General features: G+C 47.7%; 1 protein-coding gene across 2 annotated transcripts; it reads left to right on the top strand.

Annotated features, from left to right (window-relative positions):
- Nucleotides 1–42,809: 42,809 nt before the first annotated feature.
- On the top strand, nt 42,810–51,425 carry LOC143769007 (protein kinase C delta type-like). 2 transcript variants are annotated; one of them, XM_077257616.1, is made up of 6 exons: nt 42,810–43,314; nt 49,666–49,916; nt 50,111–50,173; nt 50,337–50,888; nt 51,015–51,058; nt 51,209–51,425. In XM_077257616.1, the coding sequence occupies exons 1-5, from the start codon at nt 43,069–43,071 to the stop codon at nt 51,037–51,039; spliced, it is 1,137 nt and encodes a 378-aa protein (XP_077113731.1). In that variant the 5' UTR covers nt 42,810–43,068; the 3' UTR covers nt 51,040–51,058; nt 51,209–51,425. The 2 variants fall into 2 exon arrangements, with proteins under 2 accessions (XP_077113731.1, XP_077113730.1); XM_077257615.1 differs by having other exon boundaries at nt 51,015–51,425.
- Nucleotides 51,426–72,089: the final 20,664 nt, after the last annotated feature.

Raw genomic sequence — 72,089 nt, 5'->3', positions numbered from 1 at the left:
TCGTGGGGATAAAAATATTCCACCTAAGTCTGGAGCTGTGGAGCCAGTTTCGTCGTCAGGCTACACAAGGCCTCGAACGCTCTCTTTTCTGGGAGTAGGAAAACCGCTTTTAAAGGCTGAGCAGCAACAGCAAGTTTTGGCTTACATTGCAGACTCAGCCTCTAGCTCTTTTGCCTCCTCTTCCGAAACTGGTAAATGTAAAAGCAGCGCGTCGCTTGTGGATGTTCACGGTCAGGGACAAGTCGCTTCCTTGTCCTCCTCAGCAAAAACTACAACAAGAGAGAAGGATGCAGCAGGCGACACAACGGGTCACTCCATGGAGCTCTTTACACATACCGTCCCTGGCTTAGAAAGTGAAACATTTAACAGGCCATGCCCATTACAAGTAGATTCTGACATGGAGTGCACTGATGCACAGCCACAGCCAGAGTACTATGCTGCTCCTTTGACTCAGACCACCACATTGCCCTCTCAGGGTACAGATCCACAATCAGACCCTGATGAGACTATGTTGCCCCGCCACGAACGCTATACCACCGACCGACACAGTGACACAGACGAAGTTGCACACGAGCTCGAAGAGGAGGTAATAGATGACCCAGTTATTGACCCCGATTGGCAGCCATTGGGGGAACAGGGTGCAGGCGGCAGTAGTTCAGAAGCGGAGGTGGAGGAGGGGCCGCAGCAGGCATCAACATCGCAACAGGTTCCATCTGCCGGGCCCGTATCTGGCCCAAAACGCGTGTCAAAGCCAAAACCTGTTGGAGGACAGCGTGGCCATCCGGTTAAAGCTCAGTCTGCAATCCCTGAAAAGGGATCCGAGTCTAGGAAGAGTGCAGTCTGGCATTTTTTTAAACAACATCCAACTGATCAGCGCAAAGTCATCTGTCAAAAATGTTCAACTAGCTTAAGCAGAGGTCAGAATCTGAAAAGTCTAAATACTAGTTGCATGCATAGACACTTAACCACCATGCATTTTCAAGCCTGGACTAACTACCAAACGTCCCTTAAGGTTGTAGCACCCTCGGCCAATGAAGCTAGTCAGCAACGCAACATCCCTTCCGTCACTGTAAGGCCACCATTTTCCGCACCACCGGCAGTATCTGTGCAGGTTTCTTTGCCAGCCAAAAGCAGTCAGGGTCAGGGAATCACCAGTTTAGTAGGAGGAAATATTGCATCTAGGGCACCGGCGGAAACAATACCGTCTCCAACCGTCTCTCAGTCTGCCATGTACACCGGCACACCCGAAAGTTCCACGATCTCCTGCTCTCCAGTCCAGCTCACCCTACATGAGACTCTGGTTAGAAAAAGGAAGTACTTATCCTCGCATCCGCGTACACAGTGTTTTAACGCCCACATAGCTAGACTAATCTCGTTAGAGATGATGCCCTACCGTTTAGTTGAAAGCGAAGCTTTTAAAGCCCTGATGGAGTACGCTGAACCACGATACGAGCTACCTAGTCGACACTTTTTTTCCAGAAAAGCCATCCCAGCCCTGCACCAGCATGTTAAACAGCGCATCGTCCATGCACTTAGGCAATCTGTGAGTACAAAGGTGCACCTGACTACAGATGCATGGACCAGTAGGCATGGCCAGGGACGTTATGTGTCCATCACGGCACACTGGGTGAATGTGGTGGATGCAGGGTCCACAGGCGACATCAATTTAGGGACAGTTGTGCCTAGCCCACGGTCTAGGAAACAGTTGGCTGTAGGCGTTCGCACCCCCTCCTCCTCCTCCTCGTCCTCCTGCAGAAGCTACAGCTCTTCCACAGAACGCAGTCGGCCAACCACTCCATCGGCAGATGACACTGTTGCACACCAGTTGTCCCATTATGGGCCAGCTACTGCCAAGCGTCAGCAGGCTGTATTGGCTATGAAGTGTTTGGGCGACAACAGACACACCGCGGAAGTTCTGTCCGAGTTCTTGCAACAAGAAACGCAGTCGTGGCTGGGCACAGTAGATCTTGAGGCAGGCAAGGTAGTGAGTGATAACGGAAGGAATTTCATGGCTGCCATCTCCCTTTCCCAACTGAAACACATTCCTTGCCTGGCTCACACCTTAAACCTGGTGGTGCAGTGCTTATTGAAAACTTATCCTGGGTTCTCCGACCTGCTCCTCAAAGTGCGTGCACTTTGCTCACATATCCGACGTTCGCCTGTACACGCCAGCCGTATGCAGACCTATCAGCGGTCTTTGAACCTTCCCCAGCATCGCCTAATCATAGACGTTGCAACAAGGTGGAACTCAACACTGCACATGCTTCAGAGACTGTGCGAACAGAGGCGTGCTGTTATTTATTTGTGGGAGGATACACGGGCAGGCAGTAGGATGGCAGACATGGAGTTGTCAGGTGTGCAGTGGTCGAAGATACAAGACATGTGTCAAGTCCTTCAGTGTTTTGAGGAATGCACACGGCTGGTTAGTGCAGACAACGCCGTAATAAGCATGAGCATCCCCCTAATGCGTCTGCTGATGCAAAGTTTGACGCACATAAAGGAGCAGGCGTCTGCACCAGAGGAAGAGGGAAGCCTTGATGACAGTCAGCCATTGTCTGGTCAGGGCAGTGTACAGGACGAGGTAGCGGGCGAAGAGGAGGTGGAGGACGAGGAGGATGATGGGGATGAGTATATTTTTAATGCGGAAACTTTCACGGGGGCACAGGAAATTGGTTGCGTGTCACGGCCGGGTTCTGGTTTTTTGAGGGACACAAGTGACGTAGATTTGCCTGCAACTGCCCCTCAACCAATCACAACCGGAGATTTGACAACTGGAACTTTGGCCCACATGGCGGATTATGCCTTACGTATCCTAAAAAGGGACACACGCATTACGAAAATGATGAACGATGACGATTACTGGTTGGCCTGCCTCCTTGATCCACGCTATAAAGGCAAATTGCAAAATATTATGCCACATGAGAACTTGGAACTAATATTAGCAACCAAACAATCAACTCTTGTTGACCGTTTGCTTCAGGCATTCCCAGCACACAGCGCACGTGATCGTTCTCACACAAGCTCCAGGGGGCAGCAGACTAGGAGTGTTAGGGGTGCACACATCAGAAGTGGCGTTGGACAGAGGGGTTTTCTGACCAGGTTGTGGAGTGATTTTGCTATGACCGCAGACAGGACAGGTACTGCTGCATCAATTGAAAGTGACAGGAGACAACATTTGTCCAGTATGGTTACTAACTATTTTTCATCCCTTATCGATGTTCTCCCTCAACCGTCATTCCCATTTGATTACTGGGCCTCCAAATTAGACACCTGGCCAGAATTGGCAGAATATGCATTGCAGGAGCTTGCTTGCCCGGCAGCAAGTGTCCTATCAGAAAGAGTATTCAGTGCTGCAGGTTCAATATTAACCGAAAAAAGGACTCGTCTGGCTACCCAAAATGTTGACGATCTAACATTCATTAAAATGAACCACAACTGGATTTCGAAATCTTTTGCCCCACCTTGCCCGGCCGACACCTAGCTTTCCTATGAAAAGCTCTTGCCTGTGAATTACTTTTCTAATGTCTAATTTGCTGCAGCTGATTGTACAGCATACGACATGTTTACACCTCCCTAAATGGCAAAACTCCCCACACGGGGCCGTGGTATCGCGACTTGGCGCAAGCACCCGTGAGACTGCTGTTTGTCTGAAGAGGTGGGTGTGCTCGCTTTTGGTTGACGGCATTGCTACTGGGTCCCTCATAGTACAATGTAGTGTCTCTGGCGGTGGTGGTGCGCACCCAACGTCAGACACACCGTTGTAACATGAGGGGCCCTGGGGCGGTCCCGCCGGCCTCAAGAGAGTTCCCCCCTACCCCAGCTCAAAATGTGCTCTACCACGTGCAAAATTATGTCGCACAGCTCCACCAATCTTTAGTCTATTCGCTGACATCATTCAATGTCTGGCACTGACAATACAAATTTGTAGACATCTATGATGCAACTTAAAGTAGTCTGTGTCTGTGTCCTATATTGGCACCATTAAATAGTTACTGCCAAATTACAATGTCAGAAACTCAGTAGATGAGCCCACCCCTGTACCTAAGTATGCCACCTTTTTTTTTTGTTTTGGTTGTTTTGCGAGACATTAACATCTATTTATATTTTGGGAGTACTGGGACAGACACTCCTTGCACTACTCCTCCACTCACCACCAAGCTGCCTGTGTATCCATGTAACCGCTGTAAAACTGCCATGAGCCTATTGTTTGTTATTTTAGGCCTTTGATAGCCTGTCTGCGGTCCCTACTTTAAATACTCCTCCACTGACCACCAAGCTGCCTGCCCGTGTATCCATGTAACCGCTGTGAAACTGCCATGAGCCTATTGTTTGTTATGTTAGGCCTTTGATAGCCTGTCTGCGGTCCCTACTTTAAATACTCCTCCACTGACCAGACCACTGCTGCCCGTGTACCCCTGGAACCAATTATAAAGTGCCTACAGCCAGCCCATTTTCTTATGTTAGGCCTTTGAAGCCTGTCTGCGGTCCCTACTTTAAATACTCCTCCACTGACCAGACCACTGCTGCCCGTGTACCCCTGGAACCAATTATAAAGTGCCTACAGCCAGCCCATTTTCTTATGTTAGGCCTTTGAAGCCTTTCTGCGGTCCCTACTTTAAATACTCCTCCACTCACCACCACCAAGCTGCCTGCCCGTGTATCCATGTAACCGCTGTGAAACTGCCATGAGCCTATTGTTTGTTATTTTAGGCCTTTGATAGCCTGTCTGCGGTCCCTACTTTAAATACTCCTCCACTCACCACCAAGCTGCCTGTGTATCCATGTAACCGCTGTAAAACTGCCATGAGCCTATTGTTTGTTATTTTAGGCCTTTGATAGCCTGTCTGCGGTCCCTACTTTAAATACTCCTCCACTGACCAGACCACTGCTGCCCGTGTACCCCTGGAACCAATTATAAAGTGCCTACAGCCAGCCCATTTTCTTATGTTAGGCCTTTGAAGCCTGTCTGCGGTCCCTACTTTAAATACTCCTCCACTGACCAGACCACTGCTGCCCGTGTACCCCTGGAACCAATTATAAAGTGCCTACAGCCAGCCCATTTTCTTATGTTAGGCCTTTGAAGCCTGTCTGCGGTCCCTACTTTAAATACTCCTCCACTGACCAGACCACTGCTGCCCGTGTACCCCTGGAACCAATTATAAAGTGCCTACAGCCAGCCCATTTTCTTATGTTAGGCCTTTGAAGCCTGTCTGCGGTCCCTACTTTAAATACTCCTCCACTCACCACCACCAAGCTGCCTGCCCGTCTATCCATGTAACCGCTGTAAAACTGCAATGAGCCTATTGTTTGTTATTTTAGGCCTTTGATAGCCTGTCTGCGGCCCCTACTTGCAATACTCCTCCACTGACCACAATGCTGCCTGGAGTGCCTGCCTGTGTATCCATGTAACCGATGTAAAACTGCCATGACTGCCTACTGTTTGTTATTTTAGGCCTTTGATAGCCTGTCTGCAGCCCCTACTTGCAATACTCCTCCACTGACCACACCAATGCTGCCCGTGTACCCCTGGAACCTATTTAAAAGTTCATAGAGCCTAGTTATATATTTTATTTACTATTAATAAGGCCATGATGGACTACGCTGTACCACGCTACAAGCTAACCAGTCGACACTTCTTTTGCGAGAAAAGCCATCCCAACCCTCCACCAGCATGTAGAAGACCGCATTGTCCATGCACTCTGGCAATCTGTGAGTACAAAGGTGCACCTGATAACAGACGCATGGACCTGTAGGCATGGCCACGGAAGATTACGTGTCCATTACGGCGCAATGGGTTAATGTGGTGGATGCATGGTCCACAGGGGACAGCCTACTAAGTCTGTCTGCAGTCCCTAATTCAAATTGTGCTCCACTGTCTAAATCGGAACTTCCACCTTCTGGCTTTCGGCCTATAGTATCAGAAATTAAACTGCATTTGGCCTTCAACTTTGGTTAGGGCCTACTAACGGCTTCTGCCCCTCCCTGGTGTTGCCCTCAACTAAATAAAGCTGAGCTTCAACCTTCTGCTCCAAATTACCATTTTGAAAAATGCAATAGGCTTTTCAGGCCTACTAAAGGAGTCTGTCTGTGTGCCCCTCCCTGGTGTTGTCCTCAACTAAATAAAGCTGAGCTTCAACCTTCCGGCTCTCATTATGTGGTTTTAAAAAAAAAAATGGTGGTTAGGGCCTACTAACGGCTTCTGCCCCTCCCTGGTGTTGTCCTCAACTAAATAAAGCTGAGCTTCAACCTTCCGGCTCTCATTATGTGGTTTTAAAAAAAAAAAAGGTGGTTAGGGCCTACTAACGGCTTCTGCCCCTCCCTGGTGTTGTCCTCAACTAAATAAAGCTGAGCTTCAACCTTCCGGCTCTCATTATGTGGTTTTAAAAAAAAAAAAGGTGGTTAGGGCCTACTAACGGCTTCTGCCCCTCCCTGGTGTTGTCCTCAACTAAATAAAGCTGAGCTTCAACCTTCCGGCTCTCATTATGTGGTTTTAAAAAAAAAAAAGGTGGTTAGGGCCTACTAACGGCTTCTGCCCCTCCCTGGTGTTGTCCTCAACTAAATAAAGCTGAGCTTCAACCTTCCGGCTCTCATTATGTGGTTTTAAAAAAAAAAATGGTGGTTAGGGCCTACTAACGGCTTCTGCCCCTCCCTGGTGTTGTCCTCAACTAAATAAAGCTGAGCTTCAACCTTCCGGCTCTCATTATGTGGTTTTAAAAAAAAAAAAGGTGGTTAGGGCCTACTAACGGCTTCTGCCCCTCCCTGGTGTTGTCCTCAACTAAATAAAGCTGAGCTTCAACCTTCCGGCTCTCATTATGTGGTTTTAAAAAAAAAAAATGGTGGTTAGGGCCTACTAACGGCTTCTGCCCCTCCCTGGTGTTGTCCTCAACTAAATAAAGCTGAGCTTCAACCTTCCGGCTCTCATTAAGTGGTTTTAAAAAAAAAATGGTGGTTAGGGCCTACTAACGGCTTCTGCCCCTCCCTGGTGTTGCCCTCAACTAAATAAAGCTGAGCTTCAACCTTCTGCTCCAAATTACCATTTTAAAAAATGCAATAGGCTTTTCCGGCCTACTAAAGGTGTCTGCCCCTCCCTGGTGTTGTCCTCAACTGAACAAAGCTGAGCTTCCACATTCTGGCTTTCGCCCTATACTATCAGATATTAAACTGCATTTGGCCTACTAGTGTGGTTAGGCCCTTGAAACAGTGTCTGCTGCTCTTGGGTTTGCTACTCCACTGAACAAAGCAATGCCGCCTGTTTAGTCCTGTTACCAATTTTGAACTGCATGTAGCCTACTTTATTCTTTGGCCCTATATCTGTTTCCTCCTCATCCTGCCCATTGCCCAGCCACTGCTAAATGAGTCTGCTGGTACATTGACCGAGACCACTACATTCCCCTTGTACTCTACACAGCCAGAATCTGTCCCTGCTGAAAGTAAGGTTCCCCTTCCCGCATGTTATACCACCTTACACAGGGACAAAGAGGAAGGTGCAGATGAAAGTGCAGGTTCCTTCATCAGGTGGGGGGGCATACTCGTTGGCGACGTCACTGGCACAGGGCCCCTCAGAGTACGCAAAAGTGTCGCTGCTGGTGGGAGGCGCCCCCGCCATGCAAACACACCGCCGTACTTTGAGGGGCCCTGTGCCAGTGGCAATGCGAATGAGTGGGCCCCCCCCCTGCTTGCTCAGGATCACAGCACTTGCAACTTTTAAATAATTGGAGGATCAAACTAATGAGGGAGAAGCTGCAGGTGGTCTCATGGCGGGCCGAGAGGGAGCAGGAGAGTATTTTGCAGAGTGCAACCATAAAGATGAACTTGAATTAATAAGCACTAAAACCTTAGAGTCGAAAATTCATACCCTGGCAGAAAAGGAAATCCGAGTATATTGGACTATAAAATCTTTGAAATCCTACGTCGATTGTAATAGAGTGCCAAGGGGATTGCGAGTATTCAAGGAAATCTCCCAGTTCAACAATGATCCCAGTTTTCAGAACGCCTGGGAGAAAATACATTTACAATGTTCGCAAAATCTACTCCTACTAGTCCTTACACAAAACGAAAAGGACTACACCCAGATATGTGAACAATTGGAAAAATCTAAGATTGAATTAAAAAATAGAATAGGAGATACCTTTTTCAAAAACTTTGAAAAAAGATTGGAAAAGAAATTGGTAATTGTCCAAATGGAAACGAAAGAAAAAAAGAAAGAAAAATTTCTAAGAGACAAACGGGATTTTGAAACTAACCAAATATTTTCGTGGAATAAAAATATTTCCAAAAAATTCCCTCGAGGTAATCGCCCTAATAAATCTGGCAGAAAGTCGCAAAAGATACGCGATGGATGGATAACAGATTCGGATTCAAGCGCAGCAGAAGACCTTCAGGAAGGACCGGCGGTTCCAACAAATTCAACCACAACTAAAAATCCACAAAGTAATTCAAGCATCCCTTTAGAAGGAAGAAAATACGCCGGGGCAGAAAAGGAGGAACAAAGTACCTTCAAAAAACGGAAACAAGTATCCTGGAGACGCTAAATGTGGATGAGGCAGCTCCGATTAATGAAGAATCTCTGCAAGTCATAAATTTGTCGAAAAAATCGTTATCACATGATCACCATAAAGTCCTCTCTCTGGGTCTAAATTTTTGTCTACCAGAACCATTTAATTTGGGAGAGTTTAAAATAGAACTTTTTAAAAGCACGCGTAAATTACATCTCCATAAATTCTTTTGTAAAAATAAAGGTATTGCCCCTACAGCAGTAGCTACTGATACACCAGCTGCAGTAGGTAAATTGGGGTTCATAGCATATGCACAACCAGATGTAACAGATAGAGAAATTATAGACCTCTTAATTAATCTTGAAAACCCAGAAGAGTCCTCACAAGAAAAAACTCAAACACCAGAAGAAACCCCATATTTCACCCCATTTATGGGAGGCGTTAAATCACGGTGGATGCCCCCAATTTCACCGGGCAATAATATTGATTTATTCGAGGATTTAGTCACAAAGGATATAGAAGCTATTCTATATACACAGCCCCAAAAAAATCTTTCCCCCGCTGAAAATATAGCGCTAAAAGAAATACAAGGGTGGGAAGATATCATTATTAGAAGGGCTGACAAAGGAGGAAATTTAGTAATTCTAGATAAAACGTATTATATAGAAGAAGCCCTATCCCAATTGAACGATGAAAATACATATCAACTTTTGAGAGCAAATCCCACCAGTGATATTAAAAATAAATTAAGAACATTATTACGCAAATATGTGGAAAAGGGAACTATATCTAAAAAAATGGCGGAGAAATTAATACCAGACTCCCCCAGTTATCCGAACTGGTACAGCATTCCAAAAATTCACAAGGATGACAAAAAACCTCCAGGTCGTCCGATCGTTTCTGGAATTAATTCGATAACGGAACCCCTGTCACAGCTCCTTGACTGGCTATTAAAACCGCTATTATACGAAATTCCGTCTTTCATTAAAGACTCAGGAGACTTTCTCCTCGCGTTGAAAGGATTTACATGGCAACCGACTTTTGCTTTAGCCTCCATAGACATCACTAGTTTATACACCAGGATCCCGCAGCAAACGGGCATTGAAGCAATTCGGAGGGTTTTATTAAACACGGATAAAGATCAGGACTTTATTTCCTTTGTGACTGACAGTTTAAATTTTGTTTTGTCCAATAATACATTTAAATTCATGGACAAATGGTATCGCCAGAAGACAGGTACCGCAATGGGTACTCCGGTGGCATGCGTCTTCGCAAACCTGTTCCTCGCAGCGTTTGAGGAGAGGCATGTCACCGGACCCCCAAACCCCTATTTGAAACATATTCGCCTTTTTTTACGTTTTGCAGACGATATTTTTTTGATTTGGGATGGGGGAGAAACAACTTTCCAAAAATTCATCAAATTTCTCAATGAAAATGATGAAAATATGAAATTCACGTCAATATATGGAGGCACTGAATTGGATTTCTTGGATGTGAAAGTGGAAATTCAAAATAGTTTAATAATAACAAGTGTACACAGGAAAAGTACAGCTACTAATAGTGTTTTACACTTTAATAGCGCTCATCCACATCACACCAAATCCAGCATCCCATTCAGTCAGATGGTGAGGTTAAGAAAAATAAATAACTGCGAGGACATCTATAAAAAGCAGGTCCATGAACTAAAAATGCGTTTTAAAACAAGAGGTTACCCTGAATATCTGTTACATGCAGCTGAGACACGCGCTGCCACTCTCTCCCAAATAGACCTGCTAGAAAAGGGTCATAATAAAAGAAGTAAAAATAAAAATAAAAATAAAGAAAACGAAGGAGCACAAAAATGCAATAAAAATCGGAGATTTCCCTTTATATTTAAACATACTCCCCTAGATAATCAAATACATGCAATAATTCGCAAAAACTGGCATGTTCTTCAAAAAGACGCAGACTTCATAAATACTACTCCCCTTTTTTCATATAAGCGCTCAAAAAATATAGGGGACTTAATTGTAAAAAATCGCATAGAAAAACGCAATACGAATTGGATAGACTCTTCTGCCCCACCTGGCAATCATAAATGCAGAGATTGCAGTATGTGCACTTTTCATAAAACTGATAATCCTTTGAAAATAGGAACATATACCCACACTGTCAAAGATTTTATAACCTGTAAAAGTAAATTTATTGTATATGCTATCTTCTGTCCCTGTAACCGCTATTATATAGGCAAAACAATTAGACCACTAATGGTGCGTTTTCGGGAACACTATAATTCAATTCTTACAGGGAAAGGCAGAGTGCGATTAGTTAAACATATACAAGAACAGCACGCAGGGGATCCGAATGTCCTAAAATTCGCAGGATTAGAAAAGGTAAACTTTCCTAAATATGGAGGAGATCATAACAAACTTCTCCTGCAGCGAGAAGCCAGGTGGATACTAAGGACCAACGCACAAGGTCCGTGGGGTCTAAATGAAAAAATAGACTTATCAGTATTTATTTAAAGGTTTTATTTAAATGAGGTACTCTAATGTTCATTCCTGAAGTTGCACGCCTGTTAGATGCAGTTCGAGTAAGTTGTTGATTTTAAGTCACATTGGTGTATAAATATGCAAATATATGTTAATTAGTAAGCTGTCTACATCCCATAAAGGGAAATGACGATGTAAGTTCACCTCACAAGGACCCGTAGAAGCGCATAAGCGCGAAACGGCCGTCGTCCGTCTCGTCTCTGCACATCCCTGCTCCCCTCACAAGCCCAAGCCGTCCTATGTGCCACATCCCACTGAGGATATGTATGTTTGAATAAAGAACAGAAGAAATACACGGGGTGAGTGCTGCAACTTTTTTCTTTCTTATATGCAATTCTTTTTAAATAATTACCTTTCCCTGCAACACCGCCGTGACGTAGTCCGCATTTCCTGGGCCCACGAAAAACTTGAGCCGGCCCTACTCCCCCCACAACTTTTGCCAAATGACCCCCAATTCCCTATGCCCAACTATTATTATAAAGTTAATTAAGATTGACAAGCTTCAGAAACAAGAATGGATGTTTTTGGCATTAAAATGGGCACTGTAGGTGTTTTCCTGGCCTCCACTCACTGCCGACTATGCTTCCCCATTGACTTGCATTGGGTTTCGTGTTTCGGTCGATCCCCGACTTTTAGCGATAATCGGCCGACTGCACTCGACTCGACTCTGGACAAAATCGGGTTTCCCAAAACCCTACTCGATCTTAAAAAAATGAAAGTCGCTCAACCCTACTGACTACGAGAAGCCATTCCGTCTCAACTTGATGAGAAGAGAAGGCCTTGCTACTGGAGTCCTGACACAGCTTCAGGGGGGAAAGCAGAGACTTTCGGACTACTTTTCAGCTTGCCTGGATCCAGTTGCAAGGGGAGCCTCTTCCTCCCGCATGAGAGCAGCAGTTGCAGCACACGCCCTCCTGGACAGGACTACTGACATCAGTGGAAAAACCATTGGAAATCCTGGCTCTGCATGACATCTCAGCAATCCTCAACCAAACCCAGCCAAAACATCTCTCCACCGCCAGGCATCTTCGCCTCCAGTGCTCTCTACTCCTGCCCGACAATGTCAACATCTCCAGATGCACAATCCTCAACCCGTCCACTCTACTCCCACTCCCAAGGGGGGATACAGATATGGACCTTCAGATAAAAAGTCTGATCAAAATCTGCATGATACCTTCTGCAGGGATCTGAATTTTGCTCCGGACGGATGACCATGATTGCTTCAGCATCATGCAACAGGAAACAGCAGGACTACCCAAGGTGGCAGAAGAGCCACTGACCAACCCAGAGTTGATCCTCTATGTGGATGGCTCCAGATTCGCAGATGATGAAGGAAGATTCCACACGGGATGTGCAGTGACCAGCAATCAAGAGATCCTGTGGTCCAGAAGTCTGCTGCCCAGTCTGTCAGCCCAGGAAGCAGAACTGATAGCGCTGATGAAGGCCTACCAGATGGCAGAAGACAAGACTGAGAAAATGTATACCGATTCAAGGTACTTGCATGGCATAGCACACGACTTCGGACCCATCTGGGCTGCAAGGGACTTCATCACAGCAAGCGGAACAACCGTGAAGCATCATGGAGCCATTAAGGACCTGCTGAACACACTTCAACTTCCAAAAGTGGTGACAATACTAAAAGTCATAGCGCATGGAAAACTAAACACAGTAGAGGCACGAGGCAACAACATGGCGGATATGGCAGCCAAAGAAACAGTCAAGGGAAGACAATATGGACAAGTGGAAGAGGTCGTAGAGCCGGACGGCTACTACAGGACGGCTGAAGACAGGAAACCTGACAAGATGACATCCTGGGATCTGCTCAAAAAAGCTGCAAGAGCAAGCCCCAAAGGACAAGAAGGAATGCTGGATGCAAAAGTGAGCAACACATGAAGAAGGAAGGGTATACTCAATGGACTACAAACCCTGTTTACCCCGAAGCATGTACCCTATGGTGGTCCAGTTGGCACATGGACCCACACACAGATTAAAGACACAGATGAATGATTTGATTGGTGCTTACTGGTTCGCTCCAGAAATCTCCACCCTAACAGCCAAGTTCATAAACAGCTGTCTGACCTGTGGCAAATGCAACCCTGGAAGAATGAAGAAAGTTCCCACACATCGTCTTGCCAGACCACTGTACCCCTTCCAGAGGATCCAGATAGACCACATCCAAATTCCGCCAAGTGGAGGATTCGAATATGCCCTTGTGGTCGTGGACATGTTCTCAGGAATGACAGCCAGAAGCTTTCCCAGTGAGGAATCAGTCAGCAAAGACTACTGCAAAGAAGCTACTCTCAGAGACGAGATATGCAGCTATGGGGTCCCAGAAGTGATAGAGAGTGACCAGGGACCCACATTCACAGCAAACCTCACATGAGAGATCTAGTCAGCAGTAGGGTCAGACTTAGGCCTACACACTCCCAATCACACTACTCAGTGTTAGGCACACTCCCAGAGGCCCAGAAAAGCTGTCATTATATGAAATTTTGTTTGTGTCTAGTCCCAGGTTAGGGGTATCCTTTCCCTCAGCAGCTGACTATGCAATATGATACTTTGTCTGCTTATGTAATTGAACTCACCAAGAAACTTGCTAACATCCATTCTCGAGTTTTTTTCTTCATTGCCAGATCCAGATTCAGTGTCCGGTATGCACTCCTAGAAGCCAGGAGACTGGGAGTTGGTGGAAAAAGTTTGTAAGGAGAACCCCACTCGATCCCAGATTTGATGGTCCTGTTCAAGTGCTGCTGATGACACCAAACTCTGCGAAACTGGAGGGAAGACCCGCTTGGATCCAATCATCGCATCGCAAGAAAGCTCCCCTTCCAGAAGATGACACCCAAGCCAGAATGATGTTGCGGCCTGACCGAATAGATGACCTACCTGATAAAGACTACACATCGCGCACTACACCTGCTATTGACTAAGAGACTGATTGCAACGAACCCCCTTTAGGGACAGATCTCCTGACCGCCCATTTGCGAAAAGTCTGTACGGAGTGGGGCACAGGTGTTAGGCTTGTGTCAGTTCGCCGACAGCACAAAAGAGTTGCAGCCCTTTGGGACAGGAGGCTAGGATTAGGGCAAGTGATATCTAAGGGGGGCTTGTGATAGAAATATATATATCATGTAGATCTCACTTGCATGTATACTCCTCTATAATCACATATACTCTTATACTCACAGCTAATATATACATTATAATAAATGGTTTAAAATGGTTGACACGAACTAATATAACCCAGACAGATCATATGGGGTTTTCCGTCCCTAAAAGCAGAACAGAGTCAGATGTTTGGTGACTGCTGATCAAATGTCTCATCTTTGTCCTACATACAGAGGTACATTTTAGTTCCTTAATCTGCAGTCGTATGAGCATTAATCACAATATTCCATATATGTTTAGATAACCAATGACAGAGGAGCTAGACAATATGGTAATTAACTAACCACCCCTGACAACCCCTAACCACTCCTTTCTATGTGAAAATATAAAACTATGTATGTACAATAAAGTTTCAGTATTGATGGAATGTTGTTCTGTCACAGTTGTGTACAGTCCATTCTTGATGAGCGCTCAAAATACTCAGTCTAATTGGGAGCGGCCGCAGCACACACAGGGATATATTTATCCAACCGTAATATTTCCATAACACTGTATGCAAGCAATCAAACAGTGTGAAGGTTTGTGTGGAGTCCATCATACTGTGTTCGGGCCATTATACCATTTGGAGGGCTAGTGCGGGCCATTATACAGCGTGGGGCTATTATACTACGTCGACCCATTATACTGCATGAACGGCTGTGTGTGGGGGGTCACAGTTGGGTGATCATACTGTGTTGCCTTGGGAGTTGAGGTGGGGTACAGCAGGGTAATTATACTGTGCATATATAAGTTAATGTAGGGGAATTTACCATGGCAGTATCATACTGTGTTTGAGAGGTTCATTTGTTGGCATCATACTTCATGGGGGCAATGAAAGCGGAATCTAGATAAATACCATAAGAATAACAGAGTACACGTTCAAATCTTTTTTGTAAAAAAGATATAAATATACTTTTATTAAAGCCAAACAATACATATATGACAACAAAGTAACAAAAAAAGGAATTCAGTAAGGGAACAGCTAGAAGCAACAGTGAAAAAACGGTGATATCCCCTAGGTACATCTGCAGCTATTTCACAGGTAAAGTGCAAAGTAGTGCATGTAACAAACCAAAGGGAAGATAAGGAGACTGGGTGACTATAGTAAATCATGTAGTAAATCCCAAAATCTAGATAACATTCAGGTATCGTGCACTAGATACCACCACCCAAATCCTCCAATCTTACCCATGATGCAGACTACCGGGGGTCACCGTCCACGCCCCAACGCGCGTTTCGCGTTAGGCTTCGTCAGGGGGCAGTGCTATATGGTGTGTCAGGCCAGATTATATAGGGTCAGTGAACCTCCTTCATGTGCCACAAACTGCGGCGCATGTCCGACGTCAGTCGCGCCGGGAATTACATCGCCCGCTGCGTCCATCATGGCGTCGCGTTCCACCGCGACATCGCAAGGACGTCAGTGGAACGCAGACGTCACTATCGGGCGCCGCAGCGATGTCCCAGAATTCGGACTGCGGCCGACATGCGCACTGTGGATGCCAATGGAATACCTCCCATCATGACGTCACCGAGAAACCTTGGATACGCTCAGGGACAAATGACCACCCCCTTGTGCAGGTTAGTAGCAGCGGGGAAAGCATGCAAAGGGAAGTGCAACAACATATGCAGTGCTAAAACTATACCCATGTTAACGCTTTTTGTGCTAAAGAAATAGTAACCTGCTCATAGGGACAATAGAGGAAAAAATGCGTTAACATCAACAAGAGTAAATCTAAAAATAGACAAAAATGTGATGATGTGATAATGTACAACACAGGTGCAAATACAAAAATACATTAATAATAATAATAATTGTGAAGATAAAAATTGCGTCACATAATAGATATATAGGACTTCAGAACAGTCCTCATAAGTCATAACGCTAAACAGATGTGACAAATTACAGTGTATAAGTAAAAATACAAAAGACCCGTGACTAGTGTTGAGCGATACTTTCCGATATCGGAAAGTATCGGTATCAGAAAGTATCGGCCGATACCGTCAAAATATCGGATCCAATCCGATACCGATACCCGATCCCAATGCAAGTCAATGGGACGAAAATATCGGAATTAAAATAAACCCTTTATAAACTTGTAGGTTCATTCTACATGAAGGAAAACAACTAAGAATAATGTAGGATGTATTGGGGGACGTGGCGGAGACATTAAAGGCACAGAGGTTTAGCCCAATGTAATAGAATAGCAGGATTTTGGGGGTTTTTTATGACGTTCGGCGGTAGAAAGATTTTGACTATGTTAATTTTTTTTTTTATTTTGTCAGATATTGATGTTTCACTACTTCCACGCCCTTCACCTTCTTTTTTACTTCTCCCACACTTTCTTCTTCATTATCCTCATCATCAGCTTCTTTGACATCAACTTCTTCACCTTATTCATCTTCTTCTTCATCTTCTACCTATTATTTTTTTGGTTACATTGTTCATATTCTTTTTATTTTACTATTATCTTCATCATATTCTACTTCTTCATCATATTCTTATTTGTGACAGGCATTCCCGTAGTTGTTATCTATAAAACTTTGAAGATTACACCTTCCGTTCTGCCTGTCACAAAAGAGTTACATTTGTCCGCGTTCAGTTTGGCCTGCAGCATCAGGCTTTATCCAGGGGCACCACGAGGAGGAACGGACTCACCCCCATACACTGCTTAGTCTTCTTCTGCTTATAATTTAGATAATATTTTTTGCTCTGATATTTAGTGTTATGCTTAATGTTCTTCTGCTCTTTGTTCTGCAGCCTCTTGTTCTTCTGCTTCTCGGTCTTCCAGGTCGTCGTCGTCTCCAGGGTCGTCGTCTCCGGGGTCGTCGTCATCGGGGTGGTCTTCAGGGTCGTCGTCTCCGGGGTCGTCGTCATCGGGGTGGTCTTCGGGGTCATCGTCTCCAGGGTCGTCGTCATCACGGTGGTTGTCGTCTCTGGTGTCGTCGTCATCTTAGGGGTGGTCTTCCGGGTCATCGTGTTTAGTCTCTTGAACTTGGAAATGTAGCAGAAGGTACAAGAAGGCTGAGAAAATGCCGAGAACCAGCTGATGGAACTGGAACTCGGATGGCTACCCGAAGGTCCAAGAGCCAATGGAACTACCGAGGACCAGCTGACGTTACTGGAACCCAGTTACTAAGCAGGAGGTACCCGTGCCTGAAAGCACTACCAAGGACCACCTGACGTTGGTGGAACTCGGATACCCAGAGGGAGGCACCTAAGCCAAAGGCTCTGCCCGGAACCAGCTGACGGTACTGGAACCAGGATGGGGAGCAGAAGGTACAAGAGCAAAAGACACTGCCGAGAACCAGCTGACGGTGCTGGAACCCGGATGGGTAGCCGAAGGTCCAAGAGCCAATGGAACTACCGAGGACCAGCTGACGTTACTGGAACCCGGTTACTAAGCAGGAGGTACCCGTGCCTGAAAGCACTACCAAGGACCACCTGACGTTGGTGGAACTCGGATACCCAGAGGGAGGCACCTAAGCCAAAGGCTCTGCCCGGAACCAGCTGACGGTACTGGAACCAGGATGGGGAGCAGAAGGTACAAGAGCAAGTGTCTGCGTGGCTTTTGCAGGACACGATGCCGGCTGCACAGCAGGGGAACAGCTGGCGGTGCTGAACCCCACTGACACATTGGCTGGTGTTTTTCTCTGTGCAGCTAGCAGTACCGGGCCCCAACTGGCGGTGTTGGAGCCCGGGGTCAGCAGGAGGAGGAGATGGAGCAGAGTGTAGGCCGAAGCCTGCACTGGCGGCAGCTTTGGGTCTGTTGTGCCTGCGTGGCTGTTGCAGGACACGTTGCCGGCTGCACAGCAGGGGAACAGCTGGCGGTGCTGAACCCCACTGACACATTGGCTGGTGTTTTTCTCTGTGCAGCTAGCAGTACCGGGCCCCAACTGGCGGTGTTGGAGCCCAGGGCTCTGCAGGGGGAGCAGAGTGTAGGCCGAAGCCTAATCGAACCAATTTCAAAGGTAACCTTTAACCCCCCCTCAGGGGTTACAAAGTAGAAGAGCCACAGCTTATGCAGCAGTAGTGGTGCACAAGTCAAAGGTTGCTCTTTTAATTTGGCTCCTTGCACACGCTGAATGGAACACGTATAACATTTAGCCCTTTATACAGTCAAACTGTGTTGGAGGCGCGAGTTCCCTTTGTAATGAGACGCAGCACAGATGTCAAGAATCCCACCTTGGTGCTGGGTGCAGCCTCCTGAGCGTTGTTATTTGCTGTACAGGAGTCTGCGCTGTCGTGTTATCCCCTGGCCTAGCGCTGTTAGCGCTGCCCATCTTCTGACCTCATTTAATGTTGGCTGGTGCGGTTCGCGATGCCCATGAATCACAGCCCCGCAGTGTATTGACATAGTTAAAACACTGCGGGGCTGGGATTCATGGCCTGGCGCAGTACATATGTTCGCCTCTCGCTTGGGTTCTTACACCTGCTTCAGACTATGTGGCGTCAGCTGATCCCTTATCGCATGCCACGGCCATGAAGCCGCACAGTCTGAAGAAGGCGGAAGGAGATGAGGGACAGGCGAACTGATGCACTGCTCATGCCCATCAAACACACCCTCGCAGTCCCAAGAAATAAGACACCGAGGGGCGTTGTGTGGGTCAGGGCGGCCGCAGAGGCGCAGGCAGCCAAACAATGATGCCAGAAGACGGGCAGCGCTACCAAGGGGGTTGCAGCGTGTCATTACAAAGGAAAGTCACACCACCGGGACGGTTAAATGGTCACACAGAGGACACATTTTAGACGTGTTTTCCGTTCCACATGTGCGAGGAGAATACGTTTATGAGCCACCTTGCACACATGCAGCATTACCGCTGTACAAGGTGGCCTTAAAAACGTACAAACGCCTGGGGGAGGGGGGACAGGTTCCCTTCAATTTCAGTTCTTGTGTCTGCGTGGCTTTTGCAGGACACGATGCCGGCTGCACAGCAGGGGAACAGCTGGCGGTGCTGAACCCCACTGACACATTGGCTGGTGTTTTTCTCTGTGCAGCTAGCAGTACCGGGCCCCAACTGGCGGTGTTGGAGCCCGGGGTCAGCAGGAGGAGGAGATGGAGCAGAGTGTAGGCCGAAGCCTGCACTGGCGGCAGCTTTGGGTCTGTTGTGCCTGCGTGGCTGTTGCAGGACACGTTGCCGGCTGCACAGCAGGGGAACAGCTGGCGGTGCTGAACCCCACTGACACATTGGCTGGTGTTTTTCTCTGTGCAGCTAGCAGTACCGGGCCCCAACTGGCGGTGTTGGAGCCCAGGGCTCTGCAGGGGGAGCAGAGTGTAGGCCGAAGCCTAATCGAACCAATTTCAAAGGTAACCTTTAACCCCCCCTCAGGGGTTACAAAGTAGAAGAGCCACAGCTTATGCAGCAGTAGTGGTGCACAAGTCAAAGGTTGCTCTTTTAATTTGGCTCCTTGCACACGCTGAATGGAACACGTATAACATTTAGCCCTTTATACAGTCAAACTGTGTTGGAGGCGCGAGTTCCCTTTGTAATGAGACGCAGCACAGATGTCAAGAATCCCACCTTGGTGCTGGGTGCAGCCTCCTGAGCGTTGTTATTTGCTGTACAGGAGTCTGCGCTGTCGTGTTATCCCCTGGCCTAGCGCTGTTAGCGCTGCCCATCTTCTGACCTCATTTAATGTTGGCTGGTGCGGTTCGCGATGCCCATGAATCACAGCCCCGCAGTGTATTGACATAGTTAAAACACTGCGGGGCTGGGATTCATGGCCTGGCGCAGTACATATGTTCGCCTCTCGCTTGGGTTCTTACACCTGCTTCAGACTATGTGGCGTCAGCTGATCCCTTATCGCATGCCACGGCCATGAAGCCGCACAGTCTGAAGAAGGCGGAAGGAGATGAGGGACAGGCGAACTGATGCACTGCTCATGCCCATCAAACACACCCTCGCAGTCCCAAGAAATAAGACACCGAGGGGCGTTGTGTGGGTCAGGGCGGCCGCAGAGGCGCAGGCAGCCAAACAATGATGCCAGAAGACGGGCAGCGCTACCAAGGGGGTTGCAGCGTGTCATTACAAAGGAAAGTCACACCACCGGGACGGTTAAATGGTCACACAGAGGACACATTTTAGACGTGTTTTCCGTTCCACATGTGCGAGGAGAATACGTTTATGAGCCACCTTGCACACATGCAGCATTACCGCTGTACAAGGTGGCCTTAAAAACGTACAAACGCCTGGGGGAGGGGGGACAGGTTCCCTTCAATTTCAGTTCTTGTGTCTGCGTGGCTTTTGCAGGACACGATGCCGGCTGCACAGCAGGGGAACAGCTGGCGGTGCTGAACCCCACTGACACATTGGCTGGTGTTTTTCTCTGTGCAGCTAGCAGTACCGGGCCCCAACTGGCGGTGTTGGAGCCCGGGGTCAGCAGGAGGAGGAGATGGAGCAGAGTGTAGGCCGAAGCCTGCACTGGCGGCAGCTTTGGGTCTGTTGTGCCTGCGTGGCTGTTGCAGGACACGTTGCCGGCTGCACAGCAGGGGAACAGCTGGCGGTGCTGAACCCCACTGACACATTGGCTGGTGTTTTTCTCTGTGCAGCTAGCAGTACCGGGCCCCAACTGGCGGTGTTGGAGCCCAGGGCTCTGCAGGGGGAGCAGAGTGTAGGCCGAAGCCTAATCGAACCAATTTCAAAGGTAACCTTTAACCCCCCCTCAGGGGTTACAAAGTAGAAGAGCCACAGCTTATGCAGCAGTAGTGGTGCACAAGTCAAAGGTTGCTCTTTTAATTTGGCTCCTTGCACACGCTGAATGGAACACGTATAACATTTAGCCCTTTATACAGTCAAACTGTGTTGGAGGCGCGAGTTCCCTTTGTAATGAGACGCAGCACAGATGTCAAGAATCCCACCTTGGTGCTGGGTGCAGCCTCCTGAGCGTTGTTATTTGCTGTACAGGAGTCTGCGCTGTCGTGTTATCCCCTGGCCTAGCGCTGTTAGCGCTGCCCATCTTCTGACCTCATTTAATGTTGGCTGGTGCGGTTCGCGATGCCCATGAATCACAGCCCCGCAGTGTATTGACATAGTTAAAACACTGCGGGGCTGGGATTCATGGCCTGGCGCAGTACATATGTTCGCCTCTCGCTTGGGTTCTTACACCTGCTTCAGACTATGTGGCGTCAGCTGATCCCTTATCGCATGCCACGGCCATGAAGCCGCACAGTCTGAAGAAGGCGGAAGGAGATGAGGGACAGGCGAACTGATGCACTGCTCATGCCCATCAAACACACCCTCGCAGTCCCAAGAAATAAGACACCGAGGGGCGTTGTGTGGGTCAGGGCGGCCGCAGAGGCGCAGGCAGCCAAACAATGATGCCAGAAGACGGGCAGCGCTACCAAGGGGGTTGCAGCGTGTCATTACAAAGGAAAGTCACACCACCGGGACGGTTAAATGGTCACACAGAGGACACATTTTAGACGTGTTTTCCGTTCCACATGTGCGAGGAGAATACGTTTATGAGCCACCTTGCACACATGCAGCATTACCGCTGTACAAGGTGGCCTTAAAAACGTACAAACGCCTGGGGGAGGGGGGACAGGTTCCCTTCAATTTCAGTTCTTGTGTCTGCGTGGCTTTTGCAGGACACGATGCCGGCTGCACAGCAGGGGAACAGCTGGCGGTGCTGAACCCCACTGACACATTGGCTGGTGTTTTTCTCTGTGCAGCTAGCAGTACCGGGCCCCAACTGGCGGTGTTGGAGCCCGGGGTCAGCAGGAGGAGGAGATGGAGCAGAGTGTAGGCCGAAGCCTGCACTGGCGGCAGCTTTGGGTCTGTTGTGCCTGCGTGGCTGTTGCAGGACACGTTGCCGGCTGCACAGCAGGGGAACAGCTGGCGGTGCTGAACCCCACTGACACATTGGCGAGGTGTTTTTCTCTGTGCAGCTAGCAGTACCGGGCCCCAACTGGCGGTGTTGGAGCCCGGGCTCTGCAGGGGGAGCAGAGTGTAGGCCGAAGCCTGCACTGGAGCAAGTTGAAAGGAAACCTTTAACCCCCCCCCCAGGCGTTTGTAGCTGGAAGAGCCATCGTGTACAGCACTAATGCTGGAAAAGGTAAACTTAGCTCTTTTAATTATGGTCCTTGCAGATGCTGAACCTAACACTTATGAAATGTGTCCCCTCACAGCGTTCAACCGTCCGGTAGGTGGAACTTTCCTTTGTCATGTGACGCAGCACAGCCGTCATTTTTACCCCCTTGTCGCCGTGCGCCGCCTCCTCAGCGTTGTTTGAATCTGTCCCGGAGCCTGCGCTGTTAGGTTACCCCTTGGCCATGCACACATTTTGCGCTGCCCGTCTTCTGACATCATTTGCTGTCAGGCTGGCTGCGCCTGTGCGGGTGCGCTGTCCGAGATTCAGCCTCGCGGTGTCGTCTAATGTAATCCCACCGCGGGCCTGGGATCCGTGTCCATGCGCAGTGCATATCCTCGCCTCTCACACCCCTCCCAACGGCTTCTTAAGACTGTGCGGTGTCACGGCCGTGGCATGCTATTAGGGATCAGCTGACACCGAACAGTCTGAAGAAGCCGTAGGGAGGGGTGTGAGAGGCGAGGATATGCACTGCGCATGGACACGGATCCCAGGCCCGCGGTGGGATTACATTAGACGACACCGCGAGGCTGAATCTCGGACAGCGCACCCGCACAGGCGCAGCCAGCCTGACAGCAAATGATGTCAGAAGACGGGCAGCGCAAAATGTGTGCATGGCCAAGGGGTAACCTAACAGCGCAGGCTCCGGGACAGATTCAAACAACGCTGAGGAGGCGGCGCACGGCGACAAGGGGGTAAAAATGACGGCTGTGCTGCGTCACATGACAAAGGAAAGTTCCACCTACCGGACGGTTGAACGCTGTGAGGGGACACATTTCATAAGTGTTAGGTTCAGCATCTGCAAGGAGCACTACGAAAAGAGGCACTTTTTCCCTTTGCATCATTACTGCTGCACAAGGTGGCTCCTTCAGTAACAAACGCCTGGGGGGGGGGGGGACAGGTTCCCTTAAATTTAACTTGTTGTGCCTGCGTGGCGGTCGCAGTACACGTTGCCGTATACACAGCAGGGGAACAGCTGGCGGTGCTGAACCCCACTAACACATTGGCGAGGTGTTTGGCTCTGTGCGTACAGCACTTCTGGACGGCAACTGGCGGTGTTGGAGCCCAGGGGCAGGTGGAGGAGGAGGAGGTTGGAGGAGGTAGGAGGGATTGCCACACACACAGCAGGGGAACAGCTGACGTTACTGAACCCCAATAACAGAGGAGGGACTGTTGACTGTGCGTACAGCACTTCTGGACGGCAACTGGCGGTGTTGGAGCCCAGGGACAGGTGGAGGAGGAGGTAGGAGGAGGTAGGAGGGATTGCCACACACACAGCAGGGGAACAGCTGACGTTACTGAACCCCAATAACAGAGGAGGGACTGTTGACTGTGCGTACAGCACTTCTGGACGGCAACTGGCGGTGTTGGAGCCCAGGGACAGGTGGAGGAGGAGGAGGTTGGAGGAGTTTGGAGGAGGGATTGCCACACACACAGCAGGGGAACAGCTGACGTTACTGAACCCCAATAACAGAGGAGGGACTGTTGACTGTGCGTACAGCACTTCTGGACGGCAACTGGCGGTGTTGGAGCCCAGGGACAGGTGGAGGAGGAGGAGGTTGGAGGAGGTTGGAGGAGGTAGGAGGGATTGCCACACACACAGCAGGGGAACAGCTGACGTTACTGAACCCCAATAACAGAGGAGGGACTGTTGACTGTGCGTACAGCACTTCTGGACGGCAACTGGCGGTGTTGGAGCCCAGGGACAGGTGGAGGAGGTTGGAGGAGCTAGGAGGGATTGCCACACACACAGCAGGGGAACAGCTGACGTTACTGAACCCCAATAACAGAGGAGGGACTGTTGACTGTGCGTACAGCACTTCTGGACGGCAACTGGCGGTGTTGGAGCCCAGGGGCAGGTGGAGGAGGAGGAGGTTGGAGGAGGTAGGAGGGATTGCCACACACACAGCAGGGGAACAGCTGACGTTACTGAACCCCAATAACAGAGGAGGGACTGTTGACTGTGCGTACAGCACTTCTGGACGGCAACTGGCGGTGTTGGAGCCCAGGGGCAGGTGGAGGAGGAGGAGGTTGGAGGAGGTAGGAGGGATTGCCACACACACAGCAGGGGAACAGCTGACGTTACTGAACCCCAATAACAGAGGAGGGACTGTTGACTGTGCGTACAGCACTTCTGGACGGCAACTGGCGGTGTTGGAGCCCAGGGACAGGTGGAGGAGGAGGAGGTTGGAGGAGGTTGGAGGAGGTAGGAGGGATTGCCACACACACAGCAGGGGAACAGCTGACGTTACTGAACCCCAATAACAGAGGAGGGACTGTTGACTGTGCGTACAGCACTTCTGGACGGCAACTGGCGGTGTTGGAGCCCAGGGACAGGTGGAGGAGGAGGTAGGAGGAGGTAGGAGGGATTGCCACACACACAGCTGGGGAACAGCTGACGTTACTGAACCCCAATAACAGAGGAGGGACTGTTGACTGTGCGTACAGCACTTCTGGACGGCAACTGGCGGTGTTGGAGCCCAGGGACAGGTGGAGGAGGAGGAGGTTGGAGGAGGTTGGAGGAGGGATTGCCACACACACAGCAGGGGAACAGCTGACGTTACTGAACCCCAATAACAGAGGAGGGACTGTTGACTGTGCGTACAGCACTTCTGGACGGCAACTGGTGGTGTTGGAGCCCAGGGACAGGTGGAGGAGGAGGAGGTTGGAGGAGGTTGGAGGAGGTAGGAGGGATTGCCACACACACAGCAGGGGAACAGCTGACGTTACTGAACCCCAATAACAGAGGAGGGACTGTTGACTGTGCGTACAGCACTTCTGGACGGCAACTGGCGGTGTTGGAGCCCAGGGACAGGTGGAGGAGGAGGAGGTTGGAGGAGGTTGGAGGAGGGATTGCCACACACACAGCAGGGGAACAGCTGACGTTACTGAACCCCAATAACAGAGGAGGGACTGTTGACTGTGCGTACAGCACTTCTGGATGGCAACTGGCGGTGTTGGAGCCCAGGGACAGGTGGAGGAGGAGGAGGTTGGAGGAGGTTGGAGGAGGTAGGAGGGATTGCCACACACACAGCAGGGGAACAGCTGACGTTACTGAACCCCAATAACAGAGGAGGGACTGTTGACTGTGCGTACAGCACTTCTGGACGGCAACTGGCGGTGTTGGAGCCCAGGGACAGGTGGAGGAGGAGGAGGTTGGAGGAGGTTGAAGGAGGTAGGAGGGATTGCCACACACACAGCAGGGGAACAGCTGACGTTACTGAACCCCAATAACAGAGGAGGGACTGTTGACTGTGCGTACAGCACTTCTGGACGGCAACTGGCGGTGTTGGAGCCCAGGGACAGGTGGAGGAGGAGGTAGGAGGAGGTAGGAGGGATTGCCACACACACAGCTGGGGAACAGCTGACGTTACTGAACCCCAATAACAGAGGAGGGACTGTTGACTGTGCGTACAGCACTTCTGGACGGCAACTGGCGGTGTTGGAGCCCAGGGACAGGTGGAGGAGGAGGTAGGAGGAGGTAGGAGGGATTGCCACACACACAGCTGGGGAACAGCTGACGTTACTGAACCCCAATAACAGAGGAGGGACTGTTGACTGTGCGTACAGCACTTCTGGACGGCAACTGGCGGTGTTGGAGCCCAGGGACAGGTGGAGGAGGAGGAGGTTGGAGGAGGTTGGAGGAGGTAGGAGGGATTGCCACACACACAGCTGGGGAACAGCTGACGTTACTGAACCCCAATAACAGAGGAGGGACTGTTGACTGTGCGTACAGCACTTCTGGACGGCAACTGGCGGTGTTGGAGCCCAGGGACAGGTGGAGGAGGAGGTAGGAGGAGGTAGGAGGGATTGCCACACACACAGCTGGGGAACAGCTGACGTTACTGAACCCCAATAACAGAGGAGGGACTGTTGACTGTGCGTACAGCACTTCTGGACGGCAACTGGCGGTGTTGGAGCCCAGGGACAGGTGGAGGAGGAGGAGGTTGGAGGAGGTTGGAGGAGGGATTGCCACACACACAGCAGGGGAACAGCTGACGTTACTGAACCCCAATAACAGAGGAGGGACTGTTGACTGTGCGTACAGCACTTCTGGACGGCAACTGGCGGTGTTGGAGCCCAGGGACAGGTGGAGGAGGAGGAGGTTGGAGGAGGTTGGAGGAGGTAGGAGGGATTGCCACACACACAGCAGGGGAACAGCTGACGTTACTGAACCCCAATAACAGAGGAGGGACTGTTGACTGTGCGTACAGCACTTCTGGACGGCAACTGGCGGTGTTGGAGCCCAGGGACAGGTGGAGGAGGAGGTAGGAGGAGGTAGGAGGGATTGCCACACACACAGCAGGGGAACAGCTGATGTTACTGAACCCCAATAACAGAGGAGGGACTGTTGACTGTGCGTACAGCACTTCTGGACGGCAACTGGCGGTGTTGGAGCCCAGGGACAGGTGGAGGAGGAGGAGGTTGGAGGAGGTTGGAGGAGGGATTGCCACACACACAGCAGGGGAACAGCTGACATTACTGAACCCCAATAACAGAGGAGGGACTGTTGACTGTGCGTACAGCACTTCTGGACGGCAACTGGCGGTGTTGGAGCCCAGGGACAGGTGGAGGAGGAGGAGGTTGGAGGAGGTTGGAGGAGGGATTGCCACACACACAGCAGGGGAACAGCTGACGTTACTGAACCCCAATAACAGAGGAGGGACTGTTGACTGTGCGTACAGCACTTCTGGACGGCAACTGGCGGTGTTGGAGCCCAGGGACAGGTGGAGGAGGAGGTAGGAGGAGGTAGGAGGGATTGCCACACACACAGCAGGGGAACAGCTGACGTTACTGAACCCCAATAACAGAGGAGGGACTGTTGACTGTGCGTACAGCACTTCTGGACGGCAACTGGCGGTGTTGGAGCCCAGGGACAGGTGGAGGAGGAGGAGGTTGGAGGAGGTTGGAGGAGGGATTGCCACACACACAGCAGGGGAACAGCTGACGTTACTGAACCCCAATAACAGAGGAGGGACTGTTGACTGTGCGTACAGCACTTCTGGACGGCAACTGGCGGTGTTGGAGCCCAGGGACAGGTGGAGGAGGAGGAGGTTGGAGGAGGTTGGAGGAGGGATTGCCACACACACAGCAGGGGAACAGCTGACGTTACTGAACCCCAATAACAGAGGAGGGACTGTTGACTGTGCGTACAGCACTTCTGGACGGCAACTGGCGGTGTTGGAGCCCAGGGACAGGTGGAGGAGGAGGAGGTTGGAGGAGGTAGGAGGGATTGCCACACACACAGCAGGGGAACAGCTGACGTTACTGAACCCCAATAACAGAGGAGGGACTGTTGACTGTGCGTACAGCACTTCTGGACGGCAACTGGCGGTGTTGGAGCCCAGGGACAGGTGGAAAAGCAGAGGAACACAATGTAGGCCGAAGCCTGAGAAAGTCGAAAGGGAACCTTTAACCCCCCCCCAAGGCGTTTGTAGCTGAAAGAGCCAGCTTGTGCAGCACAAAAGATGCAAAAGGAAAAGGTGGCTCTTTTCATCATGCTCCTTGCAAACACAGAACTAAACACTTATAAAATGTGTCCCCTGCAACCGTAAAACCGTCCCGGAGGTGGGACTTTCCTTCGTAATGTGACGCAGCACAGCCGTCATTCCTACCCCCCCGGCGCCGCGCACCGGCTCCTCAGCGTTGGTTTATTCCGTCCCGGAGCCTGCGCTGTTATGTTATCCCGTGGCCAGGCACACTTAGCGCTGCCCGTCTTCTGGCATCATTTGGTGTCAGGATGGCTGCGCCTGTGCGGCCGCGCTGGCAGAGAGCCCGCCTCGCAGTGTCTTCTGATTTAATCCCACTGGGGGCCTGGGATCCATGGACATGCGCAGTGCATATCCTCGCCTCTCACTCCCCTCCCTACGGCTTCTTAAGACTGTGCGGTGTCACGGCCGTGGCATGCTATTAGGGACCAGCTGACACCGAACAGTCTGAAGAAGCCATAGGGAAATGAGTGAGAGGTGGAGGTTCAGATATGCACTGCGCATGTCCATGGATCCCAGGCCCCCAGTGGGATTAAATCAGAAGACACTGCGAGGCGGGCTCTCTGCCAGCGCGGCCGCACAGGCGCAGCCATCCTGACACCAAATGATGCCAGAAGACGGGCAGCGCTAAGTGTGCCTGGCCACGGGATAACATAACAGCGCAGGCTCCGGGACGGAATAAAACAACGCTGAGGAGCCGGTGCGCGGCGCCGTGGGGGTAGGAATGACGGCTGTGCTGCGTCACATTACGAAGGAAAGTCCCACCTCCGGGACGGTTTTACGGTATCAGTGGACACATTTTATAAGTGTTAAGTTCTGCGTGTGCAAGGAGCTAAACAAAAAAAGCTACCTTTTCCTTGTGCAGCATTACTGCTGCACAAGGTGGCTCTTTCAGTAACAAACGCCTTGGGGGGGGGGGGACAGATTCCCTTACATTTCAGTTGTTGTGTCAGCGTGGCGGTCGCATGACACATTGCCGGCTACACAGCTGGGGATCAGCTGACGTTACTGAAACCCAATAACACTGGGTCGTATGTTTTGACTGTGCAGACGGCACTTCTGAGCCTCAACTGGCGGTGTTGGAGCACAGGAATTTAAGTTCAGGTGGTAGAAAGATGAACACAACAGGAGACCTGGATAACGTATACAGTGACCTAATTATTTAATCAGGAGGAGGAGTGGCAAATTCCTGCGAGATCCAGGCCTTGTTCATTTTCAGGAAAGTAAGCCGGTCAACGTTATCGGAGGATAGTCGCATGCGACGGTCAGTTAGTACACCACCTGCAGCACTAAAGACACGTTCCGATAATACACTGGCCGCAGGGCAAGACAGCACCTCCAATGCATACTGGCTTAGCTCTGGCCATGTATCCAGCTTTGAGACCCAAAACTTGAAAGGGGAAGAGCCGTCTGGGAGTACAGCAAGAGGGCAAGACATGTAGTCTGTCACCATCTGACGGAACCGTTGCCTCCTGCTGACTGGAGCCGTCTGTGATGGTGTAGACTTTTGTGGGGGGCACAGAAAACTGTGCCACAGTTGGGCCATACTGGTCTTGCCTTGGGCAGAGGCACTGCTTCTGCTCCCTCTTTGTGCAGAGCCTCCTCCACTGCCTGGACGCACTGAGCTGCTTTGTAATGCACTAGCAGCACTTCTCTCAGTTGGAATGGAGAAGATGATGGAATTGACCAGTGTGTCTTGGTACTCCCGCATTTTTCGCTCCCGGTTCAATGGTGTGATGAGGCTTTCTACGTTGTCCCGGTAGCGAGGATCGAGGAGGGTGAACACCCAATAATCAGACATGTTGAGAATGTGGGCGATGCGGCGGTCGTTTCTCAGGCACTGCAGCATGTAATCCACCATGTGCTGCAGACTGCCAACTGCCCAAGAAACGCTGTCCCCTGCTGGAGGCGTGATCTCTGCCTGCTCGTCATCACCCCACCCTCGCTGTACACACTGAGTACTGGACAATTCGGTAACTCCCTCCTCTGGACGGACGTCTTCCTCCTCCATTGACTCCTCCTCATCCTCCTCACAAACTGTCCCCTGCCTACGCGTTTGTGAGGAACCACGTGGCGCTGACTGTCCAGAAGATGATGGAAATGGTGAATCCTCATCCTCCACCTCTTCCACAACATCATCCCTTAGCGCTTGCAGTGATTTTTCAAGCAGGCAGATAAGGGGGACAGTCATGCTGACTAGTGCATCATCTGCACTCGCCATCCGCGTGGAATAATCAAAGGGACGCAAAACCTGGCAGACGTCATTCATAGTGGCCCACTCTGTGGTTGTGAAGTCTGTACGGCGCTGACTGCGACTTTTTTGCGCCTGAAGCAGCTGGTACTCCATTACAGCTTGCTGCTGCTCACACAACCGCTCCAACATATGTAACGTGGAATTCCACCTGGTAGGTAGGTCACATATGATGCGATGTTCCGGCAGGCGGTGTCGGCGCTGCAGAGCCGCAATGCGCGCTTTTGCCGTGCTGGAACGCCGCAAGTGAGCACACTCTAGGCGGACCTTGTGCAGCAGTGCATCAAGATCCGGATAGTCCCTCAAAAAGCTCTGCACGACCAAATTGAGCACATGTGCCAGACATGGGATGTGAGTGAGGTTGCCGAGGCCCAGAGCTGCCACCAGATTTCGGCCATTATCACACACTACCATGCCTGGCTGGAGATTCGCTGGCACAAACCACACATCGCTCTCCTGCTTGATGGCATTCCAGAGCTCCTGCGCTGTGTGGCTACGATTCCCCAAAAAAATTAATTTCAACACGGCCTGTTGACGTTTGGCCACGGCTGTGCTCATGTCGGTCGTAACAGGTACACGTTCATCACGGGTCCATGTGGAGGTGGACTGTGACGGCTCCTGCAGCGATGATTCTGAGGAACTGGTGTAAGAGGAGGAGTCAATGCGTACAGAATGGATTCCTGCAATCCTTGGAGTGGGCAGGACACGTCCTGCGCCACTCGCACGGTCTGTACCTGGCTCAACGACATTAACCCAATGGGCAGTGAGGGAAAGGTATCGCCCCTGTCCATGTTGACTGGTCCACGCATCGGTGGTGAGGTGGACCTTGCTACTGACGGCGTTCAGAAGCGCGTGTTTTATGTGTCCCTCCACATGCTTGTGCAGGGCAGGGACGGCTTGCCTGCTGAAGTAAAAGCGGCTGGGCACATTGTACTGTGGGACTGCCAATGACATCAAGTCACGGAAGCTGTCAGTCTCCACCAGCCTGAATGACAGCATTTCCAGTGACAGCAGTTTGGCAATGCCTGCAGTCAGAGCCTGTGCTCGTGGGTGGTTTGACGAGAAAGGCCGCCTTTTCTCCCATGCCTGTACTACCGATGGCTGTAGACTGGGCTGGGAGTGTGTGGATGACTGGGAAAGTGGTGCTGCGGGTGGAATTACAGCGGGTCTCTGGACAACAGGGCCAGAGGTTCTTCCACGGCGATCCTGGGAGGAAGCCGAACCAGCTGCGTGTGAGCTAGAGGAAGAGGCAACACGAGCTGAAGAGGTGGTAGCTGCCGCTGTTGGTTGGCCTACCTCTTCAGTGTGTTTTTCTAACTCCGCCGGGTGCCTGTTGCGCACATGTTTCCACATGTTGGAGGTATTGAGGTTGCTGACATTTCGACCTCTTGACTTTTTGATGACACACCTTGCATCTGACATAGCAAATGTCATCTGCAACTGTGTCAAAAAAGGACCAGGCACTGCAAGTCTTGGGAGCGCCCTTTTTGGCTTTTGGAAGAGACATGCTCCTAACGGGTGCCAAAGCGGAGGCTGCAGGATCCGCGGTCTTCCCCCTCCCTCTCCCTCTTTGGGCCGTACGGGGAATCTCTTCCTCAGAGCTGCTCCCACCACCTTCCTGTCCCTCACGCCAAGATGGGTCGAGGACCTCATCATCTACACTACCCTCTGCCCCCAACTGCTCCTCCTGGGTAGTCTCAGCAGCAGAGCACGCACCAGTAAGTGGCACCTGAGTGTCATCATCAGCTGATGCGGCCTGCGATGTGGTGACCGGAGCCACTGGCCCACCCGCCTCTTCAGAGGAAGACAGAAAAAGCTGTTGGGCATCACTGCACCCTGCCTCTTCTTCCATTTCTCCAATGCTGCTTGGCTGGCCCCCTGTTTCCAAGCCAAGAGATTCAGAGAACAGAAGTAGAGACGGCTCCTGTCCTGGGCTCTCTGTCTGCCTGGGCAATTTGGCAGGTGGTGAAGAGACAGATGGCTGCTCTCCAGTGCTCTGTGTCTGAGAGGATGTGGCACTAATGGAAGTTGATGCATTAGCTGCCATCCATCCGACAACAGCTTCAATTTGGTCTTGACGCAGCAGCGGTGTACGACGCTCTGACACAAAGCTGCGCATGAACGACTGTTGCCTGGTGAAAGTGGGTGCTGATGAGTCACCGGTGCCCGCAGCAGGCACAGAATCCCCACGTCCCCTCCCTGCTCCGCGCCCACGCCCACGCCCACGTGCCTTACTCACTGCCTTCTTCATCTTGGTTGACTGATAAAGATAAGCAGAAAAGTACTAACGGATTTGTGTGCTTATTCCTGAGCAACTCCTCCTAACAGGTATAAGAAACACTAATTTTCTAAAGTGTGGACTAGACTTTAATATGAGCTAATGTGGCCTACAGAAATGTAAAGTGGTGTCACTGGTGTGTTTGGTGAACTTTATTATTTATTTCTTTTTTGGGGGCTGAACTGACAACAGATAGAGCTGCAGTCACACAGAGACCGTGCAGACAGCCGTAAACGGCGCTGCAAGGCCCAAAAACCCTCCTCTACTTTATCCTATGTAGTGTTTTTCCACAAATTAGCTGGAGACGGGTGGAAAGACACTAATAGGATTTTTTTAAATTAATTAGCAGCAGACTACACTACTTGAAAAAAAATTTAAAATTGATTTGGCGGTATGACGCAGTGAACAACCCTGAGCTGGAGACAACCAGGCTACGGCTGCTCACAGACTACAGGGCGAGCTGCAGTCACACGGAGACCGTGCAGACAGCCGTAAACGGCGCTGCAAGGCCCAAAAACCCTCCTCTACTTTATCCTATGTAGTGTTTTTCCACAAATTAGCTGGAGACGGGTGGAAAGACACTAATAGGATTTTTTTAAATTAATTAGCAGCAGACTACACTACTTGAAAAAAAATTAAAATTGATTTGGCGGTATGACGCAGTGAACAACCCTGAGCTGGAGACAACCAGGCTACGGCTGCTCACAGACTACAGGGCGAGCTGCAGTCACACGGAGACCGTGCAGACAGCCGTAAACGGCGCTGCAAGGCCCAAAAACCCTCCTCTACTTTATCCTATGTAGTGTTTTTCCACAAATTAGCTGGAGACGGGTGGAAAGACACTAATAGGATTTTTTTGAATAAATTAGCAGCAGACTACACTACTTGAAAAAAAAAAAAAAAAAACGAACAGTATGAGGCAATGAACCACCCTCCCTGAACTGAATACAACCAGCTATGGATGGCCTATGTGGCTGCACTCAGACTAGAGAGTGGGCTGCACTCACACACACACACACACACAGACCTTGCAGATCGCTGTGAAAACAGCGCTACAAGGCAAAAGCAAGGTGAATAGTAGGTGAACACAGCGGTTGCTAAATTAGCCTTTGGAAAGCACAAAGAAGCAAATCGCTATCTCTAAACTGTCCCTCAGTCAGCAAACAGCGTCCTGTCACTAACTGAATTCACAGCAGAGTGATCGGAAAATGGCGCCAGCGACTTTTAAACTGCATCATGACATCATTTCAGCAGCCAATCACAGCCTTGCCAGTAGTTTCATGCCCTCCATGCTAAACAGGATGTGCCCACACTTGGAATCATTCTCATTGGCTGAATTTCGGAATTTTGAATCTGGGAACTTCCGATTCCGGTATCCGATACGCGGCAAGTATCGGAATCCCGGTATCGGAATTCCGATACCGCAAGTATCGGCCGATACCCGATACTTGCGGTATCGGAATGCTCAACACTAGTGACAGTATAAATATAACAAACAGTGTAAAAATATCAGGAGCATCTTATGAAAGACATATAACTATAAAATAGTCCCCATAGATCATGACATCAGGTAACGGCGGAGGGTTTCCCTGGGATCCAACATCAGAACTTCACACGTATATCTCTTTTCCAGAGGATTCATCATATTCACACGTACCCAATAAGAGGCAAGAGGCTACCAAAGAATACAAAAATGATTAAAAAAAAGAGATAAAAAAGAAAACAATTAGTATAAACACCACGACAGACACAAAAAGGACAGTACTAAAATAAAAAACACAAAAATCTGGAACCGACTCACTATAAGAAGGGACTAAAACTCAATTGTTCATTTAGCCCAAATGGGGCCATGGTATTCAGCAGAGTTATCCACCTGCATTCGCATTGTGCCAATTTCCTTTTTAAATCGCCACCTCTAATGCCAGCACGCACTTTATCAATTCCCCAGACCTTCAAATGTTTTGGATTACATTGATGGTAAAGATGAAAGTGTTTCGGTATTGGCTTTAAATTATCAAAAGAGGGTGAAACTAGGAATTAGGTCACCGCGCTACCTATCTCCTAAATAATGAGTATAAGAAGCTGCAAGGTACCCACAAAAGGGTTAAAATAAGGCACTTACCAATTGTTTGAAGTGCCAGAAAACTTTGGACTGCGGGCGTTTAGTGGAGCGCTGCAGAGATGAAAATGATTGCTCCTTCCGTGAGTCCAAGATGAGGAAGTCCGGACGGTAGCGTGAGGTGGCAGACCCGGGGGGGAGCGTCCTCCCTGTGGGCGCCAAGCTGCTGCGTGCACGCCAAGAGTGTGGACAAGCGGCGTCCTGGCCAGGGGCGCCGTTACACTGCAGCGAGGAATAGGGGGGCGTGGTCTGGGTGACGTCACCCGGAGCTACAAAAAAATTGGGAGCAGAAGACGGATGCCGAGCAGGGCCTCTATTGCCTACGTGTTTCGAAGGTCACCGGACCTTCTTCGTCAGGGCTAGAGGTCCCTGGCTGTCTACTGCTCTATATAGGATAAGAAGCGCCACCCACTATTCAAAAGCAAAAGGAAAAGAATTAAATGTATACATGTGTGTATAGGAATATAGCTAAGCTGCAGGAAAAGACTGTGAATTTGTAAGTCCATAGGTCCAATAGGATAAAAAATGGATATAGGTAGTTTATGTTACTATGTATTAATATTTAAAACAATTTTTATTTAATAAATACATTAAAAAGTGCATTAAAAAATCTATCTTTGAACAAAACAGAAAAAAATATACAAATATATATATGAAAAATAGCAAGAAGGGGATTTCTATTTATAATTAATACATATAAAAATATATAAATATATAAAAAAGGGGGGGGGGAAGGGGAAAGGACACAAATACTAATAAAAGCATATAACTATTTAAAAGCAAAAAGCTCCAATTCATGGTTAAGACCCTTAGGGGCCAGGCTATCCAGCATAAAAATCCACTTGGATTCTGTACGTGACATTAATTTTATATAGTCCCCTCCCCTCCAGTTTTTTTGGACTATTTGAATGCCGCAGAATGTTAATCCCTTGGTGGACCTACCATGGTATTCCCTAAAGTGCCTAGAAAGGGGGTGGCCAGTAAAACCTTTTTCTATATTGTTAGAGTGTTCTTTCAACCGGTCCTTCAGTTTGCGTTTAGTGCGACCCACATAGATTTTGTCGCAAGGGCATTTAATCAAATTGATCACTCCTGACGACCAGCATGAGATTTGGTCTCTAATAGTAAATTCCTGGGTGGCGTTAGAATTGAAAAATTTAAGTTGTTTTATTTTTTTAAAATTTGTACGCACACAGCAGATACAAGTGCCGCAGGGTATAAAACCTGGATCTTTTGAAGATGTACTCTTGACAAGACCCTTGTTAGTGGTTGGAGCTATGATGTTACGCAGGGTATAAAACCTAGGCTTTAAATTATCCACATCCTCAGCATCCTTGGCACCTGTAATGTCTCTTATGTGCTCCCGCACACGGACACATAGTTCTCTTGATGTTAGACCCACATATATCAACTTGCAAGTACACACAGCGTAGTAAACTACAAAGGTCGTACTGCAAGTGATATGTTCCCTAATCTGGAAAGTTTTTTTGCCATCTGAGGACGCAAAGGATGTGGATCTGACCAGGTTTTTACAAGCCAAACACCCTCCACATGGGAAAAATCCTTTTCTTTGTGGTCCTGCTCCAAAATGGTCTGGGGTTTTTGCCACATAGTGGCTGTGTACCAGAATATCTGATATGTTGTTGCTACGGCGTGCTGTCATTAGGGGCTGATCAGACAAGTGTTTCCGCAGCACCGGATCAGTATGTAGAACCGACCAGTGTTTTTTTATAATATTTCTCATCATATCCCACCTATGATTATAGGTAGATACAAAACGTGGTTGACCCTCACACATTTTATTACTTTTGTCCCTCTTTGTACTGGCCAAGAGATCATTTCTCTTGGTCCTTTTCGCTCTGATGTAACCTTTTCTAATCGACCGACCACTGTACCCACGTTGTCTAAATCGCTCCCCAAGGTCCCTAGCCTGCTCCTCAAATAGGGCATCAGAGGCACAGATCCTTCGAGCCCGAAGGAAAGCGGAATCTAGGACTATTATTTTTTTTCTTGAGGGGGGGGGCTAATTAGAAATTCTATTATGGGGCCCCATGATTTCTATCTACGCACCAAGTTCTAAACCGATGTAACACAAGCTGGGCTTCATAGGAAAATGTTAGAATGTTAGTTTATCTATATATGGAAATAGTGAAGTACATACTACATATATATGTATAGAACGAGTATAACGATTGAAAGCTCAAGTCCCCTAGGAGTTCTAAGATGTAAAGTAGAAAATGTTAAGTAATATAAAAAAAAAAACAATTTGAGTTACCCCCTCTCTTCCCGGATTACAAAATAAAGAAATAAAAAAATAAACATATTCTGTATCTCAACATCTATCAAAATATTACATTATCTAATCTATATGGTAAATGATATAAAGCAAACCAAAAATTAATTCACAAAGCCAAAATTTCTATGTTTAGTCATTGCAACAGCCAAAAAAATGCAATAAAAAGCAATTTAGACCCCCAAATGGTCCAAATGAAATTGAGATAGCCACACACAAAAAAGCATCATACAGCTAGCTCCATCTAAAAAAAAAGATACTATATATATATATTTATATATATATATATATATATATATATATATATATATATATATATATATATATATATATATATATATATATATATATATATATATATATTTTTTTTTTTGTTTGTATGTTTTACAAATTTCAGATTTCCCCCACTATTGTTTCTCTCTCCAAGATTGAGTACCGAGAAGGGGCAGCCATCTAAAACATCTTTATACACTAGTAAGATATATAAAAAGCAGTTATCTTCATTGGACAAGTCCTTCACAAGATCCATTAACAGTTCATAGACTTCCAGACATGGCACATATGTTCTGTTGCTGCCTTTAAGCAGAGACAGCAGCAGGGAACTAGATTTCTTGCATTCCTTTAGCATTATTTTCCTGAGCAAAATGTACAATTTTATTTTATAATATACATTTCAATAAATCTTTTAATATAATTTTTAAAATGGTTCAAGAGTGATGGGAGAACCCATGGATCTTTGGGTCAGGGGGGTTTGGCCGAACATCTAAATAAAAGTTTGGCTCGGACACCAGAATGGTACCTGAACCTGGATCCTATTCAGATGAATGGGGGTCTGAACATTCGTTGCTCGCCATGCTGTCATCTGCATGATAGCGCGGCCAACATGGGCTCTGATCGGTGGTAAGATCATTAGGCCCGGTCAGAGAGCTGCGGTTCTCATGCTGTCAGATGAAAGCGCGAGCCAGCAGCTGTGACCGGTGGTAAAATGCATGCAGATGACAGCGTGGGAAAAACTCGATGTTCGGGGTGCTGAACCTATGTGTTCGGTATGGACCCCAAACGTTACTGCTCTGGTTCATCCATCTCTACTCAAGAACAGAACCCCAATTTAAGAAGGTTGTCCGGGACTGCTTTATTTTCTTCTCATGGCGCTTATAACTGGCAGGCAGATAGTTGATAACCCTGCCTGCTCTGTCTGGTGCCGGTTCAAAGCTATCACCACTTGGTCCTGACGACAATTCTGCTGCTTCATATCAGCAGAGCAGATATTCCTCTTCTGGGCTGCTCTGTCAGTTAGGCAGTGGGGAGCCAGCTGTCAATCATTATGATATTGACAGTCATGCCCTGTCAACAGAGCATAGTGGAAGATAAGCGTCTGCTTTGTGTATGTTACTGTAACAGTATGTCACCCCAGTCAGCCTCCATTGACCATAATGTAATTAGGCCTCAATTAGCATTCCCTGTCCTGCACTGGGTGGAAGGCATATATGCGTCTTTTTTCCACTCAGCAAGGGCTCCCCTGATATAACACCACGCAGACAGTCTGGAGTCAGGACTTGGTGACCTTCTTCGAAGCTTTGAATTGAATGTACCAAGAAGGGAAAGACACATGTTTGGGTGTTTTTTCTGCTGGTGCTGTGTCTTAGAAGGACTAGGCTCTGTTTCTGCTGCCAGATCCTGATGCCGCTCCTTGGACTATTAGAGACTGGGGACCATCTGCCATGTAATATTGCATTGTATTGCCCAGGGGCGGACACAAACTGCTTGGGGCCCCTGTGCAGGAAATGTGCCTGGGCCCCGAACCTTTTAAGGCGACAAAGCTAAGGGACTGTGCTATACATAAGTGAGTACACTTTATACTAAGGGACTGTGTTAGACATAATAATCGATAATAATGTCTTCCTCCACCTCCCCCTGTTCTTAAACCCATTATAAATCCCCCGCATCCCATTATTGCCCTCTCCCCCACCCCCCATGATTAACCTCTTCACCACCTCCATTATTGCTTTCTCCCCACCACCCCATATCATTGCCCATTCCACCACCTCCATCATTGCCTCCTCCCCACCAACCCCATCATTGTCCTTTCCACTGCCACCATCATTTCCTCCTGCCCCACCACCCCTATCATTGCCCTCTCCATCAACCCAATCATTGCTTTCGGCCCCGTCACCCCCATCATTGTCCTCTCCTCCACCTACACACACACACAGCACCATTCACCTCTCTGCACACACACACCTCACCTCTGCTCACACAGTATCCTGAAGCCGCACCATCGCTGGCAGCTTCCTGTCTCACACAGCCGTGGCGCTAAATGATGATGTCATTCAGCCGCTGCTGTGTGGCAGGAAGCAGGATGGATCCATTCCCTGCAGCTCCGCTGCCTTTTTCTCTTGCAGGCAGCGGAGCTGCAATCCCATGAGGGCAATCTGGCCAGGGGCCCCCCGGAGACGGATAAACTGGCCAGATTGCCCTCATTATTAGCCACCCTGCAGGCAGGGATGGTTTTAGGCAAAGTGGGGCCCTAGGCAAAGTTTAAAATGGGGCCTCAAATCCTAACATATTGCACATCACACAGAAGCATTTCTGTTGTATTTACAAGCGCTGAGTTCAGGCCACTAAAGGAATGTGATCGACAATACTGAAGTTGTTCCCCGGCCTCTTTACACCATCTGAGAAAGAATGATGGGAACAGAACAATCACTAATAGATCACTAACAGATCACCATACAGTATCATGTAACCAGCAGCACACCTACAGTTTACAACGGCGATGTGCGGCTGAGAACAATGATTTCTGTTCCGGCATAACCAATCCAATCAATGGATGAATAGGCAGCATTTTACTTGTTTAGTATAATACACCTCATAGTCCTCAATATATTATAATGTGCACCACAGTCCTCCATATTGTAAAATACACACTGCATAATCCTCCATATAGTATAATACACTCCTCAGTCCTCAGTCCTATAATTCACTTCCCACAGTATAATGCACCCCATAGTTCTTCATACAGTATAATGTATTCCCCATAGTCCTTGATACAGTATAATGCAGCCCACATATAGTATAATGCAGCCACCCCATAGAGCATAATGCAGCCACCCCACAGAGTATGATGTAACCCCCATGGAATATAATGCAGCCACCCTCATATAGTATAATGTAGCCCCCCCATAAAGTATGATGCAATCACCCCTCATAGAATATAAATATAATACAGCCCCCCATAGAATATAATACAGCCCACCTCCCCATAGAATATAATGTAGCCCCATCAAAGAGTATGATGCAATCCTCCCTCATAAAATCTAATACAGCCCCCATAGAATATAATACAGCCCACCTCCCCATAGAATATAATGTAGCCCCCATAGAATATAATGCAGCCCCCCATAGTATATAAAACAGCCTTCCCCATAGAATATAATGCACCCCCCATAGTATATAACACAGCGCATCCATCTACGAGGACATTTTAGAGCACTTTGGAGATGGAAATGTCATTCTCCAGCAGGACGTGGCACCTGTCCACACTGCCAAAAATACCAATATACCTGGTTTATAAACAACAGTATCACTGTGCTTGATTGGTCAGCAAACTCGCCTGACCTTAACCCCATAGAGAATCTATGGAGTATTGTAAAGAGGAAGATGAGACACCAGACCCAACAATGCAGATGAGCTGAAGGCTGCTATCAAAGCAACCTGGGCTTCCATAACACCTCAGCAGTGCCACAGGCTGATCGCCTCCATGCCACGACGCATTGATGCAGTAATTGATGCAAAAGGAGCCCTGACAAAGTATTGAGTGCATTTACTGATGATGACATATTTCAGTAGTTAAACAAGAAGTTTCCCAAGATAAATATCAAAAATAACAGGTCCAAATTCAAAAAGCATTATGAACACAAAAAAACCCCAATAGGTGTAATTAAAGTAACAGGGGAATCAAAGAATATGTTCAACCATAAAATCAATTTTATTATGGCTGTATACTGCAGAGCAAACAAATATGAGTTAAAATCAATAAAAAAACACAAACCCACCTCCCAAAAGATGCCTCCATATTTCTATTTCTAAAAATGAACCAAACCCCAGATTTTCATTAAGCCTGGTCGGTACCCAATCTAAAAGTCCACTTGCTCTCAATGTAAGCAAGAGATCACCACTAGTGTTGAGCATTCCGATACCGCAAGTATCGGGTATCGGCCGATACTTGCGGTATCGGAATTCCGATACCGGGATCCGATACTTTTGTGGTATCGGGAATCGGTATCGGGATTAATATCAATGTGTAAAAGAAAGAATTAAAATAAAAAATAGGGATATACTCACCTCTCCGGCGGCCCCTGGACTTTACCGCCGTAACCGGGAGCCGTGGTACCTAAGAATGCACGCTTGAAGGGCCTTAGATGACGTCACGGCGCTCTGATTGGTCCGTAGCGGTCGCGCGACCGCTACGCGACCAATCAGAAGCTGCGGACGTCTTCTAAGGTATTTCAAGCGCTTGAAAGACCTTAGGTGACGTCACGACTTTGTGATTGGTCGCGTAGCGGTCACGCGACCGCTACGGACCAATCAGAGCGCCGTGACGTCATCTAAGGCCCTTCAAGCGCGCATTCTTAGGTACAACGGCTCCCGGTTATGGTGGTAAAGTCCAGGGCGCGTCAGAGGGTGAGTATATCCTTATTTTTTATTTTAATTCTTTCTTTTACACGTTGATATGGATCCCAGGGCCTGAAGGAGAGTTTCCTCTCCTTCAGACCCTGGGAACCATACAGGATACCGTCCGATACTTGGTGTCCCATTGACTTGTATTGGTATCGGGTATCGGTATCGGATTAGATCCGATACTTTGCCGGTATCGGCCGATACTTTCTGATACCGATACTTTCAAGTATCGGACGGTATCGCTCAACACTAATCACCACTTCTCGGTCCCAAAAGAACTCTGAGAAGACTTGAATCCCTATGATGGAATTGTTGAAAATATCTTAGTAGGGTTTTAAATTGTTCAAGATCATCCTCTGTCCTAGATTTGTCCATGTCTCTTACATGTTCCTTGATACATACGTGAAGTTCTCTAGCAAGGAGACCAATGTAGATTTTCCCACCTGGACATCGGGCGTGATAGATCACCCATTAAATGGTGTCTGATGTCATATGTCTAATTTAATGACATTCCCCTGAAGGTAGCCCTCTCAGGTGTGTTCATAGTTGTCAATAATTGTGTCCTGTCCTGTTTATGAGACTAGGACACCTGCTGATTGTGCTATGTCTTCACATATCTGTGTGGATGTGACGTCATAAGTCGTCTGCACCACAAATAATATGGGAGTGAGCGGTGACATCTTACTCCTTTAATCCCCATTCTCCTGATGATGCCTGAGAGCGGGCGAAACATGTTGGGGGATTAATGTTTATAGATTTAGGGCGACAGGACCTGCATTACAATAACGGTGACAATCCACCAGTATATAAATAATCGCTGACTGCAGCAGTAAATGGTACGGTGTATTCACTGCCTGTGACTGTGACACAATAGCACAAAGAAGCTGTAATAACAGGGTCATTTTCATTTATGGGAGTTTTAATTGTTTTCTTTGTGTTACATGTAAATAAAGCGATATTATAAAGAGGAAGAAGAAGATTTCGGTGACCCCAGAGATGAGCAGCAGTGACCCGTCCTTCCCATGGGTTGTGGTGGGATTACTGTAAATCACATGTGATGGGTTATTGGGAACGGTACAACCTGTATTATATATAGCACTGATGGCTTTATTATATACTGCCCCAATATCACCATATTCCTGGTAAGAGGTAATAATTGGTAGAAAGTGTTGGTTATACAGAGAATATAAAAGCTCAGGAAGAGTTTACAGCTCCGTGTATTCTGTCCATGAGGTGCAGTAGAGCCGGCTGGGTGGCACTGGGGGTAATAGGTGCGCACCACTTTGGTGGAATAGACTCTTGGGAGAAATGATAAAAGGAAATGGGACATCGAGGAAATATGTGATAAGAAACATAGAAAAACTAATAAAAATATTAACTTTACAATACAAAAATAATGTAAGTTATAAAATAGAACGATGATGAAACACATAGAGGGATTAATAATCTAATAAATAAACCACTGGAAGTCGCCATGAAGTTCTCTGCCGTTCCTCTGGACTCTAAACTGTCACCCATGATGCCCACATCACAGTGTATAGGGCAGAGCAGGGCCAGGAGCCGCTGCCTGGCAGGAGCCACCTGAGGGTTCCGTCACCTCTGACCTCTGGTCACCTGCACACGACCAACTGCCGTTTACTTTCAACTGTCGGCTGAAGTGATTGGACCGAGGTCTACAGGCGGGAAGAGATTACGGAGAATGGTGACTACTGGACGAGGAGAAGAGAGCGAGAAGAGGAGCGAGGAGAAGGGGCGCGAGGAGAAGAGGAAGAGGGAAGAGGACAGCGTGACCGGATTAAAGAAGAAAAGGAGACGAGACAACAGCGGATTGGAGGAGCCAACACCTGGATGCAGCGGAGACCCTGGATCATCCGGCCCCTATGCCAGGCTTAACATCAGCCGCTTCAACATCCACCAGGTCCTAGGTAGAGGCGCCTTTGGCAAAGTAAGGCCTACATATTTGTTATTTGAAATCTGAGATTTTTCATATATCCCCATGTATTGTTCTCTGTTATCAGCCATGTCTTGCTTTGTTATTGCTCATTGTAGTGTCCTTCTGTGAGATGAGGTATAAGACATCACCATAGTTAGGGCTAGTGCTGCTATAACCTGGTATTCTTCTATACTGGAGGGTTCATCTCAGGGGTCACAGCTGTAGAGGGCAGGGGACATTATTTTTTTCTCCTATCAGGCTGCCATATTGTACATACATTTGTCTCTGTGTTTTTATTAAATCTAGATAATCAATGGTATTTGGACCATACTAATGCCAACTCAATGCCTCTACTAATGCTTACTCTGTTTATTTCCATATGGTAACAGAGGAAAACCCTTTAAAAAGTCATCGTCATTTTAATTTTTATTTCATAAATCAATAGCAAACATGAAAATAAGCAGCTTTGTAATAATTCTAATCAGATAAATCTTCTTTTTCCACCAAGACTGATTTTTCATATTCTATATTCTCAATTTCGGGGTTAACTCTGTATTTAGTGAAGACAGATTGTTACATTACTGAGAGGAGATGACAGTTGGTGCTGATAATATTCTATGTAGTGGAGAGGAGGGGCTAAATGCAAAACTCCTCCCTCCTCCTCCCCCCTCCCTTCTGCATAGAATATTATCAGCACCAACTGTTATCTCCCCTCAGTAATTTAACAATCTGTCTTCACTAAATACAGAGTTTACCCAGGTACATAGAATTTTGAAAATAAAAAATCAGTCCTGGTGGAGAAAGAAGCCGATTTGGCTGATAAAAATGATAATTACTTACGGGTAATTTGATTTTCCAGATCCATGACAGCACCGGTACATGAGAGATGGTCCCGCCCCCAAGAACAGGAAACCTGCATAGGAGATAAAAGATGGGGGCGGCACCTCTCTCCTCAGTTTGTTTACAGAGAATGTAAGGTAACCGCTATGTTAGTTTTAGGCATATAAAAATTTATATTTAACTCTAAGACTATTTATCTATTGTTATGTTAAGTGGTTATTACCCCATCTTTCATTTGTGTCTTTTTTTTTTTTTTTTTTTGAGATTTTTTTTTTTTTTTTTTTGTGAATCACACACCATCACCAAGATAGGGCGGGAACTAGAGCGGTGCTGTCATGGATCTGGAAAATCAAATTACCCGTAAGTAATTATTTTTTCCCTTCCCCATGACAGCACCGGTACATGAGAGGAAGAAATAGAAGGAACCTCTAGGGTGGGACAACAGCAGATAGTACTTTCCTACCAAAGGCAAGATCTGATAGCCCCAGATTCAACCTATAATGGCGGAAGAAAGTAGAGGGTGAAGACCATACTGCTGCATTACAGATTTGCTCTATCGATGCATTTGCCCTCTCTGCCCAAGATGTGGAAATAGCCCTGGTAGAGTGGGCCGTAACACCAGGTGGAGGGACCTGTCCCGAAGAGGAATAGGAAAGTGATATAGCCATACGGAGCCAACGTGCAATAGTCGATTTTGTGGCCTTTTTTCCCCTGTTTGCCCCCTGAAAGGAGACAAAAAGGGCTGAAGACTGTCGCCATGGTTTTGTCACTTCTATATATTGAAGAAGGCAACGTCTGACGTCCAAGCAATGGAAGGTTTCTTCTCCCTGGGATTTTGGATTGGCACAGAATGAAGGCAAGATTATCTCCTGGTCCCTGTGAAATTTCGAGTTGACCTTAGGTAAGAAGGCCGGATCAGATTTTATAATTACCCTATCCTCCAGAATTTCCGTATACGGAGGGTCAATAGATATAGCCTGAAGCTCACTAATGCGTCTGGCTGAGGTAAGGGCAATCAGGAGAACTGTTTTTAGAGTTAGCGCTTTTTCCGATATGGAGGAAAGAGGCTCAAAGGGAGAGGAGGTCAAGGCGTTTAAAACTAAATTTAAATCCCAGGGAGCGACCTTTGGACGAGGTTTGAATGGCCTGGCTGTAAAGGAGGCCCGAATGAACCTACACACCCAGGGGTGATCAGCCAATTTTTGGTCAAACAAGGCGCCAAGCGCCGAGACTTGCACTTTTAGAGTGCTGGTAGATAATCCCCTCTCCAGACCCTTTTGGAGAAACTCTAGGATTTCAGATATAGGGACCTTCTGAACGGTATCAGTTATCCCTCGGCCTGAGAATTCTAAAAATTTTCCCCATACCTTTTGGTATTTATCAGTTGTGACTTTTTTTCTACTGGACAGTAGAGTAGTAATTAACGGATCCGAGAATCCCTTTGCTAGCAGAAGTCCCCTCTCAAGTTCCAAGCAGTGAGGTGTAGGCTGTGAACCTGAGGATGTGTCACCGGACCCTGGTGCAGAAGGTCTGGGACCTCTGGAAGTATCCACGGGTCCGAGATGGACATACGTCTGAGCCAAGTGAACCAAGCTCTCTTTGGCCAGAAGGGTGCGATTAAGATTATGCGTGATTTCTCTTCTCGGATCTTCTTCAGGACTGTAGGGATCAATGGGATCGGGGGAAACGCATAGGCTAGTTGGAATTTCCATTGGTGTAGTAACGCATCTACACCTTCCGGGTTCTCTTTGGGGTTTAGAGAGTAGAACCTTTTTACTTTCCGATTTTGCCTTGTGGAAAAAAGATCCACTTGAGGAAGCCCCCAGACTGCACAGATTTCTCCAAATATTCTTTGATTTAGCGACCACTCGCCCTGGTGCAGGACGTGACGACTCAGAAAATCTGCGACAAAGTTTTCCGACCCCTTTAAGTGTGTACTTGTGAGGGATAAAAGGTGGTTTTCGGCCCAAAGAAATAGTCTTCCTGCTTCTTCCATTAGGGAACTTGATCTGGTTCCTCCCTGTCGATTTATATACGACACCGTTGTGCTGTTGTCGGACAATACTACTAAATGTTTTCCTTTGAGATCTTCTTCTGATTGAAGAATTGCTTGCCTTACTGCTGTCAATTCCCTCAGGTTTGAGGAGGCTGATTGCATCTGTGGATTCCATAGACCCTGTAGGATCCGATCTGACAGGTGTGCTCCCCAACCTAATGGGCTCGCATCTGTGGTCAGTATCACCGGATTCTGGATTGACCATGGGACCCCTTTTTTTAGATTCCCGGAATCTAGCCACCAGCTTAGAGAGTCCCGGACATGTTGTGACAATACGATTTTTCGGTTTAGATTGTAGGGTATTCTTGTTTGTTCTGACAGGATCTCCCACTGTAGGTCCCTTGAATGAAGTTGTGCCCATTGGACCGCCGGAATTGTTGCAGTAAGCATGCCTAGGAGGGACATGGCTTCCCTCACCGAGACGTATTGGGCTACCTGTATTTGTGTTATTCTTTGTTTTATGACCTCGATTTTCCTGTCTGGAAGGATACAGATCTGTTTGATTGAATTTAATTGGATCCCCAGGAACTCCTGTATCTGGGCCGGAATCAATCTTGATTTTTTTAAGTTTATTATCCACCCTAGTTTGGTTAGTAGCTCTCGTACTGTTATAACTGCTTTTATGCAATCTTCTTGATTGTCTGCTATCAGGAGGAAATCGTCTAAATAGGGCACTAGCAGAATGTTTTCTCTCCTTACGAAGGATGCTACTTCCGAAATTATTTTTGTAAAAATACGAGGAGCTACCGATACCCCAAAGGGGAGACATTGGTATTGTAGATGGGTGTAGACCTGTCCCAGCTGCACAACCAACCTCAGGAATTGTTGATGCTCTCTGCTGATTGGCACATGATAATAGGCATCGGTAAGGTCTATCACTGCCATATAACATCCTGGATACAGCAGTTTTACCGCCGTTCTCAGAGTTTCCATTTTGAATTTTTCTACTCGGATGAATTTGTTTAATTCTTTTAGATTGAAAATAGTTCTTAAAGATCCATCCGGTTTTGGAGTGAGGAAAAGGGTGCTGTAAAATCCCCTTCCAATTTCCTGTGAAGGTACTCTTACCAGGACTTTTTTGTCTAAAAGAAGACGAACTTCTTTTTCGAGAACCAACTGGTTCTTTTTGGCCACACGAGTAACTTTTATTCGGTGGGGAGGAAGGGAGATGAAATTTAACCGCAGACCGTCTGATAACAAGTTGATTATCCATTGGGACGGCTGTAAGGTTACCCACTGATGGACAAAAAACCGTAACCTTCCTCCCACCTGGAATATGGCGTCATTGTTTAGGATCTGGTTTTGGGGGTTTATTGAAAAGAAACCCTCTTTCTCTTTTCTCACCCCAGGGTTTCCCCCGTGTGGTTTTATCCGTTGGGCGGCCTCGGCCCCTACCTGATCCTCGAAAGGACCGACGATTGTCGTACCAACGTCGTCTAAAGAAGGGAGGTGGAGGGAAGTGTTTTTTCTTGTCCGCCGCTTTTTCTAAAATCTCATCTAAAGCGCTGCCGAATAAATATTGGCCCTCACAGGGGACTGCACAGAGCTTTACTTTGGATTGGAAATCAGCATTCCAGTTCTTTAACCATAGCGCCCTTCTTCCTGAATTTGAAAGGGCACTAGCCCGGGCAGCAAACCGCACAGAATCAATGGCCGCGTCCGCCAGGAATCCCGCTGCATTTTGAAGTGGAGGGATGACTTCTAGAAGTCTGTCTCTTGGACATTTGTTTTTTATTTGGTCGCTAAGTTCCTCCAGCCATTTAACCATGGCACGGGCAGTACAAGTAGCCGCTACTCCAGGTTTAAACGCCCAAGTTGAGGCCTCCCAGGTTGATTTTAGAAAGGCATCTGCCTTTTTATCTAGGGGGTCTTTTAGGGCCCCCATGTCCTCGAAGGGAAGTGCTATGCCCCTGGAGGTACTTGCGATCGCCGCGTCCAACCTAGGCGCCTTTTCCCATTTCTCGCAAACTTCCTCACTAAAGGGATATTTACGTTTTAAGGCCTGGGGAACTGAAATCTTTTTATTCGTTTTTTTCCATTCTTTTTTGATGAGATTTAGAATGTTATCATGAAACGGGAAAACTTTTCGTTTCTTATCCTCCAAATTACTGAACATAGAGTCCTGAACCGTTTGCTTCTCTTTTGGCGTCTCAACCCCCAGGGTGGACCTGACCAGTTTTAGCAACTTCCCCACATCTTCTGATAACACATAAGGCCGGCCACACTCTTCATCTGAAGAGTCCAGGTCCGAACCCTCGTCGGGCGGAAGCTCACCCAGTTCACCCTCGGATTCTACATCAGATGCCTGGGCAGACATAGAGGGCGGGTTTACGGAGCTCTGCAACCCATGTTGTTTTAACTGCTCCTTTACAGTGCTTTGTACTTCGCTTCTAACAATATCTTTTATATTCTGAAGCAAAGATGATGACTCTTCAGACACAGTTTTTTCTATGCATGAGCGGCACATACGCTTTTCATACGTTTTGGGGAGGCTTCTATCACAGAGTGCACATACTTTATGCTTTTGTTTAGAGGTGACTTTTCTTCCCTGCATATACACAAAAACACAGTGTCACTGATATGTTTTTTGCCTTACAAAGGCACTCACCCACCGGACCCTTAGTACCACGACAGGCTGTGGGATTTCAGCTGGGATCGTCGATTCCTTCAGATCTGCCATCCTGCAGGAGACTGTTCCCAGCGCCAGCTTGCCGCCTTGCCGTTTTAAATATGGCGGCCCGGAAGCGGTGTGTGCGTCTCTGAACTTTCTCCCCCCCGGGGAGTGTCAGCACACCGCTTCCTCAGCGTGTAGCGTCACTTCCGGTTCAATCCCGGAAGTTCCCCCATTCAGTCGGCGCCAGCGTCGTGATGGGTACGCTCACTTTTTCTCCCTCGGCCCAGCCTCCGGCCAGGAGCGGACGCCGGGGAGTCCCCAGTGGGAAAGACGCATCTGCAGCTTTTTCCAGGTATGGAGGCGACGCGCACACGCCGCCACCGCTGCTCCCACCGTGGACCTCGGTCAGAGACCGGCAAAGCAAGGGAGACCTCTCCCCATGCAGCACCGCAGGTTCCCCGCAAGAACAGGAAACCAAACTGAGGAGAGAGGTGCCGCCCCCATCTTTTATCTCCTATGCAGGTTTCCTGTTCTTGGGGGCGGGACCATCTCTCATGTACCAGTGCTGTCATGGGGAAGGGAAAAATGTATTACAAAGTTAAATATTTTCATGTGTATTATTGTTTTATGAACTAAATATTAAAATGACGAATATTTATTAAGACCTCTCCATAGCCCGTCCATGGAGCAGGCAGTGCATTGTTCTGATAGATAGATCTGCTCCTCTATATGGTCCTGGTCACTAGCAGACTGAGCGATCACTCAGTTTTCTCATGCGCCTTGTGGACTATAAAATCCAGATCCTTCCACCCCTGCAGACACCTTCTAAGTATTCTCCATTTGTGTTTTTCAGGTGGTCCTGGCATCTGTCCCCGGCAGTAACATCAACGTGGCCGTCAAAATGATCACCAAAAGGGACAACGAGGACACCATCTTGAGAGAGCGGCGGATACTCCTGGCGGCCAGACACTGCCCATTCCTGTGCCACCTCTATGCCGCACACCAGTCTCAGCACAGGGCATATTTCATCATGGAGTACCTGTCCGGTGGCAGCGTGGAGGATTTGATCAGGATGTGCGGCTGCCTGAACATCAGCAATGTGAGGTGAGAAAGCAGAGAATGTACCTAAAAGAGAACTAAGAGAAAGGGAAAAAACCTGAGGTCGGGTTGCAGCTAGGGGAGCACTGGCAGGGCATATATTTAGGGTGCTGGAAGCAGGAGGTGGGGTGCCATGGTATTTGAAGATTGCCAGAGAAGGATTTCATGACATTGATTCTGCAGTCTGTTCTTTCCATCAGATTCTACACAGCAGAGATGGTAAGTGGCCTCCAGTTCCTCCACGGACACAACATCGTCCACCGGTAAGCAGAACTTTCCTCCTTCTCTCTGTCCCCTTTACAAGCTGTAGATATGGCCCCCGGCTTCCCTGGTGTCCTGCCGCCTATTCTGCCGTATTTTGTAGTGACCCATTTTCCATCTCTTGTATCACTGGACAGATTATTTTGTTTTCTTCTTTCATTGCAGTGACATAAAGCCGGATAACATCATGTTGGATGCAGATGGCCACATCCGTATCATCGACCTTGGGCTTGCCCAAGATGGCGTCTCCTCCTCCAAAAACATCTCTGGAGTGACGGGCACTTTCCATTACATGGCCCCTGAGGTGCATCGTAGAAAACGGTATGGCGCAGCAGTGGACTGGTGGAGCCTGGGGATTGTGGTGTCCAGGATGGCAGCAGGGCGATATCCATTTTACAACGGCCCCGTCAAGCAAATGGCTTTCAAATCCATCATCAACGAGAAGCCAAAATTTCCAACTTGGCTTGATGCTGACGTGAAACATCTCATCAAGAAGCTGCTGCACAAAGACCCTCAGACATGCCTGGGTGTGAGCGGGAACATCAGAGAGCATCCATTCTTTACCACCATCGGCTGGGAGGATCTGGAGGAAAGGAGAGTAGAGCCACCATTTACACCATTCAGGCCAGTTCTGGAGAACCACCATCTGCAGTGGCCGGAGCACACAGTCCTTCACCCCGTGGCCGGATTTACGTATGTGTCACCAAGCTGGACCCGGTAAGTATCTCCTCCTCTGGGGATAACACTCATCAGGTGCTGTTCTCTCATTGTGGTTATCATCATCATCGATCTTACCTTTTTTCACTTTTTCTGACAGTGACTTTATGTTTCTATTTTTCTTAGGTGGATGAAAAGATCTGGACTGTGAAAGAATTCACGACCATCTGGTGAGTGACCGATGTACACACAGGACACCTATTATGTCAGTACATTGCATCTGATGTTATATAGCAGAATGGTTCATTATAAAGACCATTCCCCTAATATAACATAAGATCCGGTAGATAGATTTCCTGTCTTCCTCTTATGTCTTGCAGGATGAGCCCGTGCCAACTGCCCAGAACTTCATGCCTCCTGACCCGTGCCTCACGTCTCTGCTGCTGTACATCACCTCGGCTGCCCTTCAACATCATCTCTCTCTATACCATCTTCATGCTGGACCACTGCCATTGCTGCCCCAGACCCTTGACCTCCTGGGCTGGCATCTAACATCCCTCCAGCCCGAAGATCTTCTACCCCAGGAGCGGCCTGTGCTAAGTTGCCATCTGGTGAGTTCAGGAACAATAGTCGCACCTTTCAGTCCTGGGGCCGCTGAGCAACAGCATGTAAGGAGAGGCCATTATCCCTGAACTCACCTTAGCACAGGCCTGGTAAGTATCGCACCCATCACACATCACCCACACTACATGGTCAGTGCAGGTCCCCACACTACATCATCAGTACAGGCACACACATAGCACACAGTACATATCAGCACATAGATGTAGGACATAGATCGGCTTCTGATCCTGAGATTTAATCTGATCGCCATATTTGGAGTCAGGAAGGAATTTTTCCCCCTAATATGAGGACAATTGGCCCATTCCTCATAGGGGGTTTTCGCCTTCCTCTGGATCTACACGGCCGATACATACATTTAGTGTCATAGGTTAATAAGTAAGTGCACACTTTTAGAGCATAAAAAAGATACAAAATAAAATATTATTATTTGAAAAAATGTTTCCTAACCAAATATAGACATAAATTAGTCCAAACATGCTACCAGATTAGTAGGAAAAAAATAATACAACACATTTTTTTACTTTAATCTCTCATCGGTTCATTATCAGCCCTTGATCCTGGGATTTATTCTGACCGCCATACTTTATTTGGGGTCAGGAAGGAATTTTCCCCCCTGATATGAGGATAATTGGCCGATTCCTCACAGGGGGTTTTCGCCTACCTCTGGACCAACACGGCCCATAGATAGGTTTAGTAAAATAGAATAAATAAGTAGCTTCTTATGTTTATAATAAAAAATATAGAATTTATGTAAAATAATATAATATTTTGGATTTACAATAATATAGTCGACACAAATATAAACGTAAATTAGCCGAAAAATAGAAATTACTTTTATATTTTTATATAATAAACATTTATATAATAATAATAATAATTTTAAATAATATATATTTTTTACATTAAACTTATGTATACACATTAGCTATGAGCCCTTGATCCTGGGATTCATTCTGATCGCCATATTTGGGGTCAGGAAGGAATTCCCCCCTAATATGAGGATAATTGGCCGATTCCTCACAGGGGGTTTTCGCCTTCCTCTGGACCAACACGGCCCATAGATAGATTTAGTCTGATAGATGAATAATTTACACATATACATGATATATAATATATAATAACCTCATCTATAAATAAAATCTTCTTTTTACCCCTATACTTTTGTGTTGTCTTTACTCCATTGCTCGGCCATGTAGTCATTATTATACTGCCCCCTATGTCTGGTGGGCGCATACAGCAGTGTCCCCCACACTCCAGGCCTCACGGCCCCAACACATCATGGTGTCAGGATTTCCTTCGTATTTCTTGGGGGAGAGAACCTGCGGCAGCTTCTGAGGCCTCGATAATAATTCCATCCTCAGTGCAAAATGAAGGAAATCCTGACACCATGATGTGTTGGGGCCGTGAGGACTGGAGTTTGGGGATCAATGTCACACATGAGATAAAGCTGGATGAGCCCCGATATCGTTATATCCAATGGGGATAAATCAGGTAATTGCTCTGATTCCTGGGAGTGTCAGGTCCAGAGCAGGAGACTCTGGGGCCTTTCTCCATTTCCGCTAATAAATGAGAACACTGAGCCACTCCATCCTCTATTACCTCAGAACTTCCTAACAGGACAGAGAAGAATGGGTTTCCTATACCAGACCCCCATATCATAGACAGCCAGTCTGATTAGATCCTCCAGAAAAGATTAATGAAGAAGGAGAATCGCCTGCAGAGAGGCGTCCACAGCAAGAGATGTGATAGTAAGGCCATGTTCACACGTTGCGGTTTTTACCGCGGAACCGCAGCGATTTTGCCGCTGCGGGTCCGCTGCAGTTTCCATTGCATTTACATTTACATGTAAACCTATGGAAACTGCAAACCGCTGTGCACATGCTGCAGAAAAAAAACGCGCAGAAACGCAGCGGTTTACATTCCGCAGCATGTCACTTCTTTCTGCGGAACTGCAGCGGTTCTGCACCCATAGACCTCCATTGTGAGGGTCAAACCCGCAGTAAAACCCACTGATGAAAAAATATCTGCGGGTTTTATGTGGTTTTGGGCGTAGAAACCGCTGCAGCAGGAAGTGCGGGAAAGCGGGAGGAAGTGCGTGGGCGGAGTGTGGCTGTCATCATGGAGGCATATCGTCGCATGGGGATCGATGTCGGTCGTTTGATCGATTTGGTATGTATGTGTGTGTATCTGTGTATGTGTGTTTGTGTATATGTGTGTGAATTCTGTGTGTATGCGTCTGTGTGTGTGTGTGTGTGTGTGTGTGTGTGTGTGTGTGTGTGTGTGTCCCCATGCAACGATAGTGCCACCCAATTGTGCTAAGTCGCCGTATGGGATTACTACTTGTCCCTGTGTTTCCGGCGACTTAGCACAATTGTAAGTAACACAAACACATACAATACACATACAATAAACGTGACATGCATGACAGACATTACATACACCATATAACATATAACAGAGTATATACTCACCGTACAGCACATACAGGTACGCGAAGCCCTCGCCCCTAGGAAAAAATCCCCAAAAAATAAACCAAATCCATACTCCCTGTCCGCAGAATCCAATATCGAGTGTCCCACTCCGATCGCTTGCTCTCCGGCGATACACTACCAGGAGCGAAGCTCCTAGCAGTGTATCGCATACTTTACCGGAGTTCAGCGGCTCCGGCGTCTCTATTTACGGCAGTACAGCTGCGTGTGAACTTTCCCACTCAGAACTGCCGTAAAGCGAGAGTACCGGGGTCAATGAACGCCGGTAAACTCTCGCGCATGCGCAGTTACACACCGACAGGAGCCATAGCTCCTGTCAGAGTGTTGCTGCAGCCGTGGAGAGCAGACACATCTGCCGGAATCGGCGCATCTTTTAGATGCTCCTTTTCTGGGGCGGCTGCGGGCTTCTATTTGTAGCCAGGGGGGGGGGCAAATATCCATGGCCCCTTTACTAGGCTATGAATATAAGCCCACGGCTGTCTGCGTAGCCTTTCTGGCCTCAAAATATAGGGGGACCCCAACACTTTTTTTTTTGGTGCTCTTCCTATATTTGAGAGCCAGAAAGTCTACGCAGACAGCTGTGGGCTTAATATTCATGGCCTGGGAACAGCCAGGGGTATTTTAACCCCTTCCCAGGCCACAAAGATTGGCCCACAGCTGTCTGCTTTCCCACTCTGTTGCTGATAATTCCACTGTAGGCCACGCTAATTTAGGCCACATCGCCTATTTGTTAACTTATTGGGTAAAGTAGTGTTTAGTTTAGGGGTTGGATTGTTATTAGGGTTGGTGTTGAGATTAGGGTTATGGTTTTGAAAGCTAGAGTGTTGAGTGTAGAGTGTCTTGCAGGTTGCAAACAAGCTGTGGCATCGGCAATCCAGAGCTTATCGTGAGCCCACCCAGCAACACATGTAGCCGCACGCCCCGCTCAGGATTGACGGCTCCAGAGCTTGTTTTTAACCTGCGACACACGGACGTGTTTAATGCAAGTTGAAATTAGCCCTTTGGGATAGTTGCCAATGACTTTGAAGTTACAACACTGTGTTCTCTGTTAGGGCAGCCGTTATGTTGTGTTTGGTTTTTTCAGGGTGTAATTTGGTGTTTGGGTTTCTTTTTGTCCTTGGGTTACTGTAGGGGTTATATTTAAATATATTCCAATTTTAGAAAAACATTTCTTTAACATTACTTTGCTGTTCGATATAGTATCAAATGACATTGTATTCATTGTAGGTTCGTGATTATCCTGCCCTTTGGGACCCTGCAGATGAGTCTTATAAAGACAAGTATTTCCGTGAGCTTGCATGGACCAAAATATTCCGTGACCTGTTTCTGGAATGGGACTCCTATCCAGGGGCAACGCAACTGCAAATTGGTAATTATAATTTTATTTAGTAATTAAAAATTGATTGTATTACAAATGTACTTTGATTATATATCTAAAAAAAATTTTTGGTTTCTTTTTATTTTTTTTTGTAGAAAAAGATGTGAACCAAAGGTGGCGCTCTGTCAGGGACAAGTTTAACAAGTACATCAATACCTGCGCTAGAAGTGGCTCGTCACCAAGTAAGAAAACGTTCCCGTTTAACGACGAGCTACAATTCCTTATCACCAGCCGGACATTGCGGAGGTAATTTAGAAACCACAAATATACATGTAGCCTGTTTCCATGTGCACTTGCACAGTTGGCTGTGTATTCAACCCTGTGTCCTGCCACCGCGTTAAACACACTGCATCAAGATGTGATAGTATAGTGAAGACAGGATTTTCATAAATCCCGTCTGCACTATGCTTCTAAAGACAAAGGTGACATACTTACCCTACGTAACCACACATGCGTTGTGTGTCTTGACACCACTTCCTTTTCTATTTATCTTGCGTTGGCGCTTCCACTCCACAAGATAATTTATTTATAACATGTGGTGATAACGCATGACTTACATGAAAACAGGCGTTATCACTACACAAGCAAAATAGTGGACATACATGTTGACGTAGCAGCCTATTTGCTGCATGTAAAACTTTGCTCCTTCGCAGCCTTCTAAAATTCTGTATTAATTATTGTTCTGTTTGTTTCTCACAGGACGGAAGGAAACATGTCAACGGCTGATGTGGATGACACCGACGCAGAGGATGGAGCAGGCAGTTCCTCTGGAGCGGGAGGGACCATCTCTCCATCCATTACCACAGCTTCTGCTGCATCCACATCCGCTTCAGCAGCTGCTGGAGCATCTGGTTCCGCAGAAGCTGTGGTAATGGAGACGAGAGCTGCCTATCCGGTGGCAGCAGAGAAAAAAAACAAAAAAAAAAAAACAAGAAGAGCAATGATGATCAAACAGTTCAAATTGCAACGGACACCCTGGATTTACTAAAAAAATCTTCTTGCGAGGATCATTGTGATTCATTTGCATTGACTGTAGCAAGGAAGACTCGCTCACTGCCACTGGATAGGCAGTCTCTTTTTATGTCTATGGTCCAGATGTCCCTCACCGCTCTGGAGGACCCTGCTCCAATTGTTCCTTATAACGAGGTTCTAATAGGGGTGTTGGGACTGTTTAGGCCCCGACATAGAACACCGGAACCACCTTCAAGAACACATTATTTTGGCAGCAGTCAACAAGGCAGTTATGCGGAGAGAGGAACAAATCAACAACTGGGCCAAAGTTCACACACAGACCCTACAAACTACGGGTATTCTCCAGATTATACATATCTGCAGTAGAATCAAAATTTGGCAATGCTCCAGTTGCATGTTGCCTTGACAAGGGGCTGTTTACTTTCTTTCAAATTGAAAAATCTATGATTACATTTTCCAATATTTCTTTGTTGTTCAAATAAACTTGTTTTTCAAAAATTATTCTCTGGTTTTTAGCCAATGGGGACAAGGCCTCTATGTCTGAAGTTGTTCTGGGTATATGGGCACTGGATTATGGAATGGGGGTTGTGTTATTGTTATGTGTTCACTGCAGTATGAGATAGAGAATAGTACATTTGTTAAAACACACCCCTTTTTTTATCTAAAAAGAAACAAAAGAAAGTAAGCCAAAAAAATTCTTTATTTAAATTACAACCAAATGTGTTTTTTTTTGGTACAAGACAAAAAAAAAATAATTAAACGCAATTGTGTTGATTGTTGTCGATTCTGATTCATCGGGATCTTGACTTGTTTTCACAACAGTTTTCAGCGATGTAGGCAACTTTTTTTGGAGGGTCAGTGTAGATGCATCCTTCTCTGCTGGTCAGGCTGCCCAACATCAGTACAGGAGTATTGCCAGTGCACGGCACCTTCTGGACTCATGAAGTAGTCAGTGAAGGATTCTCTCACACGCACACCCGAGTTGGACGGCCTGCCCAGACCCACGTTGACCATTGGATTAAATACTGGCTGCTGGTACTCCACATCTACGTCAGTGTTGTACTCACGAGCATAGTTGTGGAGTACACAGCAAGCCTTAATCACAGCGTCAACGGTGTCTGTGTCCAACTGGATGGCAGTGTGAAAGATCCTCCACTGACTGGTCATGATCCCAAAGGTGCATTCCACATATCTGCGTGCACGACTCAGCCGATAATTAAAAATCCTCCGCCGGGCATTCAGTCCCCTTCGTGGGTATGGGCGCAGCAGGGTTGTCGTTAAGGGAAACGCCTCATCCGATAAAATCACAAAGGGTACTGGATGTGTGGAACCCGGCAAAGGTCTTGGGGCTGGGAGCGTTCCGCCACCTTGAAGAATTTGCATCCCAATTTGTGACGTTCGCAACACCCGAGAATCCCCAGTACTACCATAGGCACCAACATCAATGGCAACAAATTTGTAATGGGCATCAGCCACTGCCATCAGGACCACTGAAAAATACTTCTTATAATTAAAGAAGCGTGATCCTGATCGTGGTGGCTGCTGAACCCTTACATGTTTACCATCGACTGCACCTATGCAGTTTGGGAAATTGGCCACAGACTGAAAGCCTGCTGCAACCTGCAGCCAAGTCTCCTCGGTTGGGGAAGGCATCACCATGAGCTGCAACTTCTGCCAGATGACTTTGAAATACAGTCAGAATTTATTATGTGCATGTGCACTTTAGATATTGCGTTTTGACCTTCAGCAGTGCTGGCTTCTCTTCTTTTTTTGCTTCTGTATTGGTATGTGGCTGACCACCACTGTTGCCGCGCACGCTGGGTCATATGCGCCATTCTGTCTGGGTTCACTATGATTGATAGGCTGCTGTGCACACACACACACAGCAGCCCTGCCCTGCCTCAGGCTCTAGTTAATTAGGCAGCTGTGCCTCAGCCAGTTTCATCCTTTAACTTTGGTGTTGGTTTGGCAGTGTGGAGACCAGATCTGATATGTCCGCACAGGACCTGATCGGCCTCTATCCGCGCTCGCCTTCCTGGCACTAAGGGAGTGATTCTGTCAATGCTCCAGGTACAGTTTGTCATGTAATGTTATGTAATGTGGTCTGTCCTTTTTTTTTTTTTTCTCACTCTCTATACATTTAGGGGGCCGTAATGGCACAATGTAAATAAAAAACGTAGAGTTAGGACTGCCCCATTATGAGATTGCCGTGAAGTGGCAGGGTAGCTCAAAGAATTGATCAATTATTTGCTAAATATCTCATATTTGAAATACAGTCAGAATTTATTATGTGCATGTGCACTTTAGATATTGCGTTTTGACCTTCAGCAGTGCTGGCTTCTCTTCTTTTTTTGCTTCTGTATTGGTATGTGGCGGACCACCACTGTTGCCGCGCACGCTGGGTCATATGCGCCATTCTGTCTGGGTTCACTATGATTGATAGGCTGCTGTGCACACACACACAGCAGCCCTGCCCTGCCTCAGGCTCTAGTTAATTAGGCAGCTGTGCCTCAGCCAGTTTCATCCTTTAACTTTGGTGTTGGTTTGGCAGTGTGGAGACCAGATCTGATATGTCCGCACAGGACCTGATCGGCCTCTATCCGCGCTCGCCTTCCTGGCACTAAGGGAGTGATTCTGTCAATGCTCCAGGTACAGTTTGTCATGTAATGTTATGTAATGTGGTCTGTCCTTTTTTTTTTTTTTTCTCACTCTCTATACATTTAGGAGGCCGTAATGGCACAATGTAAATAAAAAACGTAGAGTTAGGACTGCCCCATTATGAGATTGCCGTGAAGTGGCGGGGTAGCTCAAAGAATTGATCAATTATTTGCTAAATATCTCATATTTGAAATACAGTCAGAATTTATTAAGTGCATGTGCACTTTAGATATTGCGTTTTGACCTTCAGCAGTGCTGGCTTCTCTTCTTTTTTTGCCACAGACTGAAAGCCTGCTGCAACCTGCAGCCAAGTCTCCTCGGTTGGGGAAGGCATCACGATGGGCTGCAACTTCTGCCAGATGACGGTACATGTACACCTCACAATTTTAGAGATGGTAGATTTACCAACTCCAAATTGGAGGTGCAGGGATGTATAGCTCTCTCCTGTGGCCAAAAATCTGCAAAGAAACAAAAAAGAATATTAGAAGTGTCACACAAAAATTTAAGTAAACATGTCATTAGTTATGGTCGCTATAATATGCGTCCAGCACCTTTCATGTCTTATATAAAGCATTCTATAATGCTGGCCTTAACACCCGGCACAACACAAAGGGTGTAAAAAAAAAAAAAAAAAAAAAGCCTGTGACAACAGATGGGACTTGTGCACACACACATGCGAGACACGGCCGAGTGTTGCATGGTAATCCCCGGCCCTGCTGCCTGCACTCCGTTGTGGAGCGTGCGGCTCCATGTAATGCTATGCGGGTGCACACTCCAGAGTGCAGGCGGCAGGGCCGGGGATTACCATGCGACACTCGGCCGTATCTCGCATGTGTGTGTGCTCCCCGCCTACCAGAGGGGTGTGTGTGTGTGTGAGTGAGAGAGAGAGACACACCTGACGCAATCGTGGGCTGAATTATAACAACATGGATGGCTTGCAGGGATAAAAGCACTACAGTAAGCGCAGTTACACGGTGGCATGTGATGCTGTCAAATCCCATTCTTCCCTGATGGCGCTGAAATCATGCAGAGCAGGGGAGAATGATGACAGCATCTTCATCACCTGCTGCCAGAGAACAGAGCTTCCTGTAACGCTTGTTCACCACTGCAATGCGTGTCACACAGAGGACATCAATGTGTGTTCTCCATGTGCACGTGCGTGGGACACTATGTGGATCGTGCAAATGTTGACAATCTGGCATGTCAGCGTGATTTGCCAACGGACACACGGCCGCCCAAAACAAGCTGACATGTGCATAGATGAGTGGGTCAGTGTCTCCAGGAGATATGAAAAATTTCATCACACATACTGGACACACAGACGTGTGAAAGAGCCCTAACGACATTCAAACAAAATAATTAGTTACTTACCGCAAGGTGATGAGCAGCCTTTCCTCAGCAGAGATGGCCTTCCTCATCACTGTGTCTTGCAATGTCAAATGGGGTGCCAGGATGGTGAGCAGTCTGTCGAACGCCAGAATGGATAGCTGTCGCTGACAAAAAGAAAGAAATTTGTCAGGATATCTGAAAATTGTAAAAGAAAAAAAAAAAAAAAAAAAAAGGGTTACTTCACATATAACATTGTTTGAAAAAACAGTGAAATTTGTCTTTCAATTGATTCCAACGTACCTCCTCAAGTCATTGTAAAGGACATAAAAGTGCCCCTTCTGTGTGCGCTGTGCTACAAGAGGGTTCACCCACATTCTTTTCTGTGCACGCCTTCTCTGCCGCCGCTGCCTCTAAAACAAATATATATATATATATATATATATATATATATATATATATATATATATATATATATATATATATATATATATATATATATTGTTTAAAACACAACACTGTGAAAAATATTTGAAACATGCCTGTAAAGCAATGCGGAATATGTTAACCCAATATAAAAAAAAAAAACAAACAAAAAAAACCAGACATCTGCTTACCTGACACGTATGACGATTCAGGATTAGCAGCAGCAACCCCAGGATCGCAATCCGGTGTGGCGTGCGGAGCTGGATCTGCGGGCTGCGATCTGGCCTACGATCAGCACTCTATGGAGCGCTGTCACTGTTCAAAATACGTCCACTCATTTTGGTGTGTTATTCCCAAAATGGAGGATGGAAGAAGAAAAGGGTTGGACAAGGAAATGACATCATTTCTTTTTTTTTTTTTTTCCCACTGCAGTTCAAGCTTTATTTGTGTCAAACACACAGACAATCTGCAGAGAAAACCGCATTAAAAACCACACTAAAAACCGCATTAAAAACCACACTAAAAACCGCATCAAAAACCGCACCAAAACCGCACCAAAAACCGCACCTGCGTTTTCTGCCAAGAGCTGCGGTTTTTAGTGCAGAAAAATCCGCAGGAAAATCTGCAACGTGTGCACAAAGCCTAACAGCTTTTGTGTCATTTCCTAGTGATCTGTATCTGGAAATAAAGGATGACAATCAAAATGGCCGCCATTATCGCTCCTACAGGGGACATCACTAAGCTTTCATACACCCTGAACAGTACATGGTGTAATGACACATCCCCTCACATTACCACTGTTACAGAGGTGCCATAAAGCTCTCATAGATCCATGGTCAGCATTAGGGGTAGGCAGACTTGGCATCTGCCTAGTACCCTCACTCCTCCAGGGGCCCCCAGTCAGTGGTATACCGTTAATAGCGGCATACCACGCAGCCGCTAATACCGGCACACCATGAGGCCACTATGGGATCCGTGGGTCAGGGGATGCCAATACAGTTGAAAGCAATGATAGAGTAGAGAGCATCATCTGAAGCTCCCTCTCCCATCATTCCCCTCTATTTCTGACGCAGTGGGTACGCGATGACGTCAATTAATCGTGCACCATGCTATGCCGGGCAGTGGAGCTGCTGAGACGCTCTGCAGCAGCGGGGGAACTAGGAGGAGAGGTGAGTATCGTATTTTTTTTCATATATTAGTGAGTACGAGCAGCCATAATACTGCAGGACAGTTGGGCTACATGATACTCTATGGGGTGGCTGCATTATACGCTATGGCAGTGTTCCCCAACTCCGGTCCTCAAGAGCCACCAACAGGTCATGTTTTCAGGTTTTCCGTAGTATTGCACAAGTGATGGAATTATTGCCTGTGCAGGTGATGCAATTATTACATCTTCAATATTAAGGAAATCCTGAAAACATGACCTGATGGTGGCTCTTGAGGACCAGAGTTGGGGAACACTGCTCTATGGGGTGCCTACATTATATTCTATGTAGTGGCTGCATTATACTCTGAGGGGGGGATGCATTATACTCTGAGGGGGCTCCATCATACTCTATCAATGACTATGGAGTGCATTATCCTTTATGGGGGCTGCATTACACTCTATCGTACTATGGGGAGTGCATTATACTATATGCACTATATGGAACCTGCATTATACTGTATGGAAGGCTATGGGGAATGCATTATACTATATGAAGAACTATGGGGTGGATTGCACTACATGAAGGACTATGGGGGGTGCATTCTACAATATTGAGGACTAAAATTAGTGTACTATACTATTTGGAGGACTGAGGAGTGTATTTGTCACAACTCTGTTGTCGGGTGTCCTGGGACCAGGGGCTCATTCCCTGTCCCTAACACTAGGGGCCCCTAGCTTGCCCTGTTCCCCAGGTTACTTCTGATGATGAAGATGCTGTGGCCACATACCTTGCCTTAGCTCCACCCTCAGTCTGCACCCTCACCGCACGCAGGAAGGAGGTGATTAATAGTGTACTGTAATATACCAACCAGACTAACAAGATAATACGAACAGGGGTAACGAAAAATACCAAACATACAACCCCCCCATAGAATATAATACAGCCCACCTCCCCATAGAATATAATGTAGCCCCATCAAAGAGTATGATGCAATCCTCCCTCATAAAATCTAATACAGCCCCCCATAGAATATAATGTAGCCCCCCATGGAATATAATACAGTCCACCTTCCCATAGAATATAATGTAGCCCCCATAGAATATAATGCAGCCCCCCATAGTATGTAACACAGCCTTCCCCATAGAATATAATGCACCCCCCATAGTATATAACACAGCCTCCCCCATAGAATATAACGTATAATGTACCCACCTTAGTAAACAACACAGCCCACATAGTATACAGCACAGCCCGCATAGTATACAGCACTGCCCGCATAGTATACAGCACTGCCCGCATAGTATACACTGCAGCCTCATAGTATACAGCGCAGCCTCATAGTATACAGCGCAGCCTCATAGTATACAGCGCAGCCTCATAGTACACAGCGCAGCCTCATGGTATACAGCACACAGCCTCATGGTATATAGCACTGCCTCATAGTATACAGCGCAGCCTCATGGTATACAGCACACAGCCTCATGGTATACAGCGCAGCCTCATAGAATACAGCACACTGCCTCATAGTATACAGCGCAGCCTCATGGTATACAGCACACAGCCTCATGGTATACAGTGCAGCCTCATAGTATACAGCACACTGCCTCATAGTATACAGCGCAGCTCTCCCCCCCAGAATGGCTCCACAGTCCAGTACTCACTGTTATAGAGTAAAAAAAAAACAACAAACACCACAGCACACTCCTTACCTCCCCTCGTGTCCGCGCTGCTTCCAGTTCCTGCTCCTGCCGGCAGTGTCTGTCAGAGGCAGAGCGGGGAATGATGAGAGAGGGAGCGTCAGCTGACGCTCTCTCCTCCATCATTGCTTTGAACTGTATCGGCAGACGCCGGTATAGTTCAATGCGGCGGGGGAGTCGGCGCTGGCGGCAGGCGTGCCCCCTGCCTCACAGGGGCCCCATAGTAGCTGCGTGATGTGCCGCTAGCTGGGGGCCCTGGGGGAGCGAGGACCTAGGCAGCTGCCTGCCCCTAATGCCGGCCCTGCCTCCAGGGGCCCCCTGGAGCCTCCAGGCCCCTGTGCAGCTGCACAGGTTGAACAGGCGGTATGTCCGCCCATGGTATTGCCCACTCTGCTGGATTTAGAGAGCTATTGTAAGGATCAGTATTTTATCTTCCTTGATGTTTACCTGGTGGTGCCCCTGTATTTGTTCCTGTTGCTGGGTTAATTCTGGGGAATTATATCTGTGTTTATTGGAATATTCACTAATATCACTTATAAAATTGATACTTTAAAAGGGGTTTAGTTTTGTAAGTTGTTGTGTCTACCCTGACATATATCCTTATGTGTAAGCTATTCACTAAGTGGCGCAATAATGTTTGTTGGAGTGTTCATTGTTCAGCTATCACTATGTGCTGTACTACAAACTCTGTCGCAGCAGCAGAATCGCTGTCAGGAGCGGTCCATGACCGCTTTGAGCCAGCAGACATCTGTGCCGGGCACAACAGGCAGGTAATTAGGAACTATCTGCCTGTTAGGGTATGTGCACACGTTGCGGATTTCTTGCAGAAAATTCCTGAAGAAAACCGGAAATTTTCTGCAAGAAATCCGCATTTTTTTTTTTGCGTTTTTTTTCCGTTTTTTTCGCGTTTTTTTAGCATTCTGCAAGCGTAATTAGCTTGCAGAATGCTAAAGTTTTCCCTGCGATCTGTAGCATCGCTTGGAAAACTGACTGACAGGTTGGTCACACTTGTCAAACATAGCGTTTGACAAGTGTGACCAACTTTTTACTATAGATGCTGCCTATGCAGCATCTATAGTAAAAGATAGAATGTTTAAAAATAATAAAAAAAATAAAAAAATGCTTATACTCACCCAGACATCTCACCGGCGTCCGTTCCGTATAGCTGGTCTGTGCGCACAGGACCTCCCGTGACGTCACGGTCACGTGAGCGGTCACATGACCGCTCACGACCAATCACAGGACAGTGACGTCATTCGGCGAGGTCCTTCAGCGCACACCAGGTACAGAAACCGAACGGCAGCGTGCGAGGAGGCGGCAAGACATCGAGGGTGAGTATAGGACTGTTTATTATTTTATTTCTTATTTTTTGACCACTTATATGGTGCCCAGTGCGTGGAGGAGAGTCTCCTCTCCTCCACCCTGGGTACCAACCGCATATAATCTGCTTACTTCCCGCATGGTGTGCACAGCCCCGTGCGGGAAGTAAGCAGATCAATGGACCCCTAGGTGTGCGGAATCCCTGCAATTCCGCATTTTTAATGAACATGTTGCTTTTTTTTCCGCTATGCGATTTTTTCGCGGAAAAAATCGCAACATTTGCACCAAAAATGCGGAATACCCTGTAAATAATAGGAGGCTTATGTAAGCGTTTTTTTTCGCGTTTTTATCACGTTTTTATAGCGAAAAAACGCGAAAAAAACGCTAACAATCCTGAACGTGTGCACATGGCCTTAGCTCTTAGGCCAATAAGAGAAAAAATAGAATAGTCCAGGATCACCCCTTAATCCTTTCACAGTTTTTTAGGTGTGGAGTAGTGGACATATGTCCACAGCAATTGAAACTTTATTTAAACAAAATTAGTATTATTTTTTCTACCAAAAGAAACACAATCCATTGAAATCTTAATTTTTAGGTCACTACCAGTAGTCCAGTCAAAATACGAAAAAAAAAATACTTAACCCTGAACAAATTCCAAGAAAGCGTTTTATAGTTTTTTTTTTGTAGTATTACAAGTATGGAAAAACATACTAAAAGTTTACCAAGATAGGGTTTCCACAAAGGGTCCAAATGTGACGTCAAAGAATATGGCCGCCAAAGCTGTAAAATGTTAAATGCGACTCGCCTTTCAGTGTCTATCATACTTCTTTTACAATTACTACTATTATTATATTTATTATTTAACGATTTATTTATCTTCTTTTACAGAGCTGAGAATGATGGAAAGTCAAGAAACTTGCCCGTTATTACGAGCAGGAACGAAACAAGAGTGGACCCTCTGGACCGTGGGGGAACTACCCCTGGGCGAGCGGACCTAGATAGGAAACCAACCCCTATACAGGGATCGTTTAGGAGCAAGCCCAGAGGTCTCTTACCCACGGTGGAGTACCAAGAGGGACGGCTCCAGGAAGGAAGACGGGAGAGGCTGGAGGAGAACAAGGCTGAAGGTGTTTTGAAAGGCTGGAAACCGGAGCAGGGAGACTGATGGAAAGAAACAAAGGAACAAAGACAAGGGAAGGAAGGAGCGGGTACTGGAAGGGAAAGGAGGGCAATGGAGAGACTAGACGAGGAACCAAACGGAGTAGGTACACAGCACAGTAGCGGAAGGGGCCAGACGCACAAGCAAATGACAATCAGGCACAGAGGAACAGGTGAAGCAGCCTTTTGTAGCAGGAGCAAGAACAGGATAGGATGAGAGAGACCCCATGACCTCAGGGGGCGGTGGCCGAGAGGCTGTACCTGCGTCCAGGAGGGAAGCTAGAGCGCCTGCATTGAGACAGGACACCAGCCGAGGACCTGGAGACCGGAAGTGCCGGGAAGGCAGAGGAGCGTGCAAACCGGGACGCAGCAGAGGTGGAATGAGAACGCAGGAGAGTGGCGGTTGTAACAGGCGCAATGCTGGAGAGGTGAGAACCGCGCCGCAGGAGAGTGGCGGTTGTAACAGTACCCCCCTTCTTACGCCCCCCTTTACGAAGAGTAGCAAGGAATTTATTAAGAATACGGGGGGCATCAATGTTCTCCAAGGGCTCCCAGGACCTCTCCTCTGGACCAAACCCCTTCCAATCCACCAGAAAAAAACTCTTTACCCCGAACCTTTTTAACAGCCAAAATATCCTTTACCTCAAAGACGTTGTCAGAGCTAACTGGTAGAGGGGACGTGCGAGATGAGGGATGAAAGCGGTTAAAGACAGTGGGTTTGAGAAGAGAGACATGAAAAGTATTGGGTATACGGAGCGAGGCAGGCAATTTCAGCTTGTAAGCGACTTCGTTGACTCGACGCAGAATCTCGAAAGGACCTATAAAACGTGGCCCAAGTTTGTAGGACGGAATCTTGAGTCTGATGTACCTTGAGGAGAGCCAGACCTTGTCACCTGGTAGAAAAGAAGGTGGATCTAAACGCCTTTTGTCTGCTTGCCTTTTCATTCTTAAAGATGCTTTGTCGAGCGTTTCCTTGACTTCATTCCAGATAGTGGAAAACTCGCAGACCAGAGAATCGGCTGCCGGAACACCGGAGGTAGAGGAAACTGGTAGAGGCACACCAGGATGTTGTCCGAATACAATGAAGAAGGGAGTTCTCGCAGAGGCTTCGCTGGAATGGTTATTGTAGGCAAACTCAGCCCAAGGAAGAAGGTTTACCCAGTCGTTATGATGAGCATTAGTGAAATGTCGTAGATAGGCGGCTAGAGTCTGATTGGTCCGTTCAACTTGACCGTTAGTCTGAGGGTGATACGCGGAAGAAAAGTCCAGAGTCACTCCTAGAAGTTTGCACATAGCTCTCCAGAAACGGGAAGTAAATTGTACACCTCTGTCAGACACAATGTGTAGTGGTAGACCATGTAGTTTAAAGATGTTCAGGATGAAAATGTCCGCCAAGTCAGGAGCAGAGGGTAAACCGGGCAGCGGAATAAAGTGAGCCATCTTCGAAAATCTGTCCACCACAACAAGTATGACTGTACATCCGGAAGAGGTGGGTAAGTCGGTAATGAAATCCATGGCAATGTGTAGCCAAGGTGCTGATGGCACAGGAAGAGGAAGCAGATTTCCAAATGGTAGTTGTCTTGGCACCTTGTTTCTGGCACACGAGGGACAAGAAGCGACAAATTCTTTGACGTCTTGACGCAGAGTAGGCCACCAGTAGTACCGAGAGATAAGGAGAAAAGTCTTTTTGGAACCAGCATGCCCCGCCAGTTTAGAAGAATGACCCCAAGTTAACACTCTTCTTGTGTCTGCTTCCGAGACTAAGGTTTTTCCCGGTGGGGGGTGAATCAACTGTACAGGAGCAACAGTTAAGACCTTAGAAGGATCTATGATGTATGAAGGTTCCTCCTCAGTATCAGGTGGCTGAAAAGACCTTGACAGAGCATCCGCTCTAATGTTCTTACAGCCAGGCCGGAAGCACAGCTCAAACTCGAAACGGGCGAAAAACAGGGACCATCTGGCTTGTCGGGGGTTTAATCTTTGCGCAGTTTGCAGATAAGCAAGGTTCTTATGATCGGAATAGATTACGAACGGATGTACAGATCCTTCAAGAAGATATCTCCATTCCTCCAAGGCCAACTTGATGGCTAACAACTCTCGATCTCCTATAGTATAGTTCCGTTCTGAAGTCGAAAAGACCTTAGAGAAGAAACCGCAGGGAACCATTTGACCTTCGGAAGTCCTCTGAGAGAGCACAGCTCCAGCACCTGAAGAAGAGGCGTCTACTTCCAGGACGAAGGGCTTGTTTACCTCCGGGTGATGCAAAACTGGAGCGGAAGAAAAAGATTTTTTAAGCAACAGAAAAGACTTTTCAGCTTCTGGTGACCACTTCTTGGAGCTGGAGTTTTTTCGAGTGAGAGCAGAAAGAGGTCTGATGATTGAAGAGAAATGCGGAATGAATTGCCGGTAGTAGTTAGCGAAACCAATAAAGCGTTGGATGGCTTTTACTCCGCAGGGTTGTGGCCAGTTGAGAATGGCATTCACCTTCTCGGGATCCATCTTGAGGCCAGAATCCGAAACGATGTATCCAAGAAAAGGCAAGGAAGTTTGCTCGAAGACGCATTTCTCGTACTTAGCATACAGGCGGTTATCTCGCAGACGTTGCAGAACTTTGCGCACACTCCTTCGATCAGATGGAAGGTCTGGAGAAAATACAAGAATGTCATCCAAATAAACCACTACACATATGTAGAGGAGGTCTCGGAAGATATCGTTAACGAATTCCTGAAAAACCGCGGGAGCGTTACACAGGCCGAAAGGCATGACCAAGTACTCGTAGTGTCCATCCCGAGTGTTAAAGGCGGTTTTCCACTCGTCGCCGGAGCGGATTCGGACTAAATTGTAAGCTCCACGCAAGTCAAGTTTAGTAAAGATGCGGGCTCCTCGAAGGCGGTCAAAGAGCTCGGGTATCAGAGGCAGAGGATACCTATTCTTGACTGTGATGTTGTTTAGCCCACGATAGTCTATACAAGGTCGTAGAGAACCATCTTTTTTCTTTACAAAGAAAAAACCTGCTCCTGCAGGGGAGGAAGACTTTCGGATAAATCCTTTTGTAAGATTTTCTTGAATATACTCGGACATGGACTTAGTTTCTACAGCAGAGAGAGGGTAAATTCTTCCTCTTGGAGGAGAGCAGCCAGGGAGGAGATCAATCGGACAGTCGTAGGAGCGATGTGGCGGGAGACTCTCTGCTTCTTTCTTGTCGAAGACATCAGCATACGACCAATAGGGTGAAGGTAAACCAACCGGAACACTAGTGGATTGAGTAAGGAGCACAGGACGCACCGACCGAAGACATCGATCATGGCAAGAAGGACCCCATCGTAGAACATCTCCGGACCGCCAATTGAGAGTGGGCTCATGAAGTCTGAGCCACGGAAGACCAAGCAAAAAGGCGTGGGAAAGACTTGGTAAAACATAAAAGGCAATTTTCTCTTGATGAAGAGCGCCGATCTGTAGCTCGACTTCTTCAGTGACTAACGAAATAGTCTCCTGTAGCGGTCTTCCGTCCACCGATGCAACCAGGCGAGGGAAGTCCAACGAGATTACTGGGATGCGAAGCCTCCGAACCGCCTCAAGACTGATAAAATTGCCTGCCGCGCCCGAATCCACATACGCGACCTCGGAGAACCGATCCTGGTTGGAAACAAGTAAAACTGAAAGAGTCAAAGGTAGAGAGGAAACAGGATCACCTAGGGAGGCCTCTCTTACCTGCCCTAGGCGGAGGAGTTTTCCGGCCTATCAGGACAACTGCGAAGCAAATGAGCGGCACTACCACAGTAAAAACAGAGACCCTGGGTACGTCTCTCCTTACGGCGCTGCTCTGCCATCTTTACTCGATCTACTTGCATGGGTTCAGAAGCAGGAGGGGTAGAAGAGGGAGAGACGGGAGCACGAGGACTACTAGGCTGGCGAAAGGTGGAAGCAGAGGAATTAGGTCTCTTCTCTCTTGCGGACTCACGAGACCGCTCTTGGAAGCGGAGATCAATCCGAGTGGCGAGGGAGATAAGATCCTCTAGAGTGGTCGGAGTGTCACGCCCGGCAAGCTCATCTTTAATTCGGCTGGACAAACCCCGCCAGAAGGCACCCACTAGAGCCTCATTGTTCCACCCAAGCTCTGAAGCCAAAGTACGAAAACGTATGGCATATTGTCCGACGGATAAGGGTCCCTGGCGTAAATTAAAGAGGGACTCCGTGGTAGAGGCCAAACGTCCGGGTTCGTCAAAGACCTTGCGAAAGGTCTCGAGAAAATTCTCTAAGTGGGAAACAACGGGATCATCACGTTCCCACAAAGGATTAATCCAAGCTAGGGCCTCTCCTTCCAAATGAGATACAATAAATGCCACTTTGGCTCGATCGGATGGGTACTGCTGGGGCAGAAGCTCAAAATGGAGGCGGCATTGGTTCAAGAACCCTCTGCAGAGCTTAGGGTCGCCACCGTACCTAGGAGGTTTTCCCAGACGAGGAGGGGGATGAGGGGTGCCCGAAGGACTGGAGTCATTCTGAGCAGAGGCAGTGGGAGCGGACTGTAAATTAAAGAGGCGGTCATCAATCGACGCCATGTAGCTAAGCATGCGGGACTGAGTATCTCGCTGCTGCGAGAGCTCCTGTTGGAGGCTAGTAAGCTGAGCGGCATTTACGGGATCAGCAGCTTGCAGAGCGGATAAGCGTGACTCCATAGTTTTCATAAAAGCCATGATACGCTGCTGGTTGTCACGTAAATGGGCCAGTTCCTTCTGGGCCGAAAAAGCGGTACCTGCGGGGTCCATGGCCTGATTGTACTATTACGAGCAGGAACGAAACAAGAGTGGACCCTCTGGACCGTGGGGGAACTACCCCTGGGCGAGCGGACCTAGATAGGAAACCAACCCCTATACAGGGATCGTTTAGGAGCAAGCCCAGAGGTCTCTTACCCACGGTGGAGTACCAAGAGGGACGGCTCCAGGAAGGAAGACGGGAGAGGCTGGAGGAGAACAAGGCTGAAGGTGTTTTGAAAGGCTGGAAACCGGAGCAGGGAGACTGATGGAAAGAAACAAAGGAACAAAGACAAGGGAAGGAAGGAGCGGGTACTGGAAGGGAAAGGAGGGCAATGGTGAGACTAGACGAGGAACCAAATGGAGTAGGTACACAGCACAGTAGCGGAAGGGGCCAGACGCACAAGCAAATGACAATCAGGCACAGAGGAACAGGTGAAGCAGCCTTTTGTAGCAGGAGCAAGAACAGGATAGGATGAGAGAGACCCCATGACCTCAGGGGGCGGTGGCCGAGAGGCTGTACCTGCGTCCAGGAGGGAAGCTAGAGCGCCTGCATTGAGACAGGACACCAGCCGAGGACCTGGAGACCGGAAGTGCCGGGAAGGCAGAGGAGCGTGCAAACCGGGACGCAGCAGAGGTGGAATGAGAACGCAGGAGAGTGGCGGTTGTAACAGGCGCAATGCTGGAGAGGTGAGAACCGCGCCGCAGGAGAGTGGCGGTTGTAACAGTACCCCCCTTCTTACGCCCCCCTTTACGAAGAGTAGCAAGGAATTTATTAAGAATACGGGGGGCATCAATGTTCTCCAAGGGCTCCCAGGACCTCTCCTCTGGACCAAACCCCTTCCAATCCACCAGAAAAAAACTCTTTACCCCGAACCTTTTTAACAGCCAAAATATCCTTTACCTCAAAGACGTTGTCAGAGCTAACTGGTAGAGGGGACGTGCGAGATGAGGGATGAAAGCGGTTAAAGACAGTGGGTTTGAGAAGAGAGACATGAAAAGTATTGGGTATACGGAGCGAGGCAGGCAATTTCAGCTTGTAAGCGACTTCGTTGACTCGACGCAGAATCTCGAAAGGACCTATAAAACGTGGCCCAAGTTTGTAGGACGGAATCTTGAGTCTGATGTACCTTGAGGAGAGCCAGACCTTGTCACCTGGTAGAAAAGAAGGTGGATCTAAACGCCTTTTGTCTGCTTGCCTTTTCATTCTTAAAGATGCTTTGTCGAGCGTTTCCTTGACTTCATTCCAGATAGTGGAAAACTCGCAGACCAGAGAATCGGCTGCCGGAACACCGGAGGTAGAGGAAACTG

The sequence above is a fragment of the Ranitomeya variabilis genome, chromosome 4 (genome assembly GCF_051348905.1).
Source record: "Ranitomeya variabilis isolate aRanVar5 chromosome 4, aRanVar5.hap1, whole genome shotgun sequence".
Lineage (NCBI taxonomy): Eukaryota > Metazoa > Chordata > Amphibia > Anura > Dendrobatidae > Ranitomeya > Ranitomeya variabilis.
Note: the sequence above shows the minus strand (reverse complement) of the source record. Positions and strands in the feature narration are given on the sequence as shown.

Coding starts and splice junctions, on each gene's coding strand:
- LOC143769007 (XM_077257616.1), top strand. CDS start 43,069: ATGGTGACTACTGGACGAGGAGAAGAGAGCGAGAAGAGGAGCGAGGAG. Junction 43,315..49,665: donor GTAGAGGCGCCTTTGGCAAA/GTAAGGCCTACA, acceptor TGTGTTTTTCAG/GTGGTCCTGGCATCTGTCCC. Junction 50,174..50,336: donor GGACACAACATCGTCCACCG/GTAAGCAGAACT, acceptor CTTTCATTGCAG/TGACATAAAGCCGGATAACA.